At 40.2% G+C, this 72089-nt stretch overlaps 1 protein-coding gene across 2 annotated transcripts; it reads left to right on the top strand.

Annotated features, from left to right (window-relative positions):
- Positions 1-28562: 28562 nt before the first annotated feature.
- LOC106579897 (zinc finger and BTB domain-containing protein 34) lies at positions 28563-49894 on the top strand. 2 transcript variants are annotated; one of them, XM_014160248.3, is made up of 3 exons: positions 28563-28659; positions 34506-34561; positions 40375-49894. In XM_014160248.3, exon 3 carries the CDS (start codon positions 40408-40410, stop codon positions 41938-41940), a length of 1533 nt encoding a protein of 510 aa, XP_014015723.1. In that variant the 5' UTR covers positions 28563-28659; positions 34506-34561; positions 40375-40407; the 3' UTR covers positions 41941-49894. The 2 variants fall into 2 exon arrangements, with proteins under 2 accessions (XP_014015723.1, XP_014015722.1); XM_014160247.3 differs by lacking the exon at positions 34506-34561.
- The last annotated feature ends 22195 nt before the right edge of the window (positions 49895-72089 follow it).

Raw genomic sequence — 72089 nt, 5'->3', positions numbered from 1 at the left:
GGCAGGCAGCGTGGATAGTTGTGGGGCATCATGGCTAGGATTACAGTGTGAATTAAAGCTGACACTAAGAAGCGCTCCCCACAATGACCTGCAGAAACCAGCAGACAAAAGGTTTTATTATAGTGCAGGACAAAAGGGAAGTTACTGGAGATACCTGAGCCCACGCCTAGTCAGCGTGTCTGCAAGAAGAGGAATGCCTGGTGCTGCTGGACCACCACACACACACCATCCATTCTGCCAGAGGTTTCAATTATCTGATATCATAACATGTGATCACACAGAAAAGTCAACCATGATCTGTGCCAGGTATGTACTGGTGTCATACTGTAATGACCTAGTGGCCAGTGTCCTGTCTTTTACCTTTATTTAACCAGGCAAGTCAGTCAAGAACAAATTCTTATTTTCAATGACAGCCTAGGAACAGTGGGTTAACTGCCTTGTTCAGGAGCAGAACAACAGATTTTTACCTTGTCAGCTCAGGGATTTGATCTTGCAACCTTTCAGTTACTAGTCCAACACTCTTACCACTAGGCTACCTGCCGCCCCAGTGAAGAAGTATGGTGTGAAGAAGTGTGAAGAAGTATGTGTAAAGAAGTATGGTGCTAATATCTGCCTATTTTTGTGTCAAGAGGTTAGAACAATATAAAATATATCTATTATCTCTCTCTATATATCTCTCTCTATATATCTCTCTCTGTATATCTCTCTGCCTCTCTCTGTATCTCTCTCCCTTCCTCATGTAGATACCGTTTGCAAATTCCAGGAGAGTTTATCCAATCTCTCTCCATCTGCTGTCACCATGGTCCTCAGTAGGCTTTCACCTCCACCCTAATCCACCACTTCATCTGAGAGTCAGGATGACAGGCCTGGTCCTTCTCCTCTCCATTTCTCTGTCTGCCCTGCTGTCCCCACCCTCTTTCTCCCCGGCACCCAGCCAACCTCAGTCCAGGGACGTGGCAGGTGACAAATTGGTCACCTGAGATGCCCACATGACAGAAAATATTATATCATTTGTTTGAATCAAAGATATCCAAAAGTATTTTTTGAGTTCTTATAATCAACTCAATGTTACTTAAAGGATTTCTGAAAATGTGATAGGCTGTCGCAAGCACAGAATTAGGGATTATAATAATTTAATAGGATCTCTATGGTCACAAGACTATCACAAACACAGAGATCCTACAAATCACAGAGTTCTACAGTATATGTAATTGTATGGTCACAAAGACACCATAAATTCAACATTCCATTGCTTGTACTTGATGCTGGCTGTGTCGTCATGCCAAAACCACATTATGAGGACAGCTGGGGGATTTTTAATAGAGCCCTATGGAGGGAGAGGATCACAGGAGTGTAGAGGCCACTGGAGAGATCAACGAACAGTATGTTTAATAATGCATAAGGTCTTGCAGTGGTCAGAAAGTGTCAGGTGCCAATACCAATCTTGTCACTTCTCCACCTTTACTTAGATTAGAGCTATATACAGCCATTACTTATAGCTATCCCTATTGATTTTGGACTATTGTTCTCATTGATTTTTCCCTTTGTCCCAGTGTAATGGTTATTAATAATTGATATGAACTATTGGCATCCATGTTCACACATGCAGCTGCATACAGTATGTATTGCCATATTCGATGTAGCCCTATATACTGTAAACTGGTAATAAAAGTCCAACAAGTCTAAGTCAAATTGTATTAGCTTGGTATAGACTTTCTTGTGTCATTGTTTCCAACGTAGCTCTGTCTATTTTTACAATGCTGGCCACTTGCTTACCGAGATATTTTATTTCAAAGTACTGCAGGCGCCCCCAATTAAGGTTCAATCTGATGGTAATGGTACAGACTGAGGGGAACCGACTGTTTGTTATTGAAAAGATAAGGGGCTATGAAATCACATCCAGGAAGATACATGGTGCGGAGACAGTGGAATGTGCATCCTATCTTTAAGACATCAGGTCTTACTGACAGAGAGAGGTCTCATACAGTCAAGCAATGCACATCAATCCAGTTTAAGATACACTCCTGTGAAATATGCATCAAATCAAGACCCCACCTACTATTAAAGCTTGAAGTACATGCTGCCTTTGGGATGTTTCAAAGTCTTCAGTGGGAAGTTGTTACGTTGGGAATAGAAATAACAGGCCAGGGGAAATATCATGCCATCTGTCAAAACAGAAAGGGTTTAGTGTGAAGATAGCTTGCGGCAAAGCGCTAACTAACATATTTTTTTGTCTCACTAAAGATACATCTGACATGGTAGCCTTGAAATAAATACAGGCCCAAGAAGTTGTTCATTAGTTTCATATTTTCAGATTTCTTGTTTCATACTCTATATATTTGTATTTATTTTAACCTTTATTTAACTAGGCAAGTCAGTTAACAACAAATTCTTATTTACAACAACAGCCTAGGAACAGTGGGTTAACTGCCTTGTTCAGGGGCAGAACGACAGATGTTTACCGTGTCAGTTCGGGGATTCAATCTAGCAACCTTTTGGTTACTGGCCCAACGCTCTAACCACTAGGATACCTGCTGCCCCATATATACTATATGAATATGTTTTATTTATTTATTTATTTATTTATTTATTTATTTATTATTTGTGTACTTGTTTGATATTTTACTGCATTGTTAGGAGCTAGTAACATAAGCATTTAGCTGCACCTGCTATAACATCTGCTAAACTGTGTACTTGACCAATACACTTTGATTTGATATCAATTAACAACAGGTGCATCAAGTCTCAGAAGCCCACAACACGTTTTGGAGTATATTCAGTACTGTAGATGTGACTCAAACTGTATTGCTTGGTTTATCAGTGTTAGGTCGGACTCAAGGTAAGACACAGTGTCTCTCTCTGGGTTGGATTGATAGCAGATGGTTATACTGTACATGTGCTTTCCTACAAGGTAAGAGCTACACTGAACAGGGGCCGTTAGAATCTACTGATTTATGCATGTCCCTTGGTGCGCTGTCAGCCTCTTTATCCTATGCAATTAATGGTATTTTGTGTATAACTTATTTTCATTTTCTCCTGAACATTTGATCCTGAGGGGCAAAGCAGCTGTGGTTTGTGTCAGGTGAAAACGGCTCTGCTTGAAAATGATTGTAACAACTGAACTCTAATCAGTATTTTGTTCCCTCATCCTGTTGCTTTAAATCCTCACTGTGGTTTGTATGTGTACACAGGTGATATAACTTCTTGATATTTTTAGCAGAGCGAGTCAATGTCTGTCATTGCCATTGTCAGTCCAGTCTGACCAACCCTGAAAGGAAACCAGCGGAGCTCAAACGTCTCCAGTCTCCCACGATGAACATGGAGGTTAACTTTGACCCACAGACAGAGTGGGTAGGGGTCCTTGTCTAATTTAATTACTTTCTTAATCACACTCCCAGATTGTAAATATTGTTCTGAACTTCTCCCCCTCAGTGCCTTTAGTTCATCGACTTTATTAAACACAGTACACATGATTTTACCTCAACTTTGACTTTGCAAAATAATAACAGTGAATGGTAAGATAGTTTTAATTTCATGATATAAATTATAACTGTATTACACCGGATTAGGCTTTCAAATAACTTCTTAGTTAACTATAATTAACGATTGCATTGGTTCCTTCTTTTTTGGAATAACGGACAAATGATTAGATGTTTCGTTTCAGCTTTCTGGCATCACCCCCTGATGGTATAGAAAAATATAACATAGAAGGGAGGGGCTGTGAGTCAGTATGTCTGAACATGGGGCAGAGTAAAGGCTTGGGTCTACAGTACAAAACACTTGCTGTGCTGGGGCCTGGGATATATTCTATGTTGAGAAGGTCTAAGGATATGTATCCAATTATGGAGACCCTGTGTGGGCATACAGTTCATCAGTAGTGTAATATATAGAAATGATCTAGGTTAGATATGAAATGTGGAGATGTATTCAAATTATGTAGACAACACCACAATCATTTACATAGAAAAATCATAAACATTCGTTGTCTGTCACGAATGGATACAATTGAATAAATGAATACAATTATATTTAAACTTCCTCAATACTTTCCAGTGGATATTTTGTCTCAAATTTTAAGCAGCTGAAGGATCAACACCACATACAATCGGCAGAGTAAATTCAATATAATTTTATTCAACATACTTAGATTAGATTATTTGATTATTATGTTTGGGACTGATACTTCAAAATCTCCTGGACCTCATTCAGATACTTAGATTATTATTATTATTATTAGCTATGTGGTTGCCATGGTGCCTTGAGGTCACCTAGGCAGAGAGCTGCTGTACATTTTGTAAATATTTGTAATAATTAATTGTTTTATAGCATTTTCCATTACATACTTTTTGTTTTATGAATGAACTATTAGCTTATTATTAGAGTCTAAATAGTTTGAATCCAGCATTTTCAAGACTGAAGTTGGCAGTTGATTTTTGGCTAGCTAGCTAGCTAATGTTGGTTGGCTAGTAGGAAATGTTTTGATTGGATTACACCAACTATCTGGATGTTGAGGATGGAAAGAAGCTCGAAGGCAGAGGTGTAAATAGATGATAGGTTACCATTAATTATTTTTTATTTTATTTTACCTTTATTTTACCAGGTAAGTTGACTGAGAACACATTCTCATTTACAGCAATGACCTGGGGAATAGTTACAGGGGAGAGGAGGGGGGATGAATGAGCCAATTGTAAGCTGGGGATGATTAGGTGGCCATGATGGCATGAAGGCCAGATTGGGAATTTAGCCAGGACACCGGGGTTAACACCCCTACTCTTACAATAAGTGCCATGGGATCTTTTAGTGACCACAGAGAGTCAGGACACCCGTTTAACGTCCCATCCGAAAGATGGCCCCCTACGCAGGGCAATGTCCCCAATCACTGCCCTGGGGCATTGGGATATTTTTTTTAGACCGGAGGAAAGGGTGCCTCCTTCTGCCCCTCGAACACCACCATGAATGTATGGAGGACTAAGTTATTAGAGTACGTCTGAATTACTATTGAAGTGTAGTGTGCTTTCTGGCCCTTGTGACTGCATTAGCATCACTCAAGTGGGTGCTGCATTTTTGTAGTAGTGAAGACTAAGTAGCTAATTTAGTGGCTAGTATGGAACTTTATCTTCATCTGAGTCTTACTACGAAGCCACAGATGGCGTGAATGGCAAGACACCATAATGACAACGTGTTGCCTGCTGCTCCCAGCACTCCCCTTGACTACCTCCTTCCTCCACTAACCTAACTCAAGCTATGAACTTTCTCAACCATCAGTCTCTTGACCGTCATTCAACTCATGATGATTAATGATGTTGTTTTTAAATAGCTTGTTTTTGTTGTTGTTGTTGCTTTAGAGCACTTTGAGATGTCTTTATATAATGAATAGCACTATATATGTTGAATAAATTATGATGATGATTATTATTATTATTACATTCAAAATATTTCAATCACCTTTCATGGCAGAGTATCTTAATTTACATTATCCTTGTAGAGGGTAGTATGACAATAATACGATCAAGGCAAAAAAAATGGTATACCTTCAGAGCATACTGTATTCCTTCAGTCCACGGCTGATTCCAATCTGGAGTTTAATAAAATTTATGGCCACCATTGACCCTCATTGCTTTGCTGGCTTCTTCAAGAGAACCTGCCTTAGGCTGTGTGCCAAACGCTTACACATTTAAAGAGGTGATGAGGAAACTACCCAGAGGAGTCAAGAAACACATCAGTTCTAGCACAATAAGTCTTCTTTCTTTATTCCATCCAACCTCGCCATTTTAACCAATCCTCTTCCCCTTGAGCACTCATTGCCAGACATTTTAACCTGTTCTTGTGTTGGGGGACTTATGTAGTCGTGAGTCAGTGGCCACTTAAAGTGATGCTCCAGAACTTTTGTGTAATTTCAGCCAATAGTTTTGAAAGTGGTGCTTGAAAGTTGTGCTCATTGAATTGTGTACTACGTCATCCAGTTTGAACAATATGTTACACATTTGTTGTGCTTAAGAACCCGGATTGCATATTTAACTAATGGTGAGGATAATGTTTATGGAAGGACTGGGTAAAATGATTTCAATGAGAACTGGGCGTTCTGTCTAAAATTTCACTAAAGCCTCCACTTACGAATGGAAATCAGAAATTTGTCAAAGCAAGCTGCATATAATGAGGTGAAACAGAACAAATCCTCCAGGGTGGCAGTCAACAGATAGTCCTGTGGTTCTATGAGGTGTGAACGACTAGCAGCTTGTTCTTGGCAGAAGAGTTGAATCACAGTATATGAGAATGATACCTTGTTGGAAACTGTATCATGGATATCATGTTTGCCATGTGAGCGTGAAGCATTCTGTAGCTCTGCTTATGGCTGCTAGGAGTGAGAGAAACGAGAGAGCCTGGGGTGGGGATGGGGGGGGGGGGGGGGGTGAATTTTCTGGCAGGGATTTTGCTGCAAGCAGAACACCTGCATGCTTGGTGGGCTCTTTTGATGGCTATGAACTTGGGGTGAGGGTAAGTACAACACTGTATCTCCTTCGTCAAATCTGTCTGAATGTCACATAACTCTATCGCACCTGACATGCACTTTCAGGGAGGGAGGAGAGAACAGACATGTCTCTGTGGGATCAATCACTAGCTCATTACAACCCATTACAAGCCTTTAAAAAGAAATGGAGTGACAGAGGAAGCAAAAACCATAGATAGCGCTATAGTGTTGGGTAGCTTATATTGTAAAAGTTCAACAAGTGCTCTGTATGAGGACTTATGAACGAGAAGAGAAGAACTGCAATGTTATAGATGGCCCAGGCCTCTAGATATAATGTCAAATAGGAACTGCAACAAACATCACTGTGCTGATAAACATTACATGTGTGACATTGTAATTATGAATGCCTTTCTCTACCATTCTGTTGAAAGTGTCCCTTTCATTTTCTGTCTGACAATGTTAAGCTTTTTGCTGTCTCAGAAACTGGCGAGTGAGAGATCACCCTCCCATGATCCATCACCCACTCCCTCTCTCATTCCGATAACATGACAACACCTCCACATTGAAGTCATAGGTCAGGGGTCAATGCAATAAAGTGGTCAGCCTGGTTCACACACTATGGAGAGTGGATGGAATGCTACCCTGCAGAGGCTCCCTCTGCGTTAGCATTGACCAGCACAACATGACTCTTAACATGACTTTCCTTCTGAACGTCTGTAGGTTAACACAGCCTACTGGCTGGACCATCTACAGGAGGCCTTTCTCCCCTGTAAGGGGGTGATGATTTTCTCTGGCTGCAGGTACTAGAGAGAGAGAGCACTGTCTGGTCCTCCCTCGGCTGACTTTCTACAGCTCCAATATTACTGCCCCGGACCTCTGCATGGCCCCTGGTCTGTAAATCCCTCCTCTGAGTCTGCAGGCCGGGGCCAGATTGGGTTCCAGGCCCCCTCTCTCTCCCTGTACTGACCCAGCCCATAAACAGGGGGCTTTCATGAGAGATCACAGGTGCTTATTTACAAAATGGCAATTTTCTTCTTCCATAATTCCATGTTACTGCATTACCAGATCTTATCACTAGGCAAGTATCATATTCCTGAGGTTTTAGACTTTAATGAAAGATGCTTTGCCTCCGGCTGTTGGAGGCTAAAGCAACAAGCCCAGGATTCCCGCTGGTCTTTGTCAGGGAATACCAGAGGCAGACAGAAGGCAGGTCTGGGGTCAGGGACAAGTATAGAGATTTAAGAGGGAATGCTGTGTAGCAAAACATTTAAGGTGATGTGTCCATAGGCAACCAATCATGTAGCTCTATTTCAATTTCAGCTCATTAATGTTTAATTGACACTTGTTGTTTCACTTGTAAGATTGATGACATTGTTTGCCAGGTTCACTAAATTGTCCATACTATAATGTCTATAATTTGTTAACTATCTGATAGATATTTGTATTTTATATTACTTTTAGTGTTAATTGTAATACAATATTGTAACAGAAAATGTTTAGAAAATGTTGTTATGGAACATTATTGTAAACATTTATAATTTCCTTCAGACTTTGGTAACAAAGAGGAAGCCTGTCATTTCTGTCATTTCAAACGTAAATCTGGAACACTCCATTTCGTATGATATGTTACGTTTCTTATAGTATGTATTAACTTCTGGATGTCCATCATCCATTTCGTATGATATGTTACGTTTCTTATAGTATGTATTAACTTCTGGATGTCCATCATCCATTTCATATGATATGTTACATTTCTTATAGTATGTATTAACTTCTGGATGTCCATCATCCATTTTGTATGATATGTTACGCTTCTTATAGTATGTATAAGAAACATGAAGCCGATTGAGAGAATACCAAGAGTGTGCAAAGTTGTCATTGAGGCAAAGGGTGGCTATTTGAAGAATCTCAAATATAAAATATATTTTGATTTGTTTAACACTTTTTTGATTACTACATGAGTCCATATGTCGTATTTCATAGTTTTGACGTCTTCACTATTATTATACAATGTAGAAAATAGCAAAAATAAAGAAAAACCCTTGAATGAGTAGGCGTTCTAAAACTTTTGACCGGTAGTGTATATACAGTTGAAGTCGGAAGTTTACATACACCTTAGCCAAATACATTTAAACTCAGTTTTCACAGTTCCTGACATTTAATCCTAGTAAAAAGTCCCTGTCTTAGGTCAGTTAGGATCACCACTTGATTTTAAGAATGTGAAATGTCAGAATAATAGTAGAGAGAATGATTTATTTCAGCTTTTATTTCTTTCATCACATTTCCAGTGGGTCAGAAGTTTACATACACTCAATTCGAATTTGGTAGCATTGCCTTTAAATTGTTTAAAACGGGTCAAACGTTTCGGGTAGCCTTCCAAAAGCTTCCCACAATAAGTTGGCCCATTCCTCCTGACAGAGCTGGTGTAACTGAGTCAGGTTTGTAGGCCTCTTTGCTCGCATACACTTTTTCAGTTCTGCCTACACATTTTCTGTAGGCTTTGTGATGGCCACTCCAATACCTTGACTTTGTTGTCCTTAAGCCATTTTGCCACAACTTTGGAAGTATGCTTGGGGTCATTGTCCATTTGGAAGACCCATTTGCGACCAAGCTTTAACTTCCTGACTGATGTCTTGAGATGTTGCTTCAATATATCCACATAATTTTCCTGCCTCATTATGCCATCTATTTTGTGAAGTGCACCAGTCCCTCCTGCAGCAAAGCACCCCCACAACATGATGCTGCCACCCGGTGCTACATGGTTGGGATGGTGTTCTTCGGCTTGCAAGCATCCCTTTTTTCCTCCAAACATAACGATGGTCATTATGGCCAAAAAGTTATATTTTTGTTTCATTAGACAAGAGGACATTTCTCCAAAAAGTACGACCTTTGTCCCCATGTGCAGTTGCAAATTGTAGTCTGGCTTTTTTATGCCGGTTTTGGAGCAGTGGCTTCTTCCTTGCTGAGCGGTATAGGACTCGTTTTACTGTGGCTATAGATGCTTTTGTAGCTGTTTCCTCCAGCATCTTCACAAGGTCCTTTGCTGTGGTTCTGGGATTGATTTGCACTTTTCGCACCAAAGTACATTCATCTCTAGGAGACAGAACGCATCTCCTTCCTGAGCGGTATGACGGCTGCGTGGTCCCATGGTGTTTATACTTGCGTGCTACTGTTTGTACAGATGAACGTGGTACCTTCAGGAATTTGGAAATTGCTTCCAAGGATGAACCAGACTTGTGGAGGTTTACAATTTTTTTATGAGGTCTTGGCTGATTTCTTTTCATTTTCCCATGATGTCAAGCAAAGAGGCACTGAGTTTGAAGGTAGACCTTGAAATACATCCACAGGTACACCTCCAATTGACTCAAATGATGTCAATTAGCCTATCAGAAGCTTCTAAAGCCATGACATCATTTTCTGGAATTTTCCAAGCTGTTTATAGGCACAGTCAATTTAGTGTATGTAAACTTCTGACCCACTGGAATTATGATACAGTGAATTATAAGTGAAATAATCTGTCTGTAAACAATTGTTGGACAAATTACTTGTGTCATGCACAAAGTAGATGTCCTAACCGACTTGCCAAAACTATAGTTTGTTAGCAAGACATTTGTGGAGTGGTTGAAAAACGAGTTTTAATTACTCCAACCTAAGTGTATGTAAACTTCCGACTTCAACTGTATTTTCCTTGATTATTTTCTAATTAACCCTACCAGCCCTCTCCTAATTGGCGAAAACTGATTGTCAACAACACGTAGGCTTCTACTTCCAGCCTATTCATACTGTATACATATTACGGACACAAAGTATTTTACAATAGCTTTTTTTTAGTTTGTTTTAATCCCATCCTTGAGCTACACTCAACCCTCCCATCCATTTTTGATTTCTATTTGCCATATATTTTTTATCTGAGCTGTGATTTTTCACAAATGTTCTGAATCTTTCTATTCTTTTTACCTATTGGAAATTAAATACACAACTTTTAGCTAAAAGTAATATAATATTATTAATCGATTGACTATGACTTTTCAAATCACAGAACAGTATTATTAGCAGAGTTAGCTCCAGGTAGTTGCAATTCTTCAGCCATTCCTGGACCTGCGACCAAAAACAAGCTACATACGGACTGTACCAAAACAATTGATCTAATGATTCCGTCTCTTCACAGCAAAATCTGCAGAGCTGGGATGGTTGTATCCCCCATATATATATATATATATATATATATACAAAATTCTTGCAACCAATAGAATATTATATATATACAATTATATATATAATATTCTATTGGTTGCAAGAATTTTGTATAATAATTACAATTAAAAAATTATAGAATCCGGCGTAGTTTTGCATATCAGTTCATAAACCATATGCCTTGGAATCGGTACATTGAAAATCTCTTCCCAACTACTTTGTAATCTATATGGCACAGCTGTACATTTTTTGGTCCTTAAATGAAATTGGTATACTTTTTATTTATCACAATTTTCTTTAACCAATTTTGGTCTTTAATGCAGGGACAACAGACAAGTTCCCTATTTTTTCCCCCTTCCACTTTCCTCTTCCATTTTTTGCGTTAATGCTGCAACTAGTTGGTTGTAATTTTGGGTAGAGCAGACATTTCCATATATTTTTGTTAGCTGCATGTGTGACATAACTCCACCAGTCCTATTTATGATATAATTTACAAAGACTATACTTTTTTTCATATAATGTTTTTTTAATCAATTATTATATTTGAATTTAACCATACTATTTGTTGTATAATTTTTTCAGTATTTTCTGGTGGATTAAGCTAATATCACAACCAACTTTCCGTGGCTTGTTTTAAAAATAGCGATATTTTAGGGATTATTTCATTTTCAAATAACCGAAAGTGAGAGGTTGAAATCTGAATAAAGGGAAAAAGGCCATTCTTGAACACGGGGTGCGACATTTTTACTAATCTACTAGAGAACCAGTTCAGATTTAAGTATAACTTTTGTATGACTGAAGCCTTTAGTGAGAGGTCAAATGCTTTAATATTTAATCATTTCTGCCCTCCGAATTCATATTTATTATATAAATAGGCCCGTAAATGTTGTCTGGCTTGCCATTCCAAATAAAATTTATTTTTTTCTTCTCATAATAATAAAAAAAACAGGTCGCTAGGTGTAGACAAGGCCATAAGCAAATAGGTCAACTGGGATATGTCTACAGAGTTAATCATGGTGATTTTCCTTTCCATGGTAGCAATTTATATTTCGGGATATGAATACAGAGTATATCCACATCACAGTCAGACCATTTCATTGGTAAACTACACGGTAGTGAAAAAGTTTTATTTTTGTGTGACCCAATAAGTAATATACTGTAGTACACTTATCATAATTTGGTTGTAATCCAGAGAGGGTAGAAAAAGTATCTAGATCCTCATTGGGGATGTGGAGGGATCCAAATTGTGGATTTAAAAGAAAACATGAATCATCAGTGTACAATGACATATTTGTTTTTAAGCCTTGGATTTCTTGCACTTTGATATTGTTGGATCTGATTTTAATAGCTAACATTTCGAGGGCCATAATAAATGGATATGCCGATAGTTGACAACCTTGTTTTACTCCTCTTGACAGTTTAATACTTTCTGAGAAGTAGCCATTATTTACTATTTTACACCTAGGGTTACTATACATAACTTTAACACATTGTATAAGAGATTCTCCAAAATGTAAATATTCCAGGCATTTATATATAAATTCCAGTCGTACTTTATCAAAAGCCTTTTCAAGTCAGCTATGAATACCAGGCCTGGTTTCCCAAATTTTTCATAGTGTCCTATTTTCCAGTACTTGCCTTAAATTATCTCCAATGTATCATCCATGTAAAAAAACCTGTCTGATTAGGATGAATAATATTCGACAATAACTTTTTAATTCTATGTGTGATGCATTTTGCTAGAATTTTTTGCATCACAACACTGCAGTGTTGAACAGGATATTTATATTTACCACTTGGGTCCCGTTTCAGTAATAATGAAAGCAGACCTTCTTGTTGAGTATCTGATAATTGACCATTTCTATAGGAGTGGTTAAAACTTGCTAATAATGCTCCTCTGTGTACATCAAAAAAGGTTTGGTATACCTCAACTGTTATGCTATCCAGCCCTGGAGTTTTCCAAGGCTTAAAGGCTTTAATTGCTTCAACAAGTTCCTCCTCTGTAATTTGGCCTTCACATGAGTGTTCCTGTATAGCTGTCCATTTTCAATTATTAATATAAAGAAATCCATACAATTAACTTTGGTTAGTGGAGACGGAAGAGACTGAAATGAAAACATATGCTGAAAGTACTTTGCTTCCTCTTTCAAAATAGTCATGGGTGGTCACCAACATTTGTACTAAGTTTCAGTAAATTATTTTTATTAGTATTTCTATGTTGAAGATTAAAAAATTATTTGTTGCATTTTACCCCATATTGCATCCAGTTCGCTTTATTTTTTATAATATATTACACTTGATCTTGAATAAGTTCCTCCATTTCTTTTTGTTTTTCCTCTAACTTATTCTGTGCCTCTATGGTACAGTATTTACTGCTATCTATCTGTACTGTTAGTCCTTTTCCTTTGTTAAAATGGACTCTTATTACCTAAATTGCTTTTGTTTTAGGGGTGACTATTGAATTGCATAGCCTCTAAAGGTACATTTAAAAGTGTTTCATATAATACAGGGATCTGCTGTACCTATGTCATGTCAGAAAAAGTAAGTTCTTCTGTCTCAGTTCAAAACAAATTATCATCCAATAGGCTTTGATACATTTCCAATATCCTTGCCCATGTGAAAAGTTTGTAAGAGTAATGTATGTGTCAATTATTTGATGGTCCGGCCGTATTCCGTCCCCGATCAATACTTTTTAAAACTTTTGGTGCCAGCGAGTGTGACGTGACGGTCGTCAAAAGGAGAAGACCAAGGTGCAGCGTGGAAAGTGCTCATATTTATATTTATTGTAACTCAGAACACTAAATCAAAATAACAAAACAACGGAAAACGAACGTCACGTTCTGCAGGCTTTACTGAGCTGTACAAAAACAAGATCCCACACAGAAGGAGGGAAAAAGGGCTGCCTAAGTATGATTCCCAATCAGAGACAACGATAGACAGCTGCCTCTGATTGGAAACCATACTCGGCCAATCAAAGGAAAAAACACAACATAGAAATATAACCCATAGAATGCCCACTCCATGTCACACCCTGACCTAACCAAACAGAGAAAAACGTCTCTCTCAGGTCAGGGCGTGACAGACATAAAAAAGCAGTCAATACGACTAGCTTGATTGAGCCACCGACATGTACAGCGTATTCGGAAAGTATTTATATTTACATTTTAGTCATTTAGCAGAGCTCTTATCCAGAGCGACTTACAGTAGTGAATGCATACATTTCATTTTCATTTCATGCATTTTCATGCATTTTTTGTACCCCTTGACTTTTTCCACATTTTTTTACGTTACAGCCTTAATTTAAAATGGATTAAATGAAAAATGTTCCTCATCAATCTACACACAATACCCCATAATGACAAAGCGAAAACAGGTTTTTAGAAATGTTTGCAAATTTATGAAACATAAAAAAACAAAAATACCTTATTTACATAAGTATTCAGACCCTTTGCTATGAGACTCGAAATTTAGCTCAGGTGCATTATGTTTCCATTGATCATCCTTGAGATGTTTCTACAACTTGATTGGAGTCCACCTGTGATCATTTAAATTGATTGGACATGATTTGGAAAGGCACACAACTCTCAATATATGGTCCCATAGTTGACATTGCAACCCGATGGTCACTCTGACAGAGCTCTAGTTCCTCTGTGGAGATGGGAGAAACTTCCAGAAGGACAACAATCTCTGCAGCATTCCACCAATCAGACCTTTATGGTAAAGTGGCCAGACGGAAGCCACTCTTCAATAAAAGGCACATGACAGACCGCTTGGAGTTTGCCAAAAGGCACCTAAAGGACTCTCAGACCATGAGAAACAAGATTCTCTGGTCTGATGAAACCAAGATTGAAATCTTTGGCCTGAATGCCAATTGTCACATCTGGAGGAAACCTGGCACCATCCCTACGGTGAGGCATGGTGGTAACAGCATCATGCTGTGAGGATGTTTTCAGCGGGAGGGACTGGGCTACTAGTCAGAATCGAGGGAAAGAGGAACGGAGCAAAGTACAGAGAGATCCTTGATGAAAACCTGCTCCAGAGCGCTCAGGACCTCCAATAGGGGCAAAGGTTCACCATCCAAGAGGACAATGACCCTAATCACACAGCCAAGACAACACAGCTTCGGGACAAGTCTCTGAATGTCCTTGAGTGGCCCAGACAGAGCCCTGACATGAAGCCAATCAAACATTTCTGGAGAGACCTGAATTTAGCTGTGCAGCGGTGCTCCCATCCAACCTGAAAGAGCTTGAGAGGATCTGCAGAGAAGAATGGGAGAAACTCCCTAAATACAGGTGTGCCAAGCTTGTAGTGTCATACCCAAGAAGACGTGAGGCTGTAATCGCTGCCAAAGGTGCTTCAACAAAGTACTGAGTAAAAGGGTCTGAATACTTATGTAAACGTAATATCATATTATTTTTTTTTTATACATTTGCAAACATTTCTTAAAACCCGTTTTTGCTTTGTCATAATGGGATATTGTGTGTAAATTGATGAGGGAAAAAAATGATTTAATCCTTTTTAGAATAAGGCTGTAACACAACAAAATGTGGAAAAAGTGAAGGGGTCTGAATACTTTCCGAATGCACTGTATACTGTATCTCACTAGGTCAGGATATATAAGCCTCCATATATCCACTAGTTCCAATATATGAGTGATATTCGTGATTTCGAATTATGTTACAAATTACAATTCATTTGATATGTTACTAATTGCAGTTTGTACAATATGTTAAGAATTTACAAAACCTATAATATGTTGCGAATTCCAATTTGTTTTGGCTAACATTAGCTAGGTGGCTAACGTTAGCTAGGCTAGGGGTTAGGGTTAAAGGTTAAGGTTAGGTTTAAGGTTAGGTTTAGGAGTAAAGTTAAAGGGCTAAGGTTAGGGTTATGGTTGGGGGAAGGTTTAGCTACAGTGGCTGTCAGTGCAGTTTATGATGAGGGAGGATGTTGGATGACTGTCATTCATATTCCATTCACCCAGTGCAATGTAACAGCGATAGGTTTAGGCTACTACATGATACTCCAATTTCCCCTATACCCATCATGAGGTTGCTACAACCTAGCCTATGAATGAAAGTTTACAACGTAGGTGCACACAGGTCGACAGAAAAATTTGAGATGACAGACAGTGACACATGGACAGACAGTGACACATTCAATACTGCCTTGCACGCTCTTGCCTGCATCTAGCTTATTTAGGGTGTAATCATTAGTCCAACAGTTGCAAATGAGAGTTTCTATTGGACAAATTCAGATATTTTAATCATATTGTTTGCTTCCAATTAAGAAACGTTTTTCAACAGAGTAGGTGTAATGAATACACGCCTGATCATGCATAAACACAGTTCACTTTCATAGCAGCTATGTTGTATTCCCTCTCATCTTTTCCCTTTGTTTGTGGACTTCAACGAACAACACAGCAGCTGTATGTGACCAGGCGAAAAAATCTTTCCAAGCCAAACCATGTCATAACTGCTACTGTACACACAGCCTACATTGTTGTCCCCATGTTAGCTAAAGTAATGTCCTAGTCAACATAGCTAATAGAACTAATGCGTTAGTAAACCCGCTACAATCATGCAGTAACGTTACAGTGTAAAATTAGTTAGCAGTTACACCAGCGGTGGCAATAAACTAATAAATCCAAAAGCTTACCTAGGTGTTTGAGTAACTTAACTAGTAAACTGCATTTGCTAGCTAAGTAAGTGAAACTGAAAGTGAAAGAAATTATGAAATCTCTCTCTCTCTTGTTTCTCCTTCATTTTTGAATAAATGAATTTGTTGAAAACCGTTCAACTATTGTCTTTCTCTCTGTTTGAGTCAACTACTCACCACATTTTATGCACTGTAGTGCTAGCTACCTGTAGCTTATTCTTTCAGTACTAGATTCATTCTCTGATCCTTTGATTGGTGGACACCATGTCAGTTCATGCTGCAAGAGCTCTGATAGGTTGGAGGACGTCCTCCGGAAATTGTCATAATTTCTGTGTAAGTCTATGGAAGGGGGTGAGAACCAAGAACCTCCTAGGTTTTGTATTGAAGTCAAAGTACCAAGAGGAGGAAGGAAGCTAGCTGTCCTTCGGCTACACCATGGTGCTACCCTACAGAGTGCTGTTGAGGCTATTGTTGACATTCATTGCAAAACAGTGTATTGTAATCAATTATTTGGTGACGTGAATATATTTAGCATAGTTTTATCTAAATAGATAACCTTTTAATGTTTTACAATTTTTATATTTATGAAATTCACTGAGGAGGATGGTCCTCCCCTTCCTCCTCTGAGGAGTCTCCACTGGTTAGCTAACATGCTAAGTAGTTGCAAAGTAGCTAAAAAGGTAGTAAATAGTTGCTAAGTTGCTAATTAGCTCACCTTTGGGTTGTTAGACATTTGCATTATACACCCACCCATCCACCTTCTGTCTTAAGTAACAATACCAAACGTAACATATCATACTAATTTGAGTGTTTTACGTTTACTATGTTACGTCTTATCTATGAGACCAGACTGGTCATTTTTCCTACTTACATGTTTTGGGGGAGATGTAATTTCAGCCACTTAAGGATCATTAAAAAGAGATCATATTAAATATCACTTCTTGAGAGGGAGAGGGAAAGCGAGAGAGAAATAAAGAGGAGATTTCTTTGTCAGTCAATTCTGACTGACCCTATCCCCACAGCTCTGTGAAAGAGGGGGAAGAGAGGGTCGGGGTCAGCTTTCTGTAAATCTGCCGATGAAATGTTGACAAAACAGCCAATTTTCTGTAATTTCATCACAGCCTTCTTTCAACAGCCCAGTCACTCAGAACCCCTTCATTTTAAATAGCGACCTTTGACATGTATCTCATCCCTGACTTCTTTGGCCTGGCAGAAAGACGTAACAGTTGTGCCTTTCAGGTCAGGTGGATGCCGTTTAAGGCCCTGGCTTCATAAAGGTTGGCTTTGTCTCTCTAGTCTGCTCTCCTGGGCTCGAGTAAGGATAAGAAATGTAGTTAATAGCTCAGGAGTGGCCTAATCATCAGCTGTCATTACTGCTCCAATATCAGCAGGGATGACAGACTTATCAATAACAAAGGCCCAGCTGAACCCTCCACCGGTCCGTCATCTTGATCTTTGCTCCACTAAGCAGGGCTTTCATTTGGGCTAAGCACCGGGCAGCACACCTCTCATTCTCTTCATGGTGTGCCAGATATCACTCATCCCCACCGGTCTCTCTATGTTCCCTTAAAACCCAGGCCATTATTTCCACAATGTGCCTTAATTTCTTAGGCAAATGCGATATGATACATCTGAAGAAGAAGCATTTAGAGTTTCATTATCATTTATATCCATCTAGTTACGCTGAGACTAGTGTGCTGTACGTTTGTTCATCATTGGTAACTCAGAATTTCTGAACAAATTAAGATATCTAAGCTATTCACTTTCATCAAGGCACTTAAATATTTGATGGAGCAGATAAAGCACTAAACAAAAGATGCAAATGCATAGTTTGTGGTTTTTGAATCATCATAATAATTGACCTATGTTATGAATCTTTAGTCTTGCACGATGACAGGGAAATGTACTGTGCACTCTCTCCCAACCTTTCACTTTCTGATATCAGCTACATCCTCCCCCAAACCCTCAACATATTCAAGGAGTAAGCTGAGAGGGCCCGAGAGGTGCTCCCACACCTGGCCGAGCTGGCCCTTTCATTGACAGTCATGGTGAGGACCAGGCACTGACAGACTCAAACACCTGCTATTTGGAAATATGTTCTCCATCAGTGAGCTATAGCTTCTCTCTAGACTGAAGGACTAGGAGGCCATTGTTTCCCCTGAGTACTGACAACCAAGGTATTTATGGACTCCTGTTGCACATAGAGAACAATATGTTTTTCATGTTATATTTACAAGGAGACAAATATAATGTCCTCCATTGATATTCAATCTTATTAACGTGTCAAAATGTTCAAGTGTCAACAGTTTTCAATATGTTGTAGTTCAATCATGTTTGACATTGAAAATTAAAGTGACAGTCGTAAGACAACAATGATTTCCTTGTTCAGGGTTTTTTGTTTTTGTCCTGAAACAAAGGCAAGGACTGTGACATATGTTAATCTATGTTCTGTAGTCTGCAAAACAGAACAGTAGAGCTCCCTATTCCTTCACACTGTTACCTGAGATCTGGACTTTGAACAGATCCTAGCAAACTTTGCTCCCCAAAGCTTTAAGACGAGGGGGGTCATTGGGGAATTTGCTAAGTCACCTGGAATAAAAAAAGTAGTGAGGCACCTCAGAGATCCAAGCCACCCCACCTGGAGCCCCCTCCTGATTCTTGCCCTGCATGTCTCAAACCCAGTCCCATTAGCTTACCGCCAAAAACGTATTGGTCAAGTAAATGGCACTGCCCCTAACAAAGCCTGTTTCAAGAAAGATTACAACTTCAACAGAAAACCCCTTGATTAGGAGGATGTTTGAAATGTTATCAATACCATGATCACCCCTGCAGATCAACAAAACCATTTGTCATCACCATACCTTGGCTGCACCTTCAGCTGTGTGTCAAGCTCTTGAAAAAAGCAAATGACTGTTGAGAATAGAGGAGCATCTTGTTTAACAAGGAGCACGTGCAATGACAAAGCCATTCTGCTCCTTATGTCAATCACCCACCTGCACCCAGATTATGTCAGAAATTCACTAGAGCTGCCAAGCCGTAACTCACACAGAATGAGATAAAATACACACAGGATCACATTCAGCCCTCTCGTCCATAAATACAGCCGGCTAAGAAGTCCAGAGTCTACCGTAGTCTAAAAGAGTCAAAAAGACAAGACCTTTTCCATTCTTGCTTTATGGGAAGGATATACAGCTGAATATTGAAATATTATGATAATTACAAATGCAGGTTTGTGAACTTTAGTTTGTTTGTCATCAAAATCAAAAAGTGACAAACCTTGACAACAAGGTAGCACATTCGATATGTGCCAAATTCAACTGTATAGTGTATAGCACACAAAGTGTATTTATGTTTTGAAAGGTGTTAATTATGTGGTGGTAGGACACGTTTCTGAGTCCAAATCGACTCCAAATTGATGTCTTTATGTCTCTTTGATTAATTCCCATTGTGAGGCAAACTTGTGGGAGTTTTTACAGAAATATTTACTTATGACAAATAAACATTTTGTATACATAGCTCCATACATATGCAAGATTTCAAACTCACCTCTTTGCATACATTGGTAGAGAAAAACTAAATGTAGTTTCTGTTTTTTGGATGAATGTATTTATTTTGTATTATGGTTCATATGTAAAAATGTATTTATTTGAGTGAAACATGTTAACCTGCAATATTGCTATATTAGATAATATCTGAAACACTATGTAATGCAGTAACTGGAATTGTAATTAAAACTGGAAATTACTTTTGCATTTCAACATCAAATCTGTAGGGAGCTCCTCATCAATAATATTTCATAGTATTGCATCGCTCTGAGATGCAGTGTCCCACTGTAAATCAGATTGTGGTGAAGTTCTACTGCAGACATATTGTTGCATTACACATTCAATATCAACAACTGCATTTCTATAACATTTTCAGATGAGCATGTCTTTTTAAAGAGAAACATAACTTACAGTAATGCTACAATATGTTTTGTGACCTTTTCTCTCCTTTGTTTTGATTTCAAGCTGAGTAAAACAACTCTATTTATCCTTACTATTTCCTTTACTGCCAATTACTCATAGCCTCACTCAATAACTTTAATTCTAAAAACTGTACATTTTATTCTAAAATTAACTGAGGAAATATACATTAGTTAATAACTCAACACTGAAATATTTAATTGAATGTACATGCACAAAATGTATCTGAAATGCTTGTGTTCATTACGAATAGTTTTTTCCCCCTTTTATGGGGTGGCTGGTAGCCTAGTGGTTAGAGCATTGGACTTGTAACTGAAAGGTTGCAAGATTGAATCCCTGAGCAGACAAGGTAAAACCTGTCGTTCTGACCCTGAACAAGGCAGTTAACCAACTGTTCCTAGGCCTTCATTGAAAATAAGAATTTGTTCTTAACTGACCTGCCTAGTTAAATAAAGGTTTAAAAAAAAATGTAATGGTGGAGGGTATTCATGCATTATGTGAAACTGGATAGTGGTGTTATACAGATAACTGCCAAAATGACAGTGTTAATTGACTTTGTTTTGAAATTTGAGTTTTATTTTTGCTATTTGTTTAACATTTTACTGCATTGTCAGGAGCTAGTAACACAAGCCTTTCGCTGCACCCGCTATAACATCTGCTAAACTGTTTACACGACCAATAACATTTATTTGATTTAAAGGAAACACCAACATCAAGTGTCTTAACAGGGAGTTGGGCCACCACGAGCAGCCAGATCAACTTCAGTGTGCCTTGGCATAGATTCTACAAGTGTCTGGAACTGTATTGGAGGGATGAGACACCTTTTTCCCCCCAAAGAAATTCAATAATTTGGTGTTTTGTTGATGGTGGAAAACGCTTTCTCAGGCACTGCTCCAGAATAACACATAAGTGTTCAATTGGGTTCAGATTTGGTGACTGAGACACACACATTTAACTCAGCAACCACACTTATGTGGATGCACCCGCTTTCAATATACACTACCTTTCAAAAGTTTGGGGTCACTTAGAAATGTCCTTGTTTTTGAGAGAAAAGCTAATTTTTTGTCCATTAAAACATCAAATTGATCAGAAATACAGTGTATGTAACGCTCGTCGTAAGGAGTAGACCAAGGTGCAGTGTGTTGAGTGCTCATGATAAATATTTATTATTAACTTAGAATACTATACAAAAACAACAAACAAAGAAACACGAACGTCACGTTCTGCAGGCTTTACAGAGCTGTGCAAAAACAAGATCGCACAAACCCAGGTGGAAAAAAAACCCTACTTAAGTATGATCTCCAATTAGAGACAACAAGGACCAGCTGCCTCTAATTGGAGATCATCCCAAACAAACCAACATAGAAATACCCAAACTAGAACCTAACAACATAGACATAGAAAACATAGAATAAACCCCCCTGTCACGCCCTGACCTACTCTACCATAGAAAATAACAGCTTACCATGGTCAGGACGTGACAGTACCCCCCCGCCCCCCAAAGGTGCAGACTCCGAATGCAACTAAAATAACAAAACAAAAAAAACAAAAGGGAGGGTAACCATTGTCTATGGCGGCTCTAGTGCAGTACCCAGAACCTTATCATCCAGCGAATCCTTTAGTAGAGGAGGTGGCTCTGGTTCGGGGCGTAACCCCCGCTCCGCCCGCTGATCCCTCTGCTTCTGTGCCACCGGACCATGGAGCATCGCCGGAGGTTCTGGGCTGCGGGCCGCCGCTGGAAGTTCCGGACTGGGGACCGCCTCAGGAGGTTCCGGACTGGGAATGCGTGGAGCCGGGACAGGTGGTACCAGACTGCTGACACGCATTTCAGGGCGAATGCGAGGAGCAGGCACAGGACGTACCGGGCTGTTGAGACATACTGGAGACCTGGTGTATAGCCGGTATCAATTGTTCCGGAACTTCCACACACTTCTCAGGATGAGTACGGGGAGCTGATTCAGGTGGTACCAAACTGACAACACGTTCCTTTGGGAAAAACTCGTGCATCCTCCACCAACTCAACAACTCTCCCATTTCTCTCTTCTCCAAATTCTCCCTCTTCTCCCGGATTGGCTCTGGCTCAATTTGTTTTTATTGGGGTTTCTGTAGCCTTCCCGACTGTGTACCTGTCCCTCCTTCGCTGCTTCCGCCTGCTTCCCTGGCAGGCTCTTTTCTCCTGCCACTATTTTCTCCCAAGCCTCGGATATACTCCTCCTGATCTCATAAGACCAGGATGCCATTACCTCCTGGGTACACTGCTTGGTCCTATGTTGGTGGGATCTTTTGTAACGATCGTCGTAAGGAGTAGACTAAGGTGCAGTGTGTTGAGTGCTCATGATAAATATTTATTATTAACTTAGAACACTATACAAAAACAATAAACAAAGAACCACGAACGTCACGTTCTGCAGGCTTTACAGAGCTGTGCAAAAACAAGATCCCACAAACCCAGGTGGGAAAAAAAAACATATGTCAGACTGGCCGATAAAAAGAGAAGATTAAGATGGGCAAAAGAACACAGACACTGGAAAGATGAACTCTGCCTAGAAGGCCAGCATCCCGGAGTCGCCTCGTTTGCAGGTTTTGAGGGTACTATTTAATGAAGCTGCCAGTTGAGGGATTGTGAGTCTTCTGTTTCTCAAACTAGACACTCTAATGTACTTGTCCTCGTGCTCAGTTGTGCACCGCGACCATCCACTACTCTTTCTATTCTGGTTAGAGCCAGTTTGCGCCGTTCTGTGAACTGAGTAGTACACAGCATTGTACGAGATCTTCAGTTTCTTGGCAATTTCTCGCATGGAATAGACTTCATTTCTCAGAACAAGAATAGACTGATGAGTTTCAGAAGAAGTTCTTTGTTTCTGGCCATTTTGAGCCTGTAATTGAACCCACAAATGCTGATGCTCCAGATACTCAACTAGTCAAAAGAAGGCCAGTTTTACTGCTTTTTTAATCAGGACAACAGTTTTCAGCTGTGCTAAATTAGGGTTTTCTAATGATCAATTAGCCTTTTAAAATTACAAACTTGGATTAGCTAACACAACGTGCCAGTGGAACTCAGGAGTGATGGTTGCTGATAATGGGCCTCTGTACGCCGATGTAGAAATTCCATAAAAAATGCCTACACTATATTTATAATCAATCCACCTGACAGGTGTGGCATATCAAGAAGCTGATTAAACAGCATGGTAATTACACAGCTGCACCTTGTGCTGGTGACAAAAAAAGGCCACTCTAAAATGTGCAGTTTTGTCACAATGCCACAGATGTCGCATGTTTTGAGGGAGCTTGCAATTGGCATGCTGACTGCAGGAATGTCCACCAGAGCTGTTGCCAGAGAATTTAATGTTAATTTCTCACCATAAGCCGCCTCCAATGTCGTTTTAGGGAATTTGGCAGTACGTCCAACCGGCCTTACAACCGTAGACCACGTATAACCACACCAGTTCAGGACCTCCACATCTTAAACTGTGGGATCGTCTGAGACCAGCCACCCGGACAGCTGATGAAACTGTGGGTTTGCACAAGCGAAGAATTTCTACACAAACTGTCAGAAACTGTCTCAGACTTTCTCAGGGAAGCTCATCTGAGTGCTTGTCATCCTCACCAGGGTCTTGACCTGACTGCAGTTCGGCGTCGTAACCGACTTCAGTGGGCAAATGCTCGACTTTGATGGCCACTGGCACACTGGAGAAGTGTGCTGTTCAAGGATTAATCCTGGCAGACAGTTGTACCATGCCCCATGGTGGCGGTGGTGTTATGGTATGAGCAGGCATAAGCTATGGACAACAAACACAATTACATTTTATCATTAGCGAATTTGAATGCACAGAGATACCGTGACGAGACCTTGAGGCCCATTGTCGTGCCATTCCCCCGTGGCCATCACCTCATGTTTCAGCATGATAGTGCATGGCCCCATGTCGCAAGGATCTCTTCACAATTCCTGAAAGATTTCCCAGTTCTTCCATGGCCTGCATACTCACCAGACATGTCACCCATTGAGCATGTTTGGGATGCTTTGAATCAACGTGTACGACAGAGTGTTCCAGTTCCCGTCAATATCCAGCAACTTTGCGCAGCCATGGAAGAGGAGTGGGACCAGTGGCCATTTTCGCATGTGAATCTTGGTGGGACAACCCCCCCCCCCCCATTTTTTTTTAATGCATGCCAGCAAAGCCACTACACAACACAACACTAAACAATGCATTAATTGCATTATAATGGTGACAAATGGTTCACACAAACTGTTAGGGCCTACATAAAGCTATCCCAACAGCAGAACTTTATTTCCAGCACCATGAGGTGAATACTTACCACTACTACACCTGGCTATCAGCAGAGCCTTGTCTGGCATTCGAAACAGTTCATTCAGCCTCATTTACTGCCTTTTAAAAAACATAGCTGATATGGATAACTTTCTTAAACACATGTGGTGTCTACTGACAATCGAGATGTACAAACTATGGCATAAGGGGATGACGAGCGGATAAGAGGCATTCCGTAATTTGGATTAAGACATTAATGAGCAAGCTAGGACCGACGTAATCAATATAACAACTTGTTAAGCACTTTTGAAATGTACAGCGACAGAATTCCGAACATGGGCCATTCTTACAGTATTTTCCCTGTACACCAAGTCAGAACCATAGGATAAATAAAGGGGGAATAAAAACAGACAATGAAAGCTCTTACAATATTCGATGATTGCATTTCTCTATAACAGGCTATAGGCTACATGTGCACCACCAAGTCTTAACAGTAGGCAAGTTATGAGGGAGAAAGGGACCAAATGATTAGGGTGAGGCACATCAGCTACTAAGAGCTTACCACACAACATACACTAAGTATAACTTTCTTAGGTACGGTACACATATCTCCCTGGCATATTACCTAATTTATGCAGCAGCATACAATACATTTTTGGACACACCTTGTTGTGCTGTGCTCATTTGAACAGGAAAGTGGCATGGCGGTCCTTGTGGGAAAATGTTGTCTTCAAACTTTGTCATCCAAGTCTGGCATTCTATGGATTAATGGTGCTTTCAAGACAACTGGGAACTCAAAAAAAATAAAAAGGTAGAATCATGACGTCAGTGATCCTCAGATCAGAGCTCTAGTAAGAGGCCCAAGTTCCTGACTTGGAATTCCGAGTTGGGTGACCGTTCAAAACATATTTTCCCAGTCAGAGCTCATTTTTTTCTGAGTTCTCAGTTGTTTTGAACTCATTAAAGTCTGAGATTTCCCAGTTCCGAGTTTCCAGTTGTTTTGAACGCGACAGAAGTCCTGCTGGACTAACAGCAGGAATGTTTATAATTTAAGCTTGGAAAAGAGACCCTTAAACCCAGACTTGGACCACACATCCGCTCCACTGAATAGCAGGCTAGTGATTGCTTTGCAACGCTTGCAGTTAGCCACTGATTCCTTCCAAACCACCCATTGTTCAATTTGCGATTTCCAACTTGTTGTGTAATGTTTATGTCCAATGGCCGATGAGCACCGATACGTTTTATCTATAATTTATTTTCATTTGACATGGATTGAAAAGGATTTGCCAGAAGATTGTCAACGTGATTCATGATGATGACTGCTAATCTAGCTTGCTAGCTAAGATTTTGAAAGAATGATGTTGACATGATCAGTCCAATCAAAACCACGGTAAATATAACGTGATTTGAAGTAATTTTATCTGTGGCCAATGACCTTGAGCCTTCTTGGACGGGCACTTCTAATGTAACTCTATGGCAGCATCCAAGGAGCTCTAATTTTTTAGCTCACCCCATAGATTTTGCAGTGAGTGACAGAACACTGAGCCAATCACGGCACAACTAGAGAACATTACCAACCCTTATAATCTGTATTTTCCAATGGCTTTCCCACCACCACAGAAAGCACTGAGATGGGCTGAAACACCTGCGTTTTGGAGCTGCCTTACTCAAGAATGCAAAAAAGAGACCATGTTTGTATGCGGCTTTATTAATTCAAAAAAAAATAATTAATTGATAGCAAACTGATATGTGACACGTATTACTGCCAAAATAACATGCAAAACAGGCTACAAGAAAAAAACAGGTGGGACTCTGCCCCAACTTCCCCGAATGACGGGTCGCCACTGAGTGGGACAACATTCCACAGGCCACAATCAACAGCCTGATCCACTCTTTGTGAAGGAGATGTGTCGCGCTGCATGAGGCAAATGGTGGTTACACCAGATACTGACTGGTTTACACCTCTACCTATTTTTTTAAGGTATCGTGATGTACGGCCCAGTACATCCCTGGGGCCAAGCTTCCTGCCTTCCAGGACCTCTATACCAAGCGGTGTCAGAGGAAGGCCCTATAAATTGTCAAAGACTCCAGCCACCCTAGTCATAGAATGTTCTCTCTGCTACTGCATGGCATGCAGTACCAGAGCACCAAGTCTAGGTCCAAAAGGCTTCTTAACAGCTTCTCCCCCCAAGCCTTAAGACTCCTGAACAGCTAATCAAATGGCTACCCCCCACCCCCTCTTTTACGCTGCTGCTACTCTCTGTTTATTATCTATGCATAGTCACTATACCTTTACCTACATGTACATATTACCTCAACTATATAGCCTCGCTACTGTTATTTTGCTGCTGCTCTTTAATTATTTGTTATTTTTCTATATATTCTATTTTTTTGTAATTATCTCTTTTTTTTTTACTTAACACTTATTTTTCTTAAAACTGCATTGTTGGTTAAGGGCTTGTAAGTAAGCATTTCACTGTAAGGTATACACCTGTTGTTTTCGGCACATGTGACAAATAACATTTGATTTGATTTGGTTTGATTTGATCTCTGACCAACAGATGTATATCTGTATTCCCAGTCACGTGAAATCCGTAGATTAGGGCCCAGTGGATTTATTTAAATAGACTGATTTCCTTGTATGAACTGTAATTCAGTAAAATGTTTGAAATTGTTGCATGTAGCATTCATATTTTTGTTCAGTGTACTTTGTATCCCTAAGTTACTCAAGTGATTGTAAATAAGAATTTGTTATTTAACTGACTTGCCTAGTTAAATAATGGTTAAAAAAAAAATGGTTTATTTTATTTTGGAAGTAGCCTACAGAGTACAGTTGTTTCACAGCACTTTATTTAGTCTGTGGCACCCCATGCTGGAGAGACTACAGAACTACATGCAGTACCTTTATGACCTGTTCATAAAGGGTGGTTCATTGAGTTTGCGTTACATAAATCCCCAGACAGTAGGATATAGCCTATTACATGTCATTACAATCAGGACATCTGCTTGACATTGTGTTTTGAAATGACGGTTAACGATTTCTGGGCAGGAATAGATCAGCACATATGTGGTATGATAGAAGAGGTGTGCCGAAGATAGGGGCCTTGGCCTTGACCGCTTGTCCAAATGCAGCCACTGACCCCCACTTTCAAACAGTTTTGCACTCCTGCCCAACCTGTATTTCTCTGAAAAAACTCATTAACTGTGAGAGGATTCTCTTTACAAATCCCAAATGTTATTTTTCTTGGAGTTGTATGTTGTGATATGCTGTAGGTAAGCGTTATTAATATTGTAGCGAATGGCGGGGCAGGGAAGTGAACTTGTGTTTGTTGGTGTGAAAGGCAAACACCCTACGCATCGCTCAGCCCCCTCAGCGTTCTGATGACCTCACAGCCGCCATCATAGTTCTGACACCAATGTAGCGAACAACAGGGCAGGGAAGCGAACTTGGGTTGCCGGCACAAAGAGCAAACACCCCAGGCATCGCGCCAATAGCGTTAATCCGCTTGGTGGAAAATGTAATGTGGCTCATATAGCGAAGATTGCTACACTGTAATTTCAAGGGTTTTCTATGTATGAAGGCTATTTGGTAGGGCAGGCCATATATGCTATCTGCTTCCTATAAGGATGGAATCTAAAAAGCAATACAGAAATGCGTTTTGTGGCACCACACCCCACAAATAAAGGTCTTAAATACTGTGATTAAAAACTTTGATCGTACATCAAACAGAGGTACATATACGTTGTAACGTTAACTTAGTATATAGATTGAAGAATAGGATACGCTACAAATGTGTTACTTTAAATAATTTAACACTTATATACAGGGGCGTAACTTTCATTGGGGACATGGTATATGGTATATCAGAAATGGTTGGGGACATGGTATATCAGAAATTGTATGGTATATCTGAAATTGTCTTTTTGTGCAAACCCTACATGGTGCAAACGCAGTAGACCCAGCAGGTCAGGCACGGAAACGTATAGTTACACTTCCGGTTGCAGTTTTTTTTTTGCAGTGACTGACACAGCTGGAGTGGGGGGAGGCCTGGCTCTAGTGAAAGCGAGCTACTGGGGGAAATGGGCGACGTTTGATCGGGAAAAGGTGAGTTCGACAGACTTCAACATTGATTTGGACACAAACTGAACATAATCTCATCATCAAAACGTTGTTTCTGCTTGTGTCATTTTCTGAAAAGGTTGTCTGCTAGCGGCTCGCGTTAGGCTGCTGTCCAACGGTAACATTAGCTTGCTGACGCACACGCTTAGCTAATTTTGGGGGAATTTGCCTGTAAAACAAGGCTTCCAAGTTAGCTAGTAATCTTCGATATACGTTAACAGCCGCGATCTCTGCGCATCCCGCACTGTTTTATTTGTTCTGTATCACCGTTCTAGCTAGCATACTTGCTAACGTTAGTCAAATAACGTAAATTAGCTAACTCGCTAACCAATAACTTGTTTTGATAGCCTTAACTGTCAGCCTGGTGTTTTATGCCGTTGGATGAAGCCACCTATAGTACCTAGCTAGCTAACTAGCCTGTCAGAATTTATAGCAGGCTAAGTGGCTAATGTCAGATCGGGCGGCAGCAAGCGCGTCTCTAGAGACAGACACAGTAAGGTTATACAGAAGTTATACTAAGTAACGTTACAACTTTTCGACGCTAATTAGTCCGCCTTGTTAGCCCCCACTAGAAGGAAAAGTCAAATCTAACTTTCTGAACATGATTATCTTGTCAGTCAGTGTATCAAGAAAACGAATAGCCTAACTAGTTCGTGTAGGTAACGTTGGGCTAAAACAATGTTTCATTTTGCTGGGACCCAAAGTGGCACCATAAAACGCTCGTGTTGTGGAAATGGAACGGTTGCTTTAGTTGGGTGACATTTGTTCAAACCGCTGTAAAACAATTAACTATAGTAGCTAGCTAGTTAATTATCTAGTTAGTTACTGTTGCAACTTGTAAGTAAAGTTTACATTATTTTGGGACTAGCTAGCTCGTCTCCTGTATTCAGTCAATTGATAGGCATGTGGCTAAATAACATGCGAATTAGCTGCACGGATTGAAAACAAACCTTACAACTGAAATATATAAATTGTAGGCAAACGTTATTGGATTACACATAAATGATAGGTATTTTTTTATCTTTATGTGGCGCATCTGGCTTTGATAAAAGGCCAGATAAAACTACTGGTAGTCTGGTTGTATGTTGTGGACACAGCAGTACAAAGTTCAGTGCTATCTAGGGTCATCCAGGTGTCCTTGAATTCCAGGATTTCCCAAAGCTTTGTTACATTAACTTGTTAGATAGTACATTTTTTTTTTGGTGTGTCTTTCACTAGGTAATGCATACTGTGTTCATAACTTGGACTTGGTTGCGCAATACCACAAACATAAAGGGAAGCTGTTTTTCAAATAAAAGGGAACACCCTGAAATTCAAATCTGGACCTAGAGGACGACAGCTTTTTTTCAATCTACCCCTCTAGTCAGGGAATGATTTATCCCTAGAACACCAGGTGTGTGTAATTATCAGGAAGAACAGAACCTATAGTACTCCGGTCCTCGTAGGGTGAGATTTGAATACTCCTGCCCTAGCCCCTGGGCTTTATAACGCACAACAGTGTCTATGGTTTACTGCGACAAACAGAAACATCCAGTCAGCAGCAGTCCTGTGGGTGAAAAACCCTTGTTGGTATGGTCGAAAGAGAATGTCAAGAATCGTGCAAGCTAACAGGCGAGCCACAAACAGGCAAATAACAGCACAGAACGGCATTTTGCAACGCACAACTTGCTGGTCCTTGTAACGGATGGGCTATTGCAACAGACGACTACACCGGGTTCCACTCCTATCAACTAAAAACAGCAAGGAAGCGGCTCCAGTGGGCACGCAAATCACCAACACTGGACAATTGAGTGGAAAAACATTGCCTGGTCTGACGACTCCCGATTCCTGTTGCGGCATTTTGATGTCAGAGTCACAATTTGCCGTAAGCACCATGATTCCATGGCCCCATCCTGCCTGGTGTCAACGGTGCAGACTGGTGGTGTAATGGTGTGGGGAATGTTTTCCTGGCACATGTTAAGTCCCTTGATACCAATTGAGCAACGTTTGAACGCCACAGCGTATCTGCACATTGTTGCTGACCATGTGCATCCCTTCATGGCTACGGGGGGGTCCGACCCAGTACTAGATGGGTGTACCGAATGTATTAACTGCATTGGGAGGAAGGATGTTTGTCGTACTTTTTACATTTGTATATTCTTTTGTTCTTGATTAAAATCATAAGTGTTAATTTTAGGCCCTTTCTGAACCTAGGCCTATACATGCCTCCTGTAAGACCTTATTGTCTGATAATTGTACATGATGGACATCTTGTGTGTCCTTATACTTGTTATAGTGTGCTCTTAAATATGCACTATGTCTAGATTCTGAAACATATTTTTTCACAATTTATTTGACATGCATATCTCAAGCACCTCAAGCCCACTTTTAGGATTGTACATCCCGCCAATCACCAGCAGAGGGAGTTCCCTTTGAAGCCATTTTCCCATTCACTGTGTTAGTGGTGCTAGTGCTTTGATGGTCATGGAATTTTGGATGATGGTAATTGGCCAGCCAAATGACTGCGGTCATAATAATAATAATACAAAATTGGGGCGCACCCTTTCACCTCTTCTCTGCTCCTGACTGCATGTGCTGACATTAGGGCTGTCCCAGACAACCCCCAAAAAATCTTATTTCAAACGAACCTATTATATATGTAGTTTACTGAGCTTGTCTAATTGTGTGATTTTAAATAATTAAGACACACAAATGATTCACGGCAGCCAGACAGAGCCTAGCCAGAAGAAAAAAACACTGTTCCCCAACCACTACCTCCCGCGGCTGCTGGCGTTTGCAGATTCTGCCATTACGCTCCTGAAGTTGCCGGTCGTAGGCTATTCCAGGCGTCGGCAAACTTTTCCATTAGGAGTGCCAATTTCTTACCATATTTACCGATCTGCATGCCAGTTATGATTTTCATATGCACATTTCCGTGGAACAGTTTCATTTATTTTATAATAGTCTTTGTATCTCAAAATCATTGTCATGTGATTTAAATAATTTATACAAATCTAAACTTCTTTTGCCATTGCCGACTATATAAAAATAGCCTACAAAAATTTCAGCCTGCATGTAAAATATCCTGATAAAAAAATAAGCCTGTCTGCAAGAAACGTGAAACATTGTATCAAGTATCAACTTGGTCCAGCCCAACACTTGTGCTAACAAACTTGCAACTTGTATAAAATATTCTTGTTCCTCAGTTTCCTGCACCAGTGAGCTCCTGACAGGCACCGCTGTATTTGTGCAAGGAATAAGAAGTAATCAGGTAGACCTATTTTATAACGTTTCCACGGGATCAGTTTTCCCCTTTCACGCCAAGTGATTATCGAAAGGGACAGAGCTGGATAGATTTTTCAAATGGGCTACATTGAGGAACTATTGTCATTCTCAATGGATGTAAAAACAGACTTTGTTTGAGGTGAAGGAAAAAATACTTTGAAGCTCCACAGCTTATTAATGGTGGTGAGCTAAGACGATCAGGAATACTGTCAGATCCCCAAATGGGCACATTTTATAAGCCTACATTTGGGCACAAGCCAGGTAGCCTAGGCCTACTTCTACACGTAATCAGGTGTGCATTCTCACTCAACATTGACAGGAGCGCTCCAAACAAAACACAATGAATAAATTGACAACTCGTAAATGAAATAAACCAAAACTTGTTTCTCTCAAGTGTAGCCTAGGTTGTGCGCTCTGCAAACAACGTGTCCACTCTGACAATGAGAACTAAAGGACTGTAATAATATATTGAATGCATTAACCTCTCTGGGGTATGTGGGACACACTATTCAACAGCCAGTGAAATAGCAGGGCGGCAAATTCAAAACAACAACAAATCTCATAATTCAAATTTCTCAAACATACAACTATTATATCCCATTTTAAAGATGCACTTCTCGTTAATCCAACCACATTGTCCGATTTCAAAAAGGCTTTACGGCGAAAGCATAACATTAGATTATGTTAAGACAAGAAAAACCACACAGCCATTTTCCAAGCAAGGAGAGGCATCACAAAAACCAGAAATACAGCTAAAATTAATCACTAACCTTTGATCTTCATCAGATGGCACTCATAGGACTTTATGTTACACAATACATGTATGTTTTGCTCGATAAAGTTCATATTTATATCCAAAAACCCCATTTTACATTGGCGTGTAATGTTCAGAAATGTTTTGCCTCCCAAAACTTCCGGTGAATGAGCACATCAATTTACAGAAATACTCATCATTAACGTTGATAAAATATTCAACTGTTATTCAAAGAATTATAGATACAACGGTTGCATTAATGAGAAGTGTATCAGATTTCAAAAAAGCTTTACGGCGAAAGCAAATTTTGCAATAATCTGAGTACAGCGCTCAGATATCAAAACAAGCCATACAGATACCCGCCATTTTGGAGTCAACAGAAATGACATTATAAATATTCACTTACCTTTGATCTTCATCGGAATGCACTCCCAGGAATCCCAGTTCCAGAATAAATGTTCGATAAAGTCCATAATTTATGTCCAAATACCTCCTTTTTGTTTGCGTTTAGTCCACTACTCCAAATGCAGGAAGCGAGCGCAAAATGTCACGACAAGAAGTAAAAAAACGTATTTACGTTTGTAGAAACATGTCAAACTATGTATAGCATCAATCTTTAGGATGTTTTTATCATTAATCTTCAGTAATATTTCAATCGGACAATTCCAATGTCTTCAAAAAAGAAAAGGAACACAGCTAACTCTCACGTGAGCGTGCGCCTCTGAGCTCATGCCATTTTCTCAGTTGTCTACTTCCAGGAGCTCTTATTCTCTCCATATTCAGAGTAGAAGCATGAAACAACGTTCTAAAGACTGTTGACATCTTGTGGAAGCCGTAGGAAGTGCAAAATGAACCCTAAGTCACTGTATACTGTATAGGCAATCGCTTAAAACTACAAACCTCAGATTTCCACACTTCCTGGTTGGATTTTTCTCAGGTTTTTGCCTGCCATATGAGTTCTGTTATACTAACAGACATCATTCAAACAGTTTTAGGAACTTCAGAGTGTTTCCTATCCAAATCTAATAATATGCATATCCTACCTTCTGAGCCTGAGTAGCAGGCAGTTTACTACGGGCACGCCTTTCATCCGGACGTCAAAATACTGCCCCCTACCCTAGAGAAGTTAACAGAAATTACAGTAACCAAATGAATTGTAGATGAAAATTTATGGGAATTAAGGGTAAATGTACTACTGCTGATAGTGGTGTGCCATCCCCGCTGCCTCTGCAATGGATTAGTCCACTGAGAATGGCATCAATCAAGACGTGCCATAAAATAGTTTTTTGCAACTGCTCGACTCAAAAATTATTGGTCAACCAACAGCCTATTTACCGTCCAGTCGACTAAATAGGGTCAGCCCTAGCTGCCATAAACACAGAATGAGTATAACGGGCGTCCCTATTCAAGTAAAAAATGGCACAATGGATTGACTGGCGGCCATTGGGAGTGGACCCATAGGAGCAAAGCAGGAAGTAAGATGACAACTCGTAAAGCTGAAACCACACAGAGACACCGTCAATGGTGTCAACTTGCGTGCGAGAGTAGAGCGTCAATTCACATACACTGCCAACTTATTTGTCTTGAGAATCCATAATAAGCAGTTGTATTTATGTTCACTATGTAGCCCTTGTGAATTACTGTTGTTCCTTTTGACACACCTCATGTCTTATGGGACCACCGTACCGGCCTCCTGTTATGTTGGCTCATGAACATGAGGAGAATTGTAGCTAATACACCCTAGCAGTTTATAAAGAATTTGTCTCTTATGTAGTTTCGTTCTTTCTACATAATGGTATTCTCTCTTGAACAGAGTTTTCTCAGCCGCAGCCTGCCTAGCCTATATGCCTGTGCTGGAAATCGACAAAGGTAGGCTTAAAGTTATTGTTTTCAAATATGTATTATTGGCGCAGGCAGCTGAACTTGTCAAGACTAAATAGACACTTAACTATACATGTCACTATTCCTGATTTAACAATACACAGTCTATTTTCAATGGCTGTCGGTTATATGGTAATTGTGCCAGCCCTAGGTATGGTGGTGTGTATCATAATGTCAAAATTAGCACTACGGAAATGTGGTGTACTTCTTGAGTATATTGTTCCAAACAATGTCTTAAAATAAACTAAATCAAAAAGGGTGCTTTTTTTTAAGTGGTTTAATATTTAAGGTGAATAAATGAATGAAATTGTATTTCAGAATTTAGACACTCCATATGTTAGAGCACACTATATAAGGAGTATCATGACACCAAGATGTCTGTCATATAGGTTCACAGATCATGGGGTCTTACAGGAAACATGCCTCATTTTCTCAAATAATTAGTGATGCAAATGTAAAAAGTATGTCAAACATCCTTCCTCCCAATTAAGTTTGTTCTGGCAATTCTCTTGTTCTGGCAATCTGAGATACCCAAAATATTTTCAGGCTGTGCTGGCGTTGATTCGCCCCACTAGGTTATGAATTGCCCGTAGTTCCTTTTAAAGCAGCTGAGCCAGTCACATGTTTGTTTACAAGTAGTATCTAACTTAGTAGCTGGTTAAGCTTGATTTTGCCAGAAGCTAACCATATCTTGATAACAGTGGAAAAATCCAACCTTACTGTCTAATTTGTTTTGTGTGTGTGAAAATAGTGGCCCTTGTGTTCAGGGTCGGTGATACCATATATCCCGGGATTTCGCAAGAATGGTATAAAAATCTGGATACCACCCAAGCCTAGTTTTGACAGAGTAGTAGGCCTGGGAATTGCCAGGGACCTCACGATATGCTATTATCATGATACGATTATCTATTGCGATTCAATATTATGATTTCATGTTCCAAACACATTGCTCACTATATGTCTGCTAGACGAGAGCATGATTCTTTTTTTTTCTCCTTTTTTTTTTGATCTGTCAGGAAATGAAATGCTGCAAGCATATTGGCTCACTATTTTAAAAAGGTGGAAAACGAGCTATAGGAGGAAAAATACCGGGTTTTGGCACAGGTATCGCCGACTAACGCTACCTACAGTAGCAAAATAACAGGTGAAGGAAGTTATGGTTGTTACTGGTAGTTAGCATAGTGATTTACTCAGCTCAGCACTCAGTTTGGCTGAGTATAAAAGAGACGGATTTGACTTCTCTGCCCAGCGACTTACAAGCAACAGGGAAGTATTTTTATCTGTACTGATTAGGCTATGCCCAGCAAATATGCAAAGCCTGATTTCCCTTGCTAATTTTGTAATGGCCATTATTTTAATTAGTCCTGTACTTGTAATTGTGCTGCAGTCACTCCACGGCAGCTTGGTTATCAGTTTCTCTGGTCATTGAAATGTTCTTTACCCAAAGGGATTGGCCAGAACGGAAATGATTGAATGGCAGGAATAGCAGCCCATGTCAGTAATTGACAGTAAAAAGAGGTTGGTGATGACCTGTCAATGGAATGAGGCCGACAGTGACATCCCGAATGTTGTGTTATTTTCATGGTGTTGGTCACATTTTGATTAGGCTTGTAACGAAAGGATTGCGTTGTCTTCCAGTGCTTTTTCTTCAATGCATGGGGAATTCTAATACAACATGGATGATAGGAGTCAGAATATAGGCTAATGGATAATGTCTTAATCAACCCAGAAACCCAATTTCCTGTGGGTCAATGATAAATGTATTAATTCCTTGTTATTTCCATTGCTCAAATTCTGTGTGATTGCATGTTATTCTGCTCACACTAGGGCAAATAAGATAATCCCCCCCCACGTACTCCCCCTCCAATTTCACAAGATCCATTTTCTCAGTCTCCCACTCCCGCCCATTTCGTATTGCTCTGCCATGTCTTGCTTGTTTTGCAATTTTGGCTTGGTTCGGGCTGCATGCTGTTTTGCAAAATAGGCAAAACACTGCTTATGTTGAAGTAAGCATTCATTGCTTGTTGTTTGCCAGTGCTGGCATTCCTGTTTCTACAATATGCTTTTTTAAATTGAGTGATGGGCAAGTTTTGTAGGTTGTCTTTTTGAAGTGCAGTCTTTTGTTCAGTTACAGGCCCACATTCCGACTAGTCATAGGCCTACCTACAGCAGATGAAACACCAGAGTTCCACTTACCTGGTCTCAGGTCACTTTCTGGTACCTCAGGTTGTCCTGTACTTAGACAAAGCAATATGACTAGAAAATGGGTGTTACACTGGTCAAAGTTAATTTCACTTTTAGTGATTTAAAAAATATATATTTTGGGCTTAATCAAACCTGCTAAATAGGGATGTGTACGGTTATTCAAATATTCAAATATCCGAACGGACATTAGAATTTGAGAACTTGTGACTACACTAATGCAATAAAATTACAGAATTAAAAGTTAGCAAAATGAAAAGGAGTAGGCTACAACAGCCTACCTATTGGTTGCTCGTTTTAATTGAATGGGTAGCTGGCTACTCTAGTCAAGACAGGCCCTGTTATATGGGATGATTTAACATTGTGGCAGCTACAAGTTATATCGTCTTGGCTGTAGCCGAGTTCCCTTGGCTAACATTACTTAGTCCCTCTCTCCCTTCCCTGCTCGGCTCGGTCCCATCTCACACCGGCCCCTCTGCAGCTGCAGCAATAGAGCGCAAGAGTCTCTCCTTCGCGCAGCAATGCTCAGGTTAAAAACGTACATTTCAAAAAGACGCATGTATTTCGAACATCCGTGTATCCAACAGAAATTCATGATACTATTCGAGTAGTGACATTATTTCAAACCCCCATCCCTACTGCTGAACATAAGTGAGTTTGTGTTTCCAATCCAGTCCATTTTGAACCTTGCTTCTGTGACCCTCACCGCTTTGGGTTCAGCTCAGCCACTCGGCATACGTTCTTTGGCCGCCCTTCAACTTGGCTCTCAGTTCAGTTTGCAATGCATGGTGTTGGGAGTGGGACAGGCCACTGACACCTTTTAATATGCATGCTATATTTGAAAGCCTCATTATGGCAGAGGGAAAATAATGCACTTCCATTTTCTCTTTCTGTCTTTTTGCCCTCAGTCTCCTGTGCCAACCAGGATGAGAACATATGGGTAGTGGCACAGGTGTCTTGGCAAGCCTAGGCAATCAGAGAAAGTGTTTACGTTCTCAAACTGCTGACAGATTCAATGCGCAGAAGATCATACTGAATTTCCAGGGAGAGGAAAGCGGGGTGAGAGAAAGGGAGGAGGAGAGATTGGAGTGGGGGGAGAAAAGGGCAGAACTGGAGAACGGACTGAGACGGACACGTTTTTTTGTAAAATAGCTCAAGCCTAGTTGCTAAAACCGGATACATTTGTACCTCGTACACTACATGACCAAAAGTATGTGGACAACTGTTCGTCGAACATCTCATTCAAAAATCATGGGCATTAATATGGAGTTTGTAACCAACTTTTTTTTCTATAACAGCCTCCATTCTGCGAAAGCTTTCCACTAGATGTTGGAACATTGCTGCAGGGACGTGCTTCCATTCAGCCACAAGCATTATTGAGGTTGGGCACTGAAGTTGGGCGATTCAGGCCTGGCTCGCAGTCAGCGTTCCAATTCATCCCAAAGGTGTTCGGTGGGGTTGAGGTCAGGGCTCTGTGCAGGCCAGTCAAGTTCTTCCACACGAGCTTGACTAACCATTTCTGTATGGACTTTGCTTTGTGCATGGGGGCATTGTCATGCTGAAACAGGAAAGGGCGTTCCCCAAACTATTGCCACAAAGTTAGAAGCATAGAATCGTCTAGAATGTCATTGTATTCTGTAGCATTAAGATTTCCCTTCACTGGAACTGAGGGGCCCAGCCCGAACCATGAAAAACAGCCCCAGACCATTATTCCTCCTCCACCAAACTTTACTGTAAGCTCTATGCATTCGGGCAGGTAGCATTTTCCTGGCATCCACCAAACTGAGATTCGTCCATCAGACTGCCAGTTGGTGAAGCGTGATTCATCACTCCAGAGAATTCATTTTCACTGCTCCGGAGTCCAATGGTGGTGAGCTTCACACCACTCCAGCCGACGCTTGGCTTTGTGCATGGTAGTCTTGTGTGCGGCTGCACGGCCATTGAAACCGATTTCATGAAGCTCCCGACGATCAGTTCTTGTGCTGACTTTGCTTCGAGGCAGTTTTGAACTTGGTAGTGAGTGTTACAACCAAGTACAGACAATTTTTACACGCTACGGTTTGCAGTACTCGACAGTCCAGTTCTGTGAGCTTGGGGTGGTTGTGGTTGTTCATTATGTCTGCAACAGATTTTTTTTCCTTTGAGTGGATGTTTCATTTAATGGTGATCAAACTATCTTTTGTATTTTTTTTAAATTAGTCCACAGACCCAACATACCTCACCTTTTTTGGGGCGGCAAGTAGCCTAGTGGTTAGAGTGCTGGACTAGTAACCGAAAGGTTGCAAGATTGAATCACCGAGCTGACAAGGTAAAAATCTATCATTCTGCCCCTGAACAAGTCAGTTAACCCACTGTTCCTAGGCCGTCATTGAAAATAGGAATTTGTTCTTAACTGACTTGCCTATTTAAATATTTTTTTGCATGTCACATTTTCAAGATATAGGATTTTCAAGAAGCAAAGTCTCACTTGCCACATCATAATGAAGCAGTGTTCAGTCCCGCTCTGGGTGTGACCAAGAGACTTGACATTTACAGCTAGGCTGGGCCGGCTTCCACTTTGTTGCCAAATAACCCGATTTTTTTTCTTTCTTTGCCTGAACAGATATTTAAAAGGAAGTGCAATTAAAATGTAGAAATGCTTTTAGAACACAGACTACTGTTCTTGTCATATTCCTTCTGAATAATTCAGTAATTTGATGATTCATTTCAAATTGCGTCAGTGCTGTCATGGTAACCTACCTTGTACTGACCACTCAAGGTCCAAGGGCCTGCAATGTTAGTGCAGTGAGGATTTTCACTCCAGATCTGCTTGTATGTTTTGTTGTTTTTGCTGTGGTGCAGGTTACTTGTTTTCTGAGTGCTTTTGTGTTTTGATCTTGTGCACTCCCAACAATTAAAAATGGCCTGAATCCTGAAATGGGTGGAGTGACTATGCTCTTGCACGCCATCTCCAAACTTGGATGAGGCTGCAGTTATCCCTACAGTCATTCCTTTGCTAAATTACTGTGAAATGGCCCAGATGCTGGATCTTATTTCAAGTCAAGATTGTTCTCTTGTGAGTCAGTAAGGTCAACCCTTAACTGGGCTACAACACTCAATGCTGTTTGCTGCAATAGGTCAAATGCACTCGATTATTTTTTTCCAGCCATTTCTTGTATGAATATACTCAACACATATTTCTTGAAGCACCAGGGAAGTGTACAGTACTGTTTTTTTCATAAAAAATGGACATCCTTTTATGCTGTTGCTGCTAAAGAATGAGGGTAACTTGTATTAGCCATGTCAAAAGCATCGTTTTTTTCCCCCAGGCCAGTGTGAATGTGAAATGCTGTTGTCTAGGTTTCTCAGTGTTGGCATATTTCTGGCACAGACAGCCAAAGTTTGCTCATATAGCGTGCTTGTTTTTATTTGGCTGTTGTGGCACACCATGATTGTACTTGTAAAGTAAAATTAACCTCACCTGTCAATGGACATATATTTTGTATGTGAAAATGAAACTTGTAAAGACCAGCCACTGATTCAGTGGATGACTGGTGTTCTAAGATGCATCCTGATTCTTATTCATAATGATTTTTTTTTTTTCTCCGTTTCTGCCACAGGCAGCCTACAAACTGGAAAGACCTATCCAAGAGATGGACGACGGCAGTGCCTACATAGAGTTTGACGTGCCAGAGTTCAGCAACACCGTTCTCAACCAGCTCAATGAGTTGCGACTGCAGGGGAAGCTATGTGACATCATCGTTCACATCCAGGGCCAGCCATTCCGTGCCCACAAGGCCGTGCTGGCGGCCAGCTCACCGTACTTCCGCGACCACTCGGCCCTGGGCACCATGAGCGGCCTGTCCATCTCTGTCATCAAGAACCCTGAGGTGTTTGAGCAGCTGCTGGCCTTCTGCTACACTGGCCGCATGTCCCTGCAGCTCAAGGATGTCGTCAGCTTCCTCACAGCAGCCAGCTTCCTGCAGATGCAGGCCGTCATCGACAAGTGCACCCAGATCCTGGAGGGCATCCACTCCAAGATAAGCATCCCCTCCAGCGCCACAAGCCCAGACAAGGAGGGCTCCCAGGCCAGCCGCAATGGTGTCAAAGACAGCAGCCTCTTCATCAACCCCACACAGATCTCCCCCCCATACTACTCCAGGCACAGCATAGAGGCCCGCTCTGAGCTGGCAGCAGGGAAAGGCCATGGCAGGGCGCGGTACCAGGAGGAGGGCCAGTCAGACCGAGGCAGCAGTGACGGTGTGTCAGAGCAGGAGGCAGCCATGGAGGGAGAGACAGAGCAGGTGGAGCTGATTGGGAAGGACGGTCAGGTGACAGACGTGCACGTGAAGCTGGAGAAGACAGATAGGCCCAGCTACTCAGACAGCTCCTCGGCAGGCGATGATGGCTACCACACAGAGCTGGTGGATGGAGAGCAGGTGCTGGCTGTCAGTGTTGGCTCCTACGGTCCCGTCATCCAGCCGGCCGGCTACACTTACTCAGGCCTGTCGTCCCCCTGCTTCGTGAGCCTCAGCAGCTCCAGCCCCTCCCGCTCCATGCTCAGTGGCTTCAGGGGCGGCCGGGCCAGAGCCAAGCGCCCCCCAGTGACCGTCCCAGCAGAGGTCCTGGGTCATATCAAACCGGGAAACACTGAGGACAGCAGCGAGGCAGTGTTGGGCCAAGTAGGTTTTGAGAACGATGTGCGAGAGCGGAGCCTGCGCAGCCAGTGGTACCCCTACAACGAGAGGCTCATCTGCATCTACTGCGGCAAGTCCTTCAATCAGAAGGGCAGCCTGGACCGCCACATGCGCCTGCACATGGGAATCACACCCTTCGTCTGCAAGTTCTGCGGAAAGAAGTACACGCGCAAAGACCAGCTGGAGTACCACATCCGCGGCCACACGGACAACAAGCCCTTCCACTGCCAGATTTGTGGCAAGTGCTTCCCCTTCCAGGGGACCCTCAACCAACACCTGAGGAAGAAGCACTTGGGGGCCTCAGAGGGCCCCAACCACATGGACTCTCCAGAGAGGACGGAGGGCATCTCTGGTCAGAAAGACCCAGAGGATGCCTCAGAGGGGATGGCCTTTGAGACGCAGTATGCTGAGGAGGCTCCGGCCAACGACATGGAGGAGAGCTCAAAGTGCAGCCCTGAGGAAGCCGAGGCGTCCAGATGTGATTTTTAGGCCCTGGCTCTGGTTGAGGAAGCTTTAAGATATGTTCTTTAAACGTTTAGGATTTGTTTTGGAACCAGCTCCTTTCGATGTTGAACCTACTTTGTGCATCCACGTTTTCTGCCTGTCCATCCATTTTTGTGAAAGTCAACTGTTGCTTAATGTAGAAGAGGAGAAAGGGGTACTTTAAAAAAAATAGATTTCAAAGGGAAGGGGTATCAACTTGCTATTGATAAGGTGCCCTCAATAATCAAGGCCTTTTGTTTTCGCTTAAAAAAATATATGTTTTTGAAACATATTTACAGAGTAATATAGGCATGTTGCAATAATTGATAATGTGAAAGCTCTGATAAGATGCTTATCATATCATGTTTTTACCTGACCTGTTTTTGCACATGTGGCCAAAGGAGGTCACTTTACTCACAAGGAATTATTTTTCTGCCAAGTGCAAAGCTTTGTGTGAAATATCCGTTCAATACCTCATGATACAACTACATACTCATAACAGACAGTATTTTAGCTTTTATGAAACTCCACCGGGTTCTACCTCATATCCAAGAACCTACCAAGAACAGAAGTGTTCACCGTTTTAAAAACAGTTTTGCTTTAGGGTATCTGTTTCATTTGCCAAACTCTAGGCAGAACATCCTCAGTCCCAACGCTAAGCCTTGATACTTTAGACTAATATTCCTTGCTGATTGTATGAACGCTGGACCGTGTCCTTGTCCATTGTTTCATGGTCAGACAGGATGTAATGTGGGCAAAGAACAAAGGTGCTATATTGATGTGTTTTAAGATATATTAAGTGTGTTTGCATTGAGCATGCGCAAGGACAGTGGATAGAGTACAATAATAGAGGATAATACATGACATATGATTTCCACTGTCTCTACAGCCAAGATCTATTTAAGCAATAAGGCCTGAGGAGGTGTGGTATATGGTCAATATACCATGGCTAATGGCTGTTCTTACGCATGATGCTCCGCGGAGTGCCTGGACACAGCCATTAGTCGTGGTATGTTGACCATATATCACAAACCCCCGAGGAGCCTTATTGCTATTATAAACTTGTTACCAACGTAATTAGAGCAGTAAAAAATTCATACCTGTGGTATACGGTCTGATATACCATGGCTTTCAGCCAATGAGAATTCAGGGCTTGAACCACCCAGTTTATAATTATGTTTTTAGAACACACAGGACAAATTCCTCTTGTCTGTCTCTTTTCACCACTGAAGGTCACATGCAGTTGGCCATTTTTGATTTTTTTGTTATATGCTATTCTTAAGCAATAAGGCCCAAGGGTGGTGTGGTTTTATAGCCAATATTTCAACGCAAAGGGCATGTTCTTATGCACGACACAAAGCAGTGCCTGCATACTGCCCTTAGCCGTGGTAAATTGGCCATGTATCACAAACCCCCGAGGAGCCTTATTGCTATTATAAACAGGTTACCAACGTAATTCAATCAGTAAAAATACATGTTTTGTCATACCTGTGGTATACGGTCTGATATACCACAGCTATCAGCCAATCAGCATTCAGGGCTTGAACCACCCAGTTTATAATATATTTTAATCCACATGGGATCAATGATTTGATCCTCATACACAGTGAAGTCATTTGGAGTGTCTTCCATTCTCTTGATGTTTTAGTTTGTTATTCTCAACCTGTTTATGTGAAACACTTAGTTTATTTGTGTGGAAATTATGCTCAGTGCAGTCCCACTCATTAGCTTGGCACAGCAAGGGCAGTCCTGCCCTGAATCTGTGCATAGGATCAATATGCAAATAAGAACAAAGGAATATCAGCCATCTTGTCATGGCATTTCTTTATTCACTCTCCATTTCATTAGGACTCATGTTCTGCTCTCGTCTTCTCATTCACTGTTTCTGCCCTTTCTTGATCCGACATCACTGTTGAGATGAGGGAAATCAAATGGGAAAGCTCATTGATGCCTCATTAGAAATTAAGCGCTTGATGGTATTTTGAGAGAAGCTTGTGATCCAAAGTAATGGTGCACTTTTTGTGTTTCAAGTAGACTGGTCTGAATGGAGACTTGGTGATAGTTTTGTTCGTTTTTTGATGTCTTGAAGATCAACGGTGACCATAAATGTATTCGGCAAAAAACTAGGCTACTGCTTTTTAATAGTCAGGAATCAAATTGGAATTGCTTCGGTCAGCGTAAGCCCTGTTGCCAACTGATGTTGGTAGCTAGCTATTTCAGTGTTAATAGGTAAATAATCATTGAAGGCACTGTTGGTCTTGATCTGCTTTAGAGATTAGCTGGGCTGTCAGGGCCTAGCAGTTGGACGAATGTCATTGACCACATTTGAAAACGTTAATTTCCGCTATTCATATCGTCATAACTCACGAATGCACATATATGGTGGTGATGGGGGGTATGTTTGTCAGACTTATATTGCATTACATGACTAAGCATTGCAATGCAGAATGCCATGGCATAGTACAGGCCCAGGGATTAGCTGAACTGGCTTTCGACTTATTGTATGTCAAAATACTTCTAACTACGATAGTTTCGAGAAATTACAGGAATAAATTCAGATAATTATTGCGCCAACGTGCTAGTCCAGAGTAAGCTCTTTTTAAAGGCCCAGTGCAGTCAGTGATTTTCCAAACCTCTGCCAATAAGTCTTCCCTTCCCATTCAGACCACTCCCAGACATTCCTAGCAAAATACTTGTTTGAAAGTTTTTTGCTAAAAAGCCATTTTTGTCCATTTTTATACAAATCTATTACAGTAAGGTACTTTATTGTTACCCATAAAGGATTTGATATTGATATAAAAACAGCTGCATTGGGCCTTTCATGATCAGGTGGAAAGCTGATCCTTGAAGAGCACTTTTTGACGATAGTCATTTTGCCCCCTTATCCCTCTTGTTGATTTGCTATTTCAGCAGTGTGACGCTTTCCTTGTATCCTATGTACCTTTCTTTAGTTTTTACACATGATCACACAATCCAATAACTACAGTAAGCCTTCCAAGATGGTAGAAGGCTCAAATAAAATGTTAATTGTCACATGCTTCACTGTTTAGAAGTGTCCTGAAAAGCCCAGAGGTCCAGGTGGGTGTGTGAAAGAGCATTTCCTCTTCATTTAATGTAGCACCACCATTTATGAGACCTGTTATTTTTCGTATGTATTTTTTTTTTTCTCCTTGGTTTATTATTTTGCAGTGATTTTTGTTTTCATATTGGTATTGAGCAGTTTTGCATGCATGTCCAGTGTTTTACCCTATATTTATTTAGCAGTGGCGGCCACTTCAAAATAATAGTTAATATATATTATGGCACTTCCACTGTGGGGCTGTATTTGTCTCTTTGTGCAGTTTGAATGAAGTAGAAGGTAGTTTTGCAAACCATTGCTAACTAGCGTTAGCACAATGACAGGCATGCTAGCTGTTGAGCTTTTGCTAGTTAGGAAACTTCCTTTAAACAGCAGCGTGTCTTTGCAGAAATACATATGTGTATTTCTGCCCAGACATGCTTTTAAAGTGATGGTGTGAGATTTTGCCAATTAAGCACTTTTTCTACATACCCAGTCAGATGAACTCATGGATACTAGTTTTGTTTCTGCATGCAGTTTATCAAAGGAAGTTTCTAACTAGTGTTATCGCAATTGCTACCTAGCGTTAGCGCAATGACGAAGTCTATGGGAACAGCTAGTATGCCTGTCATTGTGCTAACACTAGTTGGCGATGGCTTGCAAAACAACCTTCTACTTCCTTCAAACTGCACGCAGATACATAAATATAGCCCCACAGTGGAGGTGTCATAATAACCATAAAACCTAGCTGTCAAACAGGGAAATGGTTCCAATCATTTTTCCATCATTCATTTTTCCCATAGGGAATTTTAGAAACACTAAATATAAGGGCTGTGTTTCGTGTAGGCTTATCCTGATGTGAAGTTTTCATAATGTAAACCTCTCTCTCGGACAAAGGGACTTTTCTCAATATATTTGGCTCTATTTACTCTGATTCAAAAATGCGAATTTGCTTCAAAGTAGACATCATGCAAAACTACATGTCTGCAAGCTCCTGCACTTCGTCTCTAGCTGATACCTTTGCGAACAGGTATTGTCAATTTAAATCTTGCATAGTCTTGAGACAGTTAACATAATTGTCCATTTAAAGAAATGGAGCTTATTTATTGATTACTACATTTAACTAACTTTAGGTAGGTAATCCAGAAATTCTTACCTTTGCCTCGTTTCGGCAGTCTTGTCCAGATCATCATGGCATTTGTAGTTCTTTATGATAGCCACATTAGCATCTATTTAGCATTTCATTTTTGTGGGGTAAATACAGATAAATATATTGATTAAGTCGCCTTGTGCTAGAGAGATTTACACTTCTCAAAATGTCACGCCAGGATAAGCCTAAACGAAGCACAGCCCTTATTTTAAGTGTTTCTATAATTCCCTATTGTATCCACGAATTCATCTGCCTGGGTAAGTAGAAGGGCTTAGTTGCCAAAATCTTATCCCTTTAAGATCAGTGTGACACATTCAAGCTGATATTTGTAGTGAACAGAGCGAGCACAGCCACCACATGCTCCTTATCGCCCAACAGTGCTGTTATGGCGCTCATCAGTTCTATTTCCGATGGGGTCAACATAATTACATTTTCATGTGTTTTGAAGTAGAATGTCTTTTAGTCATCAGAAATGAGGTTCTCGCAGCCAGCAAAGAAAACCAGCCCACTCCCCTGCTTCCTTTGCCACCGGTGTTGAAAGAAAATACTAGGGGAAACACTACTGTTCATATCATTAGGTCACCAATGGTCTCTCTATGCCCACTACACAATGGGTTCATTGTTTTGATGTCCATTGTCTTGTTTCACCAGATGCCATGGAAACCAAAAGGACCCTTCTCAGATTTAGTGAATTCTGATTCGCTATCGTCTTGTTGCTGATCTTGTCCGTTTTTGAAGATCAGTGACGGCCCCTTTCCCTTTGTTTTTCCCAGTTTTTATTTTCTCCCACATAACATGCTTGACAGTGTTGTGGCCTAAAGTCAGCCACAATCTATTTTCCACTGTCTGAATGCCTACTAGGCAGAAGTCTAGAATGTCATGTTCTGTGTGTTAACCGTCTTTGTAAAGTCTTATAACCCTGCTCATATTGAATCTGTCCCCCTACCGATTTATAAGAGGGAATTGACCTTGTCATATAATATAATCCTTCTCATGATGTCTCGCGTTATTAGAACAGGGGCAAACTACTATAGGTTATTTTGCCAGGAGTCCAACAGATGGGAGTCCAATGGATAATCCTCCATAGAAAACAAATACTGAAAGACAAAGGTCTGTCTATACATTTGGCCAACAAGAGGAAAGATGACTTTCCTACATAAGATGTAGCCTGGTTGCTATTTTCCAATTCCTTTCTATTTCCAACTGATGTTCTTCTTACAGTTGAGTCCCACATAGTCTTGAACATGTTGCCAGATATATTTAATATCATGAAAGAAATTGTACAGAAATTGAGTTTGTTTATTTATATAATTGTAAGATGCCAACCATATAAATCCTAGTAATATTTTGAAGAACAAAAAAGGCTTTTGAATTGTGATCTGTGCCTTGCCACACAAACTATATCCCTGACTCCATGGCACTTACAGTGGACTTCTGTTTTGTGCCTGCCTTCAATGTAAAGAATGAAATGGGTCAAGGGGAAGGTATATCTATTGATAAAATACTCTAGATTTCACTTTAATTTGGAAAAATCTTTCCTGTGATTAGTTTATGGAACAATTATATGTCTTAAAGGGAATGGGCGCATAATTGAGAATAGTTCAGCAGTGAGGAGAATTATGTCTTAGATATATGCCCAAGTTGATCTCTTAAATTATGCTTATATGCCACCTCCATTTTTATTCAGCCGTACTTATTTAGCCCTCCTATTTCCTTGTCATCAGACCCCATTTGATATCCATTAATAATGTGATGAATTGTGTTTATGGTAATATGGTGACTTGCATGGCATCTAATCACAGTCGTGAGCTGTTTTGTTCCTCTCTCCAGAGGCTGTTTTGTATGTTTACTCTAGCCTTTCTGTTAGCACTGAGGACAATCGAAGGCATTGCCTTCAGTCTCGGAGAGAGTACAGCTAGACTCTTCCTCTCTCAAGATTCCTTTTGTAACATCTGGCCAGGGGGACAGCTGCTTGAGAATGAGCAGATTTTAAAAACATGACATTTGTCGAGTGAAAAATGGCAAGATTACCCTGTTGTATTGCACGTCACTCACCCACAAAATAGTTTTTGAAATGCCGATGGCTGTTTTTGGAACTCAACATTAGTTATTGTTTTTGTCTCATCTGGCATGCACTTAGAAATAACCTGTCTTTGATACATTCATATTCCAGAGGGGATCTACTCATAATTTTAGTCTCCACCTCACCTATTACTTTATCTTAAGGGACCTTTTTACCCTTAAATGGTGCTTATAGACTGGTCTGTTTATTTATAGATTTTGATATACAAAATACTATACACTTGCATATTTACATTATAGGGGGGGTAATTTGTGTAAATGCTTTTATCAACTTTGGTTATTAATGCCACACCACTCACCAACCAACTGAACCTGACACTTATTTGCGTTCACTCTGTTTGTTCAAAACTATTCACAGAAAAGGTAGGAGGGAGATGCTCGTGGGCCAGAACTAATCAGAAGGAAGTGTTTACAGGGAAGGCTGTTTGACTACTTTTTGAATTTTTGAACAGACTAACTTCAGGTAGTTTATGAACACTGATATAGACTTTAACAAAATCTGAAAGTCTTCCATAGCTTCTCTCAGCCTTTCTCCACTGTGTAATATACAAAAGCAATAACCTTTTTTAAAGGGGATGTATTGTCATCAGTGAGCCTAATCTAATTTTGGGCCTGTCACAGCTCAACCAGACATTGAATGTCAGGGAGCTATCGAATTGAAGTAGGACGAGGACAATTTGATATTGATATTTTTTTATATATTTTGTGAGTCATTGGACAGGTTGAGTGAAAATGCTCATTAGGTGAGACTGGTATTGCTGGTCTTCTAAGTACGCATCCAAAGCCTATGACTGTCAATTAACTGCAATGCAAAAGCTAAGCATGTGATTCAGTCAAACTCAATGGCACTGGTTTTAAAATTGCACCTCCATCTGTATCAAATACTGAAAGGGATTGTGGGTTGCAAAGCCACATTGGGAGTGGCGACCTGTGTTCATGCTAAGATGTAAAGGTCTCCCCTTTCCCCTCGTGTACTGAGACTGAAGTTTCAGCTGTTCAGAGTGGAATTGGTCAGTGCTGCTTTAACTACATGTTAAGACTGGCCTGTTTCCTTTGATGTGAAACTCCTTGGTCTTTGACATGTGGTGTCTGGATATCATGTATTTTGTTGATATGGCACAAAAAAAATAAGTAGAACTCAGGGTTTATACTAGTGTTATAAAGTGGTCACTCTGGGCATACAGCTCATATGCGTAGAATTCAATGTGCACTTCTCTTCAGGTGGGGAAATAAATCCTCAGTCAGTGGTTCCCAAACATTCTGCCTCAAGGGTCTCACTGAACCCATGTTTTCCGTTCCCCCTCTGCATGCGTGTGACAAGCACAGAGTTTCAATGTTGAGGAACAGGGGAGACCTTTTAGTTTGGCCAGGTGTCAGCCCACCTCCCTCTAATCCACTCTACATACAACCCAACTGTGAACCTCAGAACTCTACTGTTATGTACAACTATGAAGTAAATTAAGCTAGCTAGAGCTGAATTATTAACTTGCCATTTATGAATTTATTTTATAGCATGAAATATATGATATATTTATTCAAATTATATTTTACTCATAATCATTCTGTGCTGCTTTTTGGGGGTTCTTACGCTTGTAAATTGCTTTTTTATGATACAAAGAAATGTCAATAGAAAATGCGTTTGTTTGTAAAATAAAGATGCTGATTTGGCACTCCTGTCCAGTGATTTTTCTTGCAGTGGTGGCAGAGGCGAGCAAGCTGTTTACAGGCTAGTAATTACATTGTTTGGGTGCAAATAGGACCTGACCCGCAGAGGGATATGTGGCACACAATCAGGATAAAAAGTTAGTACAGTAGCTAACTAGTAGCCGACAACTTCAATGACCACGTTGAATTCGAGCAGTCACTGACTAACAATGTTTTTTTAAATTTTATCCACAGCCAGTTTGTAGCCCTAAAAAACGGAAGTGAGTTAGGAATTCCAGAAGTTGAAAATTCTATCAGGTAAATTAATGGGGAAATAATCGGATAAACGCCAAACAAGATCTAAAGTTAACACAGGCTTTGGAGAAAATGCATTCAATGAGATGTCAGTCAGTTAATATGACCTTGATGGCTTGTTTTGATTACATAAATACTTCACAAAAAGTGACTTTAGCAGATTAAGATTAAGTCATCGAACAAAACATAACATCAAGCACGTTTACCACATACCTTATTTTCCGCGGTTAACCCCCCCCCCCCCCCCCCTTTGGCTAACGAGTCATGGCCGAGTTGGCCTCTTAGTGTCTACAAAAATATGCAATTTCTATTGCGGTATATGATTACTCGTGCAACACGATCATCATGTGGAGTTCTCTGTACAGTTTGCATGCTGAGGTCATTCGAGGCGGGCCGGCTGTAAAAGAAATGGGACACCAATTTAGATTAATACATATTTATTCAATTATTTGACATCTTGACATGAATTGCTGATGTTTCAATTGCTTAGATGGCCTGTAACATGGTCAGTTGGGATTTGGGTCGAGCTCTGCTGCCACTTTTTCCATCTTCTCCAATTCATGGCCAACATGTAGAACTTCTGCTCTCATGGACAGCAGTGTCAGTGTTTGCTTATCCTCCCATGCTGTGTCTCCTCTGCACCACCAGTGTGCAGTCACCACCAGGCAGCTTGGACTCCAGCCTCCTGGCCCTTGTCCAGCTGATATAGCGTTGGAGCCCAGCCAGCTCCAGGAAGGCTTCCATGGCCACAGTGTTACTGCAGCCAGATGCTGGCTGATGGAACTGTGGCCAGTCAGCTCCCTGTACTGGGGCGCAGGAGGACAGGGCTGGTCCTGGATCTGTCTGACCCCTGGACCAGAAAGGGGTTCATCCTCACAGCCCTTTGGCTCTTCTGTGTCATCTCTAACCATACAGCTTCTCTCCCCAGACTGTAGAGGGATATCCAGAGTCAGCAGCCTGGCTATGGTGGCATATTGATGGAAGAGTTTGGATTCTGACCAATGATCAGTTGACTGCCCTTTTTGCTTAGCCAGGTCTGCTGATTAGCCAGGTGGAAGCTCCCTGTGTTGTAATGCTCTCTAATGGTGACCTCAATACACCAAAACACTTTTCCTGTAGCCGTGCCGTGCCTGCAGCTCGACAATAGAGGTCGACCGATTAATCGGAATGGCCGATTTAATTGGGGCCGATTTCAAGTTTTCATAACAATCGGACACCGATTTGGCCGATTTGTATTATTTTTTTTAAAATCTTTATTTAACTAGGCAAGTCAGTTAAGAACACATTCTTTTTTTTCAATGACGGCCTAGGAACGGTGGGTTAACTGCCTTGTTCAGGGGCAGAATGCCAGATTTTTACCTCGTCAGCTCGGGGATTCAATCTTGCAACCTTACGGTTAACTAGTCCAACGCTCTAACCACCAGCCTTACATTGCACTCCACGAGGAGCCTGCCTGTTACGCGAATGCAGTAAGAAGCCAAGGTAAGTTGCTAGCTAGCATTAAACTTATCTTTTAAAAATTAATCAATCAATCATAATCACTAGTTAACTACATATGGTTGATGATATTACTATTTTTTTCTAGCGTGTCCTGCGTTCCATATAATCGATGTGGTGCGCATTCGCAAACAAGGACTGTCATTGCTCCAACGTTTTACCTAACCATAAACATCAATGCCTTTCTTAAAATTAATACACAAGTATATATTTTTAAACCTGCATATTTAGTTAATATTGCCTTCTAACACACATTTATTTTAACTAGGAAAATTGTGTCACTTCTCTTGCAACAGAGTCAGGGTATATGCAGCAGTTTGGGCTGCCTGGCTCGTTGCGAACTGTGTGAAGACTATTTCTTCCTAACAAAGACAGCCTACTTCACCAAACGGGGGATGATTTAACAAAAGCACATTTGCGAAAAAAGCACAATCGTTGCACGACTACCTAACCATAAACATCAATGCCTTTCTTAAAATCAATACACAGAAGTATATATTTTTAAACCTGCATATTTAGCTAAAAGAAATCCAGGTTAGCAGGCAATATTAACTAGGTGAAATTGTCACTTCTCTTGCGTTCATTGCACGCAGAGTCAGGGTATATGCGACAGATTGGGCCGTCTGGCTCGTTGCGAACTAATTTGCCAGAATCTTACGTAATTATGACAACACTGAAGGTTGTGCAATGTAACAGGAATATTTAGACTTATGGATGCCACGGTTCCAAACGGTTCCGTATTTCACTGAAAGGATAAACGTTTTGTTTTCGAGATGATAGTTTCCGGATTCGACCATATTAATGACCTAAGGCTCGTATTTCTGTGTGTTATTAAGTCTATGATTTGATAGAGCAGTCTAACTGAGCGATGGTAGGCACCAGCAGGCTCGTAAGCATTCATTCAAACAGCACTTTTGTGCGTTTTGCCAGCAGCTCTTCGCAATGCTTCAAGCATTGCGCTGTTTATGACTTCAAGCCTATCAACTCCCGAGATTAGGCTGGTGTAACCGATGTGAAATGGCTAGCTAGTTAGCGGGGTGCGCACTAATAGTGTTTCAAACGTCACTCGCTCTGAGACTTGGAGTAGTTGTTCCCCTTGCTCTGCATGGGTAATGCTGCTTCGAGGGTGGCTGTTGTCTATGTGTTCCTGGTTCGAGCCCAGGTAGGAGCGAGGCGAGGGACGGAAGCTATATACTGTTACACTGGCAATACTAGTGCCTATAAGAACATCCAATAGTCAAAGGTATATGAAATACAAATCGTATAGAGAGAAATAGTCCTATAACTACAACCTAAAACTTCTTACCTGGGAATATTGAAGACTCATGTTAAAAGGAACCACCAGCTTTCATATGTTCTCATGTTCTGAGCAAGGAACTTAAACGTTAGCTTTCTTACATGGCACATATTGCACTTTTACTTTCTTCTCCAACACTTTGTTTTTGCATTATTTAAACCAAATTGAACATGTTTAATTATTTTTTTGAGGCTTAATTGATTTTATTGATGTATTACATTAAGTTAAAATAAGTGTTCATTCAGTATTGTTGTAATTGTCATTATTACAAATAAAACAAATCGGCTGATTAATCGGCATCGGCTTTTTTGGTCCTCCAATAATCGGTATCGGCGTTGAAAAATCATAATCGGTCGACCTCTACTTGACAATCACCCTAATGGCTCCTGTGGACCCTTGGGGCCCCTCTTCACCTGTCCCTGCTAGTGGTCTGTCTAGCAACATCTGTAGCAATGCAAGAGCAACACAGAGGTTCTGATGAGGGTAATCTGTAAATTCATCTCAGAATAGCCTACAGCACAATTCACACACCAGTTTTAAGAAGACTCCGCATATGTTACATTTCGATTTTTACAAATGGAAATAAAAATGATGGAATGATAATTTTACGGTTCTCTTACTAAATTGTCTGTGTTTCTGGGTTGATATTATTACAGGAGATGTTACCTGTACAGCAGAGATCCTCAGCTCGCAGTGTGAAGGAGGACCTGTGCATTCCTCCACTCACACACAGTATGAAGGTACTGTAAGCTTGTTGTTTAAATGATTTTACCCGTTGAATGTTGAATCTGACAAGTGAGCTAATATTAGTCATAGCATTATTAGAGTTTATAAATTGAGTCCAAGCCACTGCCTTTGGGTGTTGTTTATGAATATTGCTTTGTTGTTCATGGAGAGATCAGTTTAGTTTACCTGCATTATCCTTCACCGTGATATCAGCTTTATAACTCATGCATGTCTCCTCCCCTCTGTGTCTACTAGGGCTCCTCCCCTCTTAATGAACAGTGATCAGTAACCATGGAAGTGTTTGTCTGAAGTACTATATGCCTGTCCTTTTTAGCTGATTTATTGACAATGCCACCAGAGGGGGCTAGAGGTTAAACATAAATGGCAGTGCCCTGTTGATGCAGAATACAAAGAGGTAGTTGTAGTAGGCTACCTGTATGTCAGTAGTTTATGCGACTTTCCTTACTATGCATTGATTGAGGAGAGCAACAGGAAATAATGACTTGTTATTCTCCCCTTTTTGATTGTGATGCTAGACAAGGCTGTGATCATAAAGAGGGTCGGTCACGAAAAACTCCTGGCTTTATAGGCTTCTCTTCCTCTTTTGGTTTAATTAAAGCGGTCACCCTGCCTGTGTTTTGGTAAAGCTGAGGGATGAACCTGAAGAAATGTAACCACTCTCATTCAAAGTGACAGTTATGTATGCAAGGGCTGACCATAAATGATATCAACATTATAGTTTTAACCATGTTTTGAGGCTATGTGTAACAAGCTTGTGTTCTGATGGGGTATGACAGTTGAACTAAGCTCATGAGACATTTATAAATTATATTCTTCAATGGGTATATCATTCATATGTCCAAAAATGTATGTAGCAACTAAGGATTCTAACTTTAAGCCTACATAGATAACAAACTTCAAAGACAGTATGACAAGATTAGACTGTCTATATTGACGTCATTGAGTAGCCTATTTAGAGGAGGATAATGAGGTTACACCGGATATTATGCTTGATTTTAAAGTGGTTGCATGTGGACTGACTTACTGCTCTATTTTCTGTTTCAGTCTGGAGGAGGAGGGGATGGCTCTGATTGAGGTTCTGAAGATCAGAGAATAGTGAGATGACCTCATTTACTAATATTTAGTAGACCAATAGGCCTATTTGTTTTGTACTCTGCTTGCTTTGTTAAGCTTTAGAAAATAAATGGATGCTTATGATGAAATTCAGTTTCAGTTTCTTTCCTAAATAACATGATAACATACCCTGAGGCAGCTGAAACCTGAGTTTGTGGAATCCCAGTCACTGAGCTTTTGGTTGTGAAGCCTAGCTGGCAGTGAGCTGTCCCACATTACTTTGACTGATGAGGCTTAATGTTAGAGCGTAACATAAAGTACATTTACTACCAGCAGCCCCTTTTTTCTTCTGTCTCCAGTTGAATGTTCTGTTTAATGTTCTGCAGTGTTATTTCTGCTGTCTCCATAGTGTTGAAATATGCATCCACAGGGGAAGATACAGTAGATTCATCAAGTTGCACAGCTGTGCAACATCTAGGTCCCATGCAGACGCTGTTAGTGTGCTATGAGTATAGGGCCAAATCATTCGATCTGGGAATGAATTGGACTAAAATGGAGTAAACGTCAGGGAGACCTATCATCTGCCATGGGTTTAAATGGTTTTCCATCACCTTTACAGAGTGGATTTCACAGTTGTCATGTCCCACTGTTAGTATTCAATGGTTTGCCAATGTTTAATTGCACCAAAATTGGTTTCTACTAAGCCTAGTTGTCTTCGGAGTTCATTATTTTTAAGTGGATAAAGATTTGCATGTTCATTTACTCCTACTACTGTACTAGTCTATTTGATTAGGGACTTCCTGCTTTTGCCATACCACAAGGTCACATATTATGTGGAAATGTATTCAATATTGATAATGTGGTTTGTCCATGTTGAGTTCAGGAACCGGGGGGAAATATATTCTCACCTGAGAGTGCTGACTCCACTCTACATAATTGTGTAGGCTAGCCTAGGCATATAACCTGGACAACTCTGACATTTTTTGCAATAAAAGTATGAGTTTTTGTTGGTGCAGATTGTTTTCCCACAACTGCTTTTTGGCATGTATATGACTGTATTTATGTATGCTTTTGTTGCCATTATATCATATTATAGGCTGTCATTGTTTAGTAATGTATCAGCGGCAGTAGCCTACATTTAACACAGCAGATGTGAAATGTGCTTTCAGTCGTAGTTGAGATTGCATACACTCAGTTACTAAATCATTAAACAATCTGATCCTGAAATGACACTTTAAATCACTCTTCAGTGAATAAAGAATACAAACTCACCACACAATGAAAACCTAGGAAACCCTGTAGTAGTGTTTTATTTAGCTAACAGGGTTCAAATAAGCACTCAGACGGTGATGTAATGGCCATGGCTGCTCTAAACATTACATACTGTAAACCTGATGTTAGAATTTCACAGGCCTTCTCAGGCTCGGACAGGGGTTAGCTTACCGTCCCTAGCAGTTGTGGCTGGGTCTCCCTAATCTGTTCATCTGGTCACTGGTGTTAAGATGTTTTAAATCGGTGTGAAATCAAAGTTATTTTTTATTGTATTATAATTATTGATTACAGCTTTCAACTCAAAGATGAATAGGCATTATACAGGTTGTTATAGCAGACTATAGCAACTGGTTGCCAGTTGTTCCACGTTTACGTAGTCAGAGCACAATGAAGTTGGATGTACATTACCAGTCAAAAGTTTGGACACCTACTCATTCAAGGGTTTTTCTTTATTTTTACTTTTTTCTACATTGTAGAATAATAGTGAAGACATCAAAACTATGAAATAACACACATGGAATCATGTAGTAACCAAAAAAAAATGTTTTCTTTAAGATTCTTCAAATTAGCCACCCCTTGCCTTGATGACCGCTTTGCACACTCTTGGCATTTTCTCAAACAGCTTCATGAGGAATGCTTTTCCAACAGTCTTGAAGGAGTTCCCACAGATGCTGAGCACTTGTTGGCTGCTTTTCCTTCGCTCTGCGGTCCAACTCATCCCAAACCATCTCAATTGGGTTGAGGTCGGGTGATTGTGGAGGCCAGGTCATCTGATGCAGCACTCCATTACTCTACTTCTTGGTCAAATAGCACTTACACAGCCTAATAAACGTATCCTCTGCAGCAGAGGTAACTCTGGGTCTACCTTTCCTGTGTTGGTCCTCATGAGAGCCGGTTTCATCATAGCAATTGATGGTTTTTGCGACTGCACTTGAAGAAACTTTCAAAGTTCTTAAAATGTGTCTTAAAATGATGATGGACTGTCGTTTCTCTTTGCTTATTTGAGCTGTTCTTGCAATAATATGGACTTGGTCTTTTACCAAATAAGGCTATCTTCTGTATACCACCCCTACCTTGTCACAACACAATGCGTTTGAGCCAATCTGTTAATTTGTGGAATTTCTTTCCTACTTAACAAGGCACACCTGTTTATTGAAATGCATGGCAGGTGACTACCTCATGAAGCTGGTTGAGAGAATGCCAAGAGTGTGCAAAGCTGTCATCAAGGCAAAGGGTGGCTAATTTGAAGAATCTCACATTTAAAATAACTTCTTTGGGATAGGGAGCAGTATTTTCACAGCCGGATAAAAAACGTACCCGATTTAATCTGGTTACTACTCCTGCCCAGAACCTAGAATATGCATAGAATTTATAGATTTGGATAGAAAACACTCAAGTTTCTAAAACTGATTGAATGGTGTCTGAGTATAACAGAACTCATATGGCAGGCCAAAACCTGAAGATTCCATACAGGAAGTGCCCTGTCTGACAATTTGTTGTCCTTCTGTTGCATCTCTATTGACATTACAGCATCTGTGCTGTAACGTGACACTTTCTAAGGCTTCCATTGGCTCTCTAAAGCCACCAGGAAGTGGAATGGGGTGTCTGCTGTCTCTGGGCAAAGTATAGGAGCAGAGTTTGTAAGTGGTCAGCCTGGGGACAGTGAGACTGGAGATGCGTGGTCACGAGAACTCGCCATGTTTTTCTTTCAGTCTTTGAATGAATACAACGTTGCCCGGTTGGAATATTATCGCTATTTTACGAGAAAAATACCATAAAAATAGATTTTTAACAGCGTTTGACATGCTTCTAAGTACGGTAATGGAATATTTTTAAATGTTTTGTCACAAAATGCGCTCGCGCGTTACCCTTCGGATAGTGACCTGAACGCACGAACACAACGGAGGTATTTGGATATAACTATGTATTATTTGGAACCAAAACAACATTTGTTGTTGAAGTAAAGTCCTGGGAGTGCATTCTGACGAAGAACAGCAAAGGTAATCCAATTTTTCTAATAGTAATTCTGAGTTTAGGTGACCCCGAAGTTGGCGGATGTCAAAATAGCTAGCTGTGATGGCCGAGCTATGTACTCAGAATATTGCAAAATGTGCTTTCGCCGAAAAGCTATTTTAAAATTGAACATAGCGATTGCATAAAGGAGTTCTGTATCAATAATTCTTAAAATAATGTATGTATTTTGTCAACGTTTATCATGAGTAATTTAGGAAATTCACCGGAAGTTTTCGGTGGGTATGCTAGTTCTGAACATCACATGCTAATATAAAAAGCTGGTTTTTGATATAAATATGAACTTGATTGAACAAAACATGCATGTATTGTATAACATAATGTCCTAGGAGTGTCATCTGATGAAGATCATCAAAGGTTAGTTCTGCATTTAGCTGTGGTTTTGGTTTATGTGACATATGCTTGCTTGGAAATGGCTGTGTGATTATTTGTGTCTATGTACTCTCCTAACATAATCTAATGTTTTGCTTTCGCTGTAAAACCTTTTTGAAATCGGACAATGTGGTTAGATTAACGAGAGTCTTATCTTTAAAATGGTGTAAAATAGTTGATTGTTTGAGAACATTTTATTGTGGTATTTTAGTTGGTTTTGTATTTCACGCCGTGCGATGCCATTGGCTGTTGGCTAGGGGTTCCGCAGGCGGAACGGGGTTCCGCTAGCGGAACGTCTGTCCTGAAAAAGGTTAACACTTTTTTTGGTTACTACATGATTCCATATGTGTTATTTCATAGTTGTGATGTCTTCGCTGTTATTCTACAATGTAGAAAATAGTAAAAATAAAAACCTTTGAATGAGTACGTGTGTCACAACTTTTGACTGGTACTGTATGTTTGGCCCAAATGTCACTGAAATGGCCAAGTCTGGAGGTGTCTAAATATTCCCTTCAGAAAATCGAAGAACAGTGACTGTTTCTAGTGGTTCTTTGAGGTGGTAAAACACTAGGCTATACCAGGACATATCATTTATGTATTTTCTCTGGGTATATTAGTAAAAGTATGACTTTTGCTCATGAAGAGGAAATGTTTATGACTGCCTGATTCAGATGTAGCTTGGTCATAAAACCCCATTGGTAAAACAGCCTATGTCAACCATTCTTAACTGGCGGTCCGAATCTGGCTTTCAATTTAATGCCGTTGAGCGTTGTAATAGTACTTAGAACGCAATTTCGGAATTTGGCAGTGCATGGGCAGTTTTCATCTTATGTCATTAACTGACAGATCTTAGAGAGCTATTTGTAACCTGTCAGAAATGTCCAGTTGATCAACTAGCCTATGTTGGCTAGGCTGGTAATTTAGGCTAACCAGTTATCTAAATCTTGTAGTTATCATGGCTGGATTATGTGCCCATGGGGGCCTCAACCACTTGGCTTACATTGATTTTGTTGAGTCACTCCGGTACTGTATCATATAAATACACACGGCATGGCAAAATGGGTAGAATTGCAGAAAATGTGCTTTAAAACTGCAAAATGTTCTTTCTGCCAACAAGAGGGGTTTGAACCGTTTGGGGTCGCGAGGTGGGAGTTTGTTACTACACCGAAAAATGACAATATCCATCCGGACCTTTGGCATCCGTGGAAATGTATGTGACTGAACCTGGCCTATACTATACCTCCCTTTTTAAATAGAATCATCTCCTTCTTCTGTTGCCCGTACTGACGTACCCTTGCTGTTAGAGCACAGCATAGCTTTTGTGCCATCCAGTCTTTATTTGGTGAATGTGGGTAAATGTGTAAGAAATTAAAGGCAGGCAATAGGCTATTTACAGTAGTAGGCTATCCATGCATGAGTCCATGCTCAGTTTGGTAGCTTTTGAGCTGTGCCCAAACCTAAGGAGTATATGAAAGAGCTATTGGGCCTGGATATTAAATTGCGGCTGGCCTTTTTCCTTATGCTCCATTACAGTATGTTTATAGGTCCTACTGGTGCAATATTTCTAATGGCACTTAATGAAGGGGCTAATTTCTCTGGTTATTCCGCTTTGATATTTTGTGACATTACAAAAATGTTTTGGTTTCGTAGTTGGCACTTCTTCCAGTTATATTTTCCATATTTTTCTGTAACCAAAGAGTCATTTGACATTTTCAGATTTGCATTTGTTGTCGCTGTATTTGAGGAGTGACACAGGCATTATTTATGGCCTGTTTAATAGGAGGAGTGGCTATGCTGAAATTATGGACATGATGCCTCCCTCTTTTGCCTGTTAAATCATTATTAGGAACTCTATTCAACGATGAGGCTCTAAATGATTCACCCCATTCCTGCCTTTATTACTCTCTTAAGATGATGTTTTAATCACCAGAAAATGCATGAACGTAGGCCTATACATTGAAGGTTTGTGTTAGTACAACAGTAAAGTAGATTGATAGCTTGGCCACGGACAGAAACACATGTCATAAACTGGAATTCATAGTGTTAATATTTTGAGATGATCAGTCATTGATATTACGTGAATGAAAGCTATAAACCTTAGGCTTGAACAAGGGATAGCACTAACAATATTTCTTTGCCTTTTGACAGACAGACAGTTATTGTAGCAATGTGCCAAAGATCATGAATCGTTTACTGATGTGCATTCACAACTAAATAAATGAGCTCATTCACCACTGGAACATTAAAACATAACTTTGATTGGATGTTAGGCTACAGTTTATATTAGCTGTGGAATTCAAGACATTGTTTAACTGTTGTGTATAATTTATCACGTTTTGCTTGAACCGCAAAGCTAAGCTTGACTGATTTTGGGATGTCACGCAAACCCGAAGATGGACAATGGAATATTATTGTCCAGATTCTTAGTTAACATGTTATTGTTATAATTGAGGCATATGTTGAGCTCATCTCAGACCATCTCCATAGTTACACATAAATTCCAACCCTAGACATTGGGAATAGATAATGAGGTATTAAACCATTTGGAAATGTAGAATCCTATGTCATCAACCATATGTCAGCTGTGCCCCAGAACCATGTAGCCCACATCACGCCAAGCATTTGCAGGGTGGTTGACTTCACCTGCTTTCCAAAGAATGCAAAATGTAAAAGAATTACCCCTTTTTCTCCCCAATTTCATGATATCCAATTGGTAGTTACAGTCTTGTCCCATCGCTTGCAACTCTGCTACAAATTCAGAAGAGGCCAAGGTTGAAGTCCCGGCCGGCCAAACCCTCCCCTAACCCAGATGACGCTGGGACAATTGTGCACTGCCTCGTGGGTCTCCTGGTCACGGCTGTCTATGACACAGCCTGGGATCAAACCCGGGTCTCTAGTGACGTCTCAAGCACTGCAATGCAGTGCCTTAGACCACTGCGCCACTCGGGAGGCCCTGTTCGAGTGCATTTCTGACTACTTACCATGTTCACATGACGGAATATGAGAAGAAGACCTTGGTATCTTGATGAACTGTAAGATATGAGCCTCCATCTCTCCCTCCACTTCCATCAGGTAGGCCTATTAACAACTGTATTATACTGTATATAGAAACAACATAGTCTATTTATGGTCTTTGCCAAGAGACAGATTTTCAGCCTCTATAGCATCTCTTCCTGCACATGCTTATACTAATGAGGAGCATGTTTACACTTGGCTGGTGAATCTTTGAACGTGTGATTTGTTGTATTATTTTCATTGTAGGCTATTCCATTTAGTGCAGGTCAGTTTATGGATGATGAGACATATTTACAGAATATTTTTAAAGTAAATAAGGAGTCATCTCTTAAAACCACCAAGGTGAGTTAATTCTTGCTACATTTGTGCTATGTTTGCAATGGTTTGCTTAGATGTTTCCAGTAAGGGATATAAGTAGTAAAATATTTGTGTCAGACAGTAATACCCACAGTCCCCTATAGTATAACCCTACAGTATTAGTCTTTTCTAGAGTTGGGGAATATCCAGGTCAGAGCCTTTGCCCTTGTCAAGTTATAAACGTGCTCCATATGTCAGACCCTAAAGTCTGACTGATGTTTGAGTTGCTGTAAGACTGTCTGTATTACCTCAGCGACTGGGTGTTTTAAAAACTGCAACCCAGGCTGGCTGTGTACATACTGGCACAAGCTGGGGTGGAGAGGAGGACCATGGGTAAGCCTCCACCACTTCCAGTAAACCCACAGACCTTCAGCTGTGTGGCACTACAGATGTAAGATCTTAATTTGATCACCCTGTTGCAGTAGAACTTTCCTCCAACTCAGGAAATGTAAAACTTGTAGTGTAGTTGAGGTTTAAAAAGACTTCTGAAGTTTGTCATTTCTATTTTGAAATTTAAGACTGATTTTTTCCTTACGATAAATGTATCAACCCCTACAAAATGTTCATTAATTATAATCCGCAGAATAATTCACATATTATTTTCCTGCTGTAGCAAACTGGCTTAAATTAAGATCCTACATACAGTACCAGTCAAAAGTTTGGACACACCACTCATTCAAGGGTTTTTCTTTATTTTTACTGTTTTCTACATTGTAGAATAATAAGGAAGACATCAAACCCTAACCCTAGCCTCCCTTTGCCTTGATGACAGCGTTGCACAGTCGTTGGCATTCTCTCAACCAGCTTCATGAGGTAGTCACCTGGCATGCATTTCAATTAACAAGTGTGCCTTGTTAAAAGTCAATTTGTGGAATTTCTTTCCATCTTAATGGGTTTGAGCCAATCAGTTGTGCTGTGACAAGGTAGGAGTGGTATACAGAAGATCAAGCGCTATGATGAAACTGTCTCTCATGAGGACCGCCACAGGAAAGTAAGACCCAGAGTTACCTCTGCTGCATAGGATACGTTTATTAGTTACCTGCCTCAGAAAATGCAGCCCAAATAAATGCTTCAGAGTTCAATTAACAGACACATCGCAACATCAACTGTTCAGAGGAGACTGCGTGAATCAGGCTTTCATGGTCGAATTGCAGCAAAGAAACCACTACTAAAGGACACCAATAAGAAGAATAGACTTGCTTGGGCCAAGAAACACGAGCAATGGACATTAGACCGGTGGAAATCTGTCCTTTGGTCTGATGAGTCAAAATCATGGAGGAGGAGGTGTGATGTGGGGGTGCTTTGCTGCTGACACTGTCAGTGATTTCTTTAGAATTCAAGGCACACTTAACCAGCATAGCTACCACAGCATTCTGCAGAGATATGCCATCCCATCTGGTTTGCGCTTAGTTGGAATATTTTCTGATTTTATTTTATTTTTTTCAACAGGACACTGACCCAAAACACACCTCCAGGCTGTGTAAGGGCTATTTGACCAAGAAGAAGAGTGATGGAGTGCTGCATCAGATGAGATGGCCTCCACAATCACCCAACCTCAACCCAATTGAGATGGTTTGGGATGAGTTGGACCACAGAGATAAGGAAAAGCAGCCAACAAGTGCTCAGCATATGTGGGAACTCCTTCAAGACTTAGAAAAGCATTCCAGGTGAAGCTGTTTGAGAGAATGCCAAGAGTGTGCAAAGCGGTCATCAAGGCAAAGAAGGACTACTTTGAAGAATCTAAAATATAACATATTTTGATTTAACACTTTTTTGTTGTTGGTTACTACATGATTCCATATGTGTTATTTCATAGTTTTGATGTCTTCACTATTATTCTACAATGTAGAAAATAGTAAAAATAAAGAAAAACCCTTGAATGAGTAGGTGTGTCACAACTTTTGACTGGTACTGTCATTACCCATAGAACACTCCTATTGTTTCACACCCTATCAGCTGCATGGAACCTGCTGCACTGTAAAGGGGTTACCGTGAACTAGACAGTAGCTTACAGGCTGCTTGATGGCTAGTAAAATGATGTATTTCATATTACTGTAATATAAATACGGTATCAAAGCAAGTACTGTGTAATGACACACAGTACAGTACCTTAAAATATACTCTATTAAATTGTAAAAAAAAACAACAACAAAGGCTTCCAAACTGGAAGCGACTGCGGTGCAAAACAGACCAAAAGGACATGGTAAAATGCTCAACCATTTAAGGTTTAAGATTTGCTGCCATCTTACATTGATATTGATGGGGCATTATAACCACATATGAGCTAAATTGGTACCGCATTCTCACTCACAGGTGCAACAAATATAGCCTCTTACAAAGCACGCTTCAAAATATGTTAATGAGACCGGAAACAACAATACCATGCACCCACTAGTGGTCATTTGGTTTTTGGCGCGCCAAAGATACGGTGCGTTACGGTTCTCTATTCTGTGGGGTAGAATTACAGTACCATTTGAAATGCATCAATTCTTTCTCACAACATTTTCCCACAATGCACCATAATGTACAATATGCTGCAGTAAAACATTTCAAGTTATTTTACTGCTGATAAAAATGAGTGTATAATTTACAGTTTACTGTTACAGTATGGGTTACAGTGTGAGAGAAAACAACACTTTGTTCTGCTCTTAGCTGATAGACATTGAAAGGGGTTGATCTTGTATCTTCTCTTTTCCCTTTTCTCTCTTGTAGGCAACGCATTCCTTAAATTCATGTGATCATTTTAAGTGTTATTTCCATTTCAAGGGAAAATCTAGTTCATGCGTTTTATTGGACTTGCAGCTGTCATGGGAACACTTATAAAAATAGAATTTAGTGCAACAATGTGCTCCATGTCAGTAACGGACTAGGAGAGCTGATAGCTTTAAAGTAAATCTTTTTTTTTTTTTTTACTGTAACACGTTGGTATACCATTCTACAATACGATAAGCTCACCTCTAAAGGGTACAACAGCAATGTGTACTACTGTATATCTGTGTTACGACTCTTTCCAATTCCTAATGTCTCTTCTCCTTTTGATCATCACCTGTCAGCATGAGTGGGTTAAAGGTAATGGCTAAAGCAGGCACATTGACAACAAAAACAAACAGTTCCTTCTGGCTTTTCTCCTACAATGAAAGCCAGCACAGTGCTACAGACCGGTCACCCTGTGTAAATGAAGAACGTGGCAGAATGACATCATCCACCCCAAAAATCTGGAAAGGAACAAATATCATCCACCCCAAAAATCTGGAAAGGAACAAAAGACTGAAGATTGCACAGAGGTCAATAAATCACTGAGTTTATTGAGGATGTAAGGAAGTAGGATGAAAGCAGAGCCTCAGTATTAAAATTAAATGCGTTTGAACTTGTAATATTTTATTGTTTTTGACTACTACAAAGCCGTACACTGTTGTGAATGCTTATAGCAAGCCATATAATGCTTTACTAGCTGTCTCATTTTGAAAGCTTGATGCTCTTCTCCGTTTGTCCTGGAACTGAATGACCTATGTTCTCTTTTATCTCTGCACTTTAGATCTTCAGACTGAGGCAGACTTGGACGGCATGACATGGTAGGACAGTAAAATGTTGCTCACTGCATCACACCCTGCTCTAACTGTTTCAAGAAGTATACGATTGAATATTCAAACACAGGACAGATACGAATATCCACACAGAGAAAAGTGAACAGAACTAGGTTGGAAGAACTTGAAACATTGGTCATCAGTTTTTACCCCAGGTTTTACACTATCAGTAGATCTAGACATCACCACATTTTGAAGCCAGTTCAAGCTCAGTTCAATGGTTTTGTTCATTGAGAAAGTTGAATTATTCCACATTTGATACTGACAAATGAAATAAACAACTAAGGATATTTTTCTTCCGCCAGCTACACTGCATTAGCCAATATACTATGTGTGATTCTCTGTTTCTAAATGTTTCCAATGACTACCATATGGATGATAATACTTTTGTGACCATCATTTGGTGTGGTTTGGATATAGACAGGGAAAAATATACTGGTTAGTCTTTTATTGCACACAATTTATTATTAGAATGATTCCATCCATGCTGTTTAGAATTGTGTTTTTGCTGATTTGCAATGAGTCAGTGAAGTGGTACCATTCTCTGCTCTATTCAGTGACATGCTATACTGTATGTCACCTCCATGGGAAAGTCTTTGTTTACGTGCCAGTTTCCTTTTCCCAGTCTGATGTACTCTATAGGGCATATTTGTTTATATATGACAACAAAGGTCAAAGAAGAATACTCTAGTATGACCAGATTGGCTGAGGAATGTTCTTCACATTACCCATAACTGCATGTCACCATTAAGAGTGGAATATGGTATTTTAAGCTTCTTCATGAAAATAGGCACATAACATCAGAGCACTTTGCAGTAAATTATCTTGGAAAAGTTGTAAAATATAGGCCTATATTGTCCATGCATTTCTCATTCTGTCGGTTAAAATGACTCCATAACTGTCTGCCCTGGAAGCTTTGACAGATTTACAGTATCAGTGTTTTACATTGTGCTGCATGAATGCGTTCAGATTTCAGAAAACATTTGCACATGCCTAACGCCTTGTACACACATGGATGGAATTCCGTTGACTGTACGTCCTTTTCATGCAGTCTTGCCCCACTACTGCTTGGATAAGTCAATATAAAATAATGATATAACAATATTGTTCATCTTTTTGTGTTTCATAATTTTCCTTCACTTTGCAAGTGGCTGTCTATCTCACCGTGTAGTGTTTATAGCAAGATGGAGGAGAGTCTGTCTCTCGTCAGATTGAATTTATTTTGGGAGATTGAAAAATATGGCCTTTTCAGTCAAGACAGGAGAAACGTATTGTTTCAGGTGATAATAAAACATGTTAAGTTAGTTTTTCCTCAACTTGTTTCTTTTACTTTCTAGCAAGTCAAGCTAGCATACACAGAGCAACTAAAGTTAGCTACTGTAGCTAGCTACCTAGATAGTTTGTGTGTATGCATTGATTTGTAGGCTATGTGTGCCTTTTTAAAAATTAATGTAGTTCTGTCCTTGAGCTGTTCTTGTCTAATGATGTTCTGTATTATGTCATTCTATATCATGTTTCATGTTTTGTGTTAACCCCAGGAAGAGTAGCTGCTGCTTTTGCAACAGCTAATGGGGATCCTAATAAAATACCAATACCAAAAGCTAGACGAGGTTGAAGATTCTGTAGCTACACCTAATAATTATCATCATAAACAAACATTACCATCACAATTGCTTCAGCTTCCCTGAAACATTGCCTCAGATCAGAACCTGTATGCAATTGCTGTGTTGTACCATGATTGTTGTTGAAAGCAGATAACTATGTTGACAGCACAGCAACCCCTCATCAGCTTGATTCATCCTTCACTAGGTTGCTCAGCAAAGACTGTAGTGTACTGCAAGGCAGAGATTGTCTTATGATACAGTACCTTTGTGAAAGCTACATGACAGATGGAAAGATAGGAGAAGTAGAGGTGAGGGGTAATTCAAACGCCAATAGGAAAACATGACTATTTTTATCAAGTTCCGCCTGTGGAGTTTGAGTAAAGAGAGAAGGATGGAGAGCTAAGTGTGCAATGGTGCTCATCAGGTAAGTGATAGATGAGGGTGTGCTGGCATAAAGATTGATGATATACTGGCTGCTTTTAGCTGTTTGTATATAGACTAAATGCTTTTTAAACTGAAACTGAACAAAACTTACAATCAGTCAATTGAAATAAATTCAATAGGCCTTCATTTATGGATTTCATATGACTCGAAATACAGATATGCATCTGTTGGTTGCATATACCTTAAAAAAAATAAAAGGTGGGGGCGTGGACCAGAAAACCAGTCCGTATCTGTCAGTGGTGAAAAAAGTACCCAATTGTCATACTTGAGTAAAAGTAAAGTTACCTTTATAGAAAATGACTCGGATAAAAGTGAAGGTCAACCAGTAAAATACTACCTGAGTAAAAGTCCAAAAGTATTTGGTTTAAAATTTACTTCTTTGGGTTCGGTGTCACTTCGGACGGTTGAGCTAACGTAGGCTAATGTGATTGTAAGTAACAAGAAAACTTCTCAGGACATAGACATATCTGATATTGGCAGAAAGCTTAAATTATTGTTAATCTAACTGCACTGTCCAATTTTACAGTAGCTATTACAGAGAAAGAATACCATGATATTGTTTGAGGAGAGTGCACAGTTTTGAACATGCAAAGTTATTAATAAACAAATTAGGCATATTTGGGCAGTCGTGATACAACATTTTGAACAGAAATGCAATGGTTCATTTGATCAGTCTAAAACATTGCACATACACTGCTGCCATCTAGTGGCCAAAATCTAAATTTCAGCTTGGCTGGAATAATACATTATGGCCTTTCTCTTGCATTTCAAAGATGGTACAAAAAAATACAAAACAACGTTTTTTTTTTCTTTGTATTATCTCTTACCAGATCTATTGTGTTATATTCTCCTACATTCCTTTCACATTTCCACAAACGTAAGTGTTTCCTTTCAAATGGTACCAAGAATATGCATATCCTTGCTTTAGGACCTGAGTTACAGGCAGTTAGATTTGGGTATGTCATTTTAGGTGATAATTGAAAAAAAGGTGTGGATCCTTTAAGAGGTTTTAAGTATCAAAAGTAAATGTAATTGCTAAAATATACTTAAGTATCAAAGTAAAAGTATACATTATTTCCATTTCCTTATATTATGCAAACCAGACGGCACCATTTTCATTTACAAATGAAGTGGGTCCTCCAGATCAGAGGCAGTAGGGATGACCAGGGATGTTCTCTTGATATGTGTGTGAATTGGACTGTTTTCTTGTCCTGCTAAGCATTCAAAATGTAACGAGTACGTTTGGTTGTCAGGGAAAATGCATGGAGGAAAAAGTACATTATTTTCTTTAGAAATAAAACATAAAAGTTGTCAAAAATATAAAAAATATAAACACATCTCCTTTGCATTATAATATAATATAATATAATAATAATATAAACGCAACTCCTTTGAGTTGATCAGGCTGTTGATTGTGGCCTGTGGAATGTTGTCCCACTCTTCTTCAATGGCTGTGTGAAGATGCTGGATATTGGCGGGAACTGGAACACGTTATTGTACACGTCAATCCAGAACATCCCAAACATGCTCAATGGGTGAGGTGTCTGGTCAGTATACAGGCCATGGAAGAACTGGGGCATTTTCAGCTTCCAGGAATTGTGTACAGATCCTTGCGACATGGGGCCATGCATTATCATGCTGAAACATGAGGTGATGACGGCGGATGAATGGCACGACAATCGTCCTCAGGATCTCGCCACGGTATCTCTGCATATTCAAATTGCCATCGATAAAATGCAATTGTGTTCGTTGTCCGTAACTGATGCCTACCCATACCATAACCCCACCGCCACCATGGGGCACTCTACAATGTTGACATCAGCAAACCGCTCGCCCACACGACGCCATACAAGCTGTCTGGCATCTGCCCGGTACAGTTGAAAAGCAGGATTCATCCATATAGAGCACACTTCTCCAGTGTGCCAGTGGCCATCGAAGGTGAGCATTTTCCCACTGAAGTCGGTTACGACGCTGAACTGCAGACAGGTCAAGACCTTGGTGATGACGACGAGCACGCAGATGAGCTTTCCTAAGATGGTTTCTGACAGTTTGTTAAATTATTTGGTTGTGCAAAACGACCTTTTCATCAGTTGTCTGGGTGGCTGGTTTCAAATGGTCCCGAAGGTGAAGAAGCCAAATGTGGAGGTCCTGGGCTGGATACAAGTGGTCTGCGGTTGTGATGTCGGTTAGATGTACTGCCAAATTCTCTAAAATAATGTTGGAGGCTGCTTATGGTAGAGAAATTAACATTAGATTCTCTGGCAACTGCTCTGGTGGACTGTAGTCAGCATACCAATTGCACGCTGTGGCATTGTGTGACAAAACTGCACATTTTAGTGGCCTTTTATTAACCCCTGCACAAGGTGCACCTGTGTAATGATCATGCTGTTTAATCAGCTTCTTGATATGCCACACCAGTCAGGTAGATTAATTATCTTGGCAAAGGACAAATAATCACTAACACTGATGTAAACAAATTTCTGCACAACATTTGGGAGAAATAAGCTTTTTGTGCGTATGGAAAATTTGGGGGATCTTTTATTTCAACTCATGGAACATGGGACCAACACTTTACATGTTGCGTTTATATTTTTGTTCAGTATATATTCCATTTTGGGGCGGCAGGTAGCCTAGCGGTTAGAGTGTTGGGCCAGTAACTGAGAAGTTGTGAGATCGAATCCCTGAGTTGACAAGGTAAAAATCTGTCATTCTTCCCCTGAACAAGGCACTGTTCCTAGGCCGTCATTGTAAATAAGAATTTGTTCTTAAGTTCTTAACTGACTTGCCTATTTAAAAATGGTTATATTTAAAAAAATATATATTATCATGTGGTTGCACTCCTTATCCTTACTACATGCAGGGTTGGCGAGTAACAGATTAAATGTAAAACCACAAATTTCACAGTGGTCTCTGACTTGAAGGATGACAGCAGTGGTGTAGTCTACGGCGATACGGATATCACTTATTATTGATATCTACATAGCGCATTGATGTGAATCACACTGCTGCTCTCTCATTTAGCTATTTGCACCTTACGGATTGTGGTTGTTGTGGATTGCTGTTCACAAATCTGAATGTGTATTTGAACCCAATAATGGTTGAATTCAAGAAGTTTAAGCTGCCCATCAATCATTGTTTTTGAAACCAGTGGACAGCCAGTGAAATATGCGCTCTTGCAACAGCTGCACAGTGCAGATCCCAGCCTATGGGCTTTCATTGCTCAATCTAATTCATGCTGATAAAAAAAAGAATCCATAGTCCTAATGGAAACGTGCTCAAACTCGCACACTTTTTGATACACTTAAAAGGGCAATATGTAGTTTCTATATCCATTTGTGGACTTATTTAAGCAATAAGGCACTAGGAGGTGTGGTATATGGCCAATATACCACGGCTAAGGGCTGTTCTTATGCACGAAGCAACACGGAAGGGCCTGGATACAGCCCTTATCCGTGGTATTCTAGCCGTATACCACAAACCTCCGAGGTGCGTTATTGCTATTATAAACTGGTTACCAACTAATTACAGCAGTAAAAATAAATGTTTTGTTATACCTTTGTAATACGGTCTGATTTACCACGGCTGTCAGCCAGTCAGCACTCAGTGCTCGAACCACCCAGTTTATAAATATATCCATTGAATCTTAAAAAATATAACATAAATGCCTCATGAGCTTAGTTAAACTGTCACACTCCATGAGAACCCAAAATGTAAGCTTGTTTTTCTCCAATGTTTGTAAACATTTTAAATGTAAACAATCACTGTATAGCCTCATTAAATGCTAAAACAATCATTTTAATATCATGGATGGCCAGTCCTTGCATCCATAGCTCTGTGTATTAACCTTAGTGGTTACATTTCTCCAGGCCCATCCCTCAGCTTTTTACCAAAACAGAGGCGGGTGTTCATTTTGTTATTGTTTCATCTGTAGATTTGCCCTTTTAACAGTTACATATTATCAAGATATCGAAATGTCACCAACAAAAAGGTAAACCATAGGCCTATAGCAAATGCAGCAAATGGCATTCATTTTTCATATGTAAATAGCACTTTCCAGTAGTGCTTAAAGCCATTCCATGAACGCAGCATTTATTGTTCAACTCGAATCAATGAGCCCAATCAGTTCTCCATGACAACAAAATCATAAACAACAGAGCAGGGCTGGCTAATAAGTCCTTCGTTTTGGGGTTATGCTCAGGTAAAACAATTTGGCTAATCTATACTTCCATATTTCCATGTCCTATTCTTGAAGATTAAGGGGTATAACATTTACTGGAATGACTGGAATTCTGATATACTTTGGTTTTTAATGTAAAGGTATAATTTAATCATGTGTCAGAAGTAGCCTACATACCCAACCCTTAAAGTAAAATGTATGGCCTGCAATTTACAAGCCCTTAACCAACAATGCAGTTTTAAGAAAACACCCCCCAAAAAGTAAGAGATAAGAATAACAAATAATTAAACAGCAACAGTAAATAACAATATCGGGGCTATATACAGGGGGTACCGGTGTCGAGGTAATATGTACATGTAGGTAGAGTTATCAGATTACATTACTGAGTTTGGGTAATCCAAAAGTTACTTTGCTGATTACAATTTTGGACAGGTAACTGTAACGGATTACATTTAG

This window comes from Salmo salar, chromosome 20 (genome assembly GCF_965601325.2).
Source record: "Salmo salar chromosome 20, fSalSal1, whole genome shotgun sequence".
Lineage (NCBI taxonomy): Eukaryota > Metazoa > Chordata > Actinopteri > Salmoniformes > Salmonidae > Salmo > Salmo salar.
The sequence above is the reverse complement of the archived record's forward strand: the minus strand, read 5'-3'. Positions and strand labels throughout refer to the sequence as shown.

Bases quoted from the DNA above. Each gene is read 5' to 3' on its own strand.
- LOC106579897 (XM_014160247.3), top strand. From the start codon at position 40,408: ATGGACGACGGCAGTGCCTACATAGAGTTTGACGTGCCAGAGTTCAGC.